This window comes from Capsicum annuum, chromosome 12 (genome assembly GCF_002878395.1).
Source record: "Capsicum annuum cultivar UCD-10X-F1 chromosome 12, UCD10Xv1.1, whole genome shotgun sequence".
NCBI classification, from domain to species: Eukaryota; Viridiplantae; Streptophyta; class Magnoliopsida; order Solanales; family Solanaceae; genus Capsicum; species Capsicum annuum.
This window is the reverse complement of record NC_061122.1, coordinates 175,411,146-175,483,234: the sequence shown is the minus strand read 5'-3', so window position 1 is coordinate 175,483,234 and position 72,089 is coordinate 175,411,146. Positions and strand designations below refer to the sequence as shown.

The 72,089-nt window shown below is 33.7% G+C and overlaps 1 protein-coding gene across 4 annotated transcripts; it reads left to right on the top strand.

The window, feature by feature from the left end:
- The first annotated feature begins 38,367 nt into the window (after positions 1-38,367).
- Positions 38,368-70,051, top strand: LOC107850298. Of its 4 annotated transcripts, XM_016694716.2 has the most exons (7): positions 38,376-39,052; positions 40,910-41,010; positions 42,321-42,418; positions 47,416-47,442; positions 64,786-64,991; positions 67,440-67,487; positions 69,527-69,951. In XM_016694716.2, exons 1-6 carry the CDS (start codon positions 38,554-38,556, stop codon positions 67,481-67,483), a joined length of 975 nt encoding a protein of 324 aa, XP_016550202.1. In that variant the 5' UTR covers positions 38,376-38,553; the 3' UTR covers positions 67,484-67,487; positions 69,527-69,951. The 4 variants fall into 4 exon arrangements, with proteins under 4 accessions (XP_047257025.1, XP_016550202.1, XP_016550204.1 ...); XM_016694718.2 differs by lacking the exon at positions 67,440-67,487 and having other exon boundaries at positions 69,527-70,051; XM_016694717.2 differs by lacking the exon at positions 47,416-47,442.
- Positions 70,052-72,089: the final 2,038 nt, after the last annotated feature.

Sequence of the window (72,089 nt, the reverse complement as noted above, 5' to 3'; positions counted from 1 at the left end):
CAAGCCTTATGAGAAGAATTACCTAACTCGTGATCTTGAGTTTGTAATAGTAGTGTTCACCTATAAGATTTAGAGGTATTATATGGGGTTCATGTAGATGTATTCACTGATCACAAAATCCTTTAGTATGTGTTCAACTAGAAAGATCTAGATTATCGTTAAAAGATATAGCAAGAGTCGTTGAAAGACTATGATATGAGTATCCTATAGCATTTCAGTAAAGTCAATGTTATGGCTGATGTTATTAGTAGGTTGTACATTGAAAGTGTTTCTTATATAGAGGATGAAAAAAAAATAGTTTGTGAGGTTTGCCAGCTTGATAGATTGGGAGTTCGATTGGTTGATTCAGTCAAAGATAATATCTTGGTTCAGAATAGTTCTTTTGTTGATAGATGAGTTGAAAGAAAAGTAAGATAGTGATACTATTTTGCTAAGGTTGAAAGAAGTGGTCCAAAGTCAGAAGGTTGAGGTTTTATCCCAAAAAGGACATGGTCTTCTTCGTTGTCAAGGTAGGCTATGTGTTTCAGATAAGGATGAATTAAGACAGAAGATGCAAATAGAATCTCACAGTTCTCAAAATTCCATTCATCTAAGAGCCACTAAGATGTACCATGATCTATGAGAAGTCTATTGCTGGAATGGCATAAAGAAGGATATCGCAGAATTTGTGTTTAAGTGTCTGAATTATCAGTAGGTAAAGGTTAAGCACCAGAGACCTGGTGATATGCTTCAGGATATTAGTATTCCTACTTAAAAGTAGTTAGTGGTAAATATAGATCGTATTATAGCATTGCCTCGTACTCGTCGACAACATGATTCTATTTAGGTTATCACGGACTAGATAACTAAGTCGACCTTTTTCTTGCAAGTTAACACTTCAGAATCAGCCAAGGATTATGCTAGAGTCTATCTTAGGAAGATAGTGAAATTGCATAAATTCCCTTTGATGATCATTTTAGATAAGGGTACTAAATTTACCTCTCAATTCTGGAAGACTTTCAAAAACTTCTTGGTACCCAAGCTCATCTCAGTATAACTTTTCATTAATAGATGGACAATTTGGTAGGCCATTCGGACTTTAGAGGATATGTTGGGAGCTTGTGTGATCAATTTCAAGGGTAATTAGGATAACCATTTGTCGTTGATTAAGTTCACTTATAATAATAGTTATCTCTTCAGTATTCAGATAGCCTTGTTTAAAGCTCTTTATGGTAGGAGGTGTAGATTTCCTATTAGTTGGTTTAAAGTTGATGAAGCTGCTCTGATAGGGCTAGATTCAGTTCATGAGTCTATGGAGAAAATTAATTGATTAAAGAGAGGCTAAAAATAACTTAGAGTTGTCAGAAGTCTAATACAGATGTGAGGGGGGGAGCTTGAGTTTTATATTGGTGATTTTGAAAGTTTCACCAATGGAAAGGGTGAAGAGATTCGACAAGAAAGGAAAGTTCAATCCCCGCTATGTTGGTCCTTATAATATTGTGGGTCGCTTTGGCAATATAGCCTATGAGTTAGATTTACCTACAGACTTAAGCATCGGTACATTTATTTTTTCGTGTGTCTTTGTTAAAGAAATGCATTGGTGATCCTTCATCAATTGTACCTCTAGATAGTGTGGGCATGAAAGATAGACTTTCTTCCACGGAGGTCCCAGTTGAGGTCCTTAATCTTTAGATTCATAAGTTGAGAAATAAGGAGGTCTTTTAGTAATGGTTCTTTCAAAGAATTAATCAATTGAGGAACCTACTTAGGAAGCAAAGGCAGATATGATGACCAAGTGCCCCCTTCCACCATCTTTTCTCTTTGAACTCACTTCCAGCATAAGGTAATAGTTTCCCCCTAATTATTTCTTTCAATCTTATGTCACTTAGATATTTTCATGCCATAGAATGCATTCATGGGTTTAATTCAGTCCATGTTTCAGTTATGGACTAAGTTGTGATGTCAGTATTCAGCTCTTAGAAATTCAGTGATGGATTGTAGCTCTTTTCTTAATTTTTCAGCTTAGTTTTCATTTGGAGATGAATGGTGCCAAGGGGAATACAGTATAACACCTTGTAAATCCATGCCTCAAGTGCATGTAGAATCATACATCATGGTTTGGTAATGTGGGAAGTGATTTAGACATGTATTAAGGCCACAAGTAGCTCCTAGCTCATAGCCATGTTGAAACATTCCTTATCGGTTGTTTTTTTGCAAAGAATCTTATTATAGTAAGCTTGAAATGAGCATAACTCCTAGATTCTAAAGTATTTTTTAGATCAAGACAAAACAAATAAAAGGTCTTTCAGTCTTCTTTCAAAAACATCTAATTTCTCATCAATCTGGTTCTAGAGCTAAGACTTATGGCCATTTTAATGAAACACTATACAATAGTGAGATAGTACAATTAAAAGCACAATCTTTGTTATATTTCACTATTGTATAGTGCTCTCGACTACACTAAACAACCCATAAAACCTAAAACTTGACAAGTATACCTATCAACCATGAGGAGCTTCCATGATCTTGGTTTGAAATTAAGATCTTAGGAACGTCATAAGTCCTAAAGTTGATTAGGCTTGGACTTTCAATCGATAAAACAAGGTACGATCATAGATAGGTCCCATGAGTCGTACCATGGTTAGCTTGATAAAGTCTAGAGAAGCCTCAATCTAGACACCCAACCATGAGCACCACCCATAATAATAAGTGGGTCCCATGATTGTGGGAAGGTTCGCACATCATGCTCTGCATCTTTTTCAGTTACATTATACAAGGGGCATTTTAGTCTTTTTCCACTATTTAGACCCCTAAACTACGTCGTTTAAACTATTCCAAGGATAATTATTAAGGTTAATATCACCCTAATTCCCTTATTACTCAATTCAATCGATACTTAACAGTAATAGAGAAAAAAAAATGATTTGTCTTCTCCAAGGCAATAACTAGGGTTCATCTTCTTGAAGCTCCAAATTCAAAGAATTTACCAAGCTTTTCATCGCTAGGAATATGGGATTTCATCATTGGGTTTCCTTTCACATATTTAGGCGGAAAGTTATTCTAAAATCTTATTTTAATTTACCCTTTAAGCTTAGGGTTTCCATGAAAAGTGTGAATATTATTAGTTTCAAGTTTCTTGCCTCGACTAAACCATGATTATATATTTTTCATAAATTTAAGCATCTTTACATACTCATTACTATAAACTCCCATTATATTCATAAATTTCTGATTTTGGTCTTGAGTTATGAAATTTCTTATTACGTTTAGTTTTATACAATTGACATAGTTAGTTGCCTTCTTCAGAGATGATGGGTTAAGAACATCCAAGTATATCATGCAGTGCTAGCTGAATATTCATTACTTTGTTTATATGTTTTAGAATGCTTTTAGATAAAGCATTTATCTTTCAATTTCAAAATATCATTATTGTTGAGAACTTTCGTATATCAGTTTACTTTTAGTTGCGGCAGTACTTAGCACGAAGAGAACACGAGTTTAGATAACCCAAGTCCCAAATTCCATGCCACCGTACGTTAAAAAGGTCCTCTCCAATTGAGAGTGTATCATTTGCCCTTAATGGTATCATGAGTGAATTCATTCCAATCATGGTTCATACCCTTGGCAAGTAAAGACACCTTGCCATCTTGGGTTACAGGTTGGATTGTATGTTACTTACATGGTCTATGTTGATTATAGAAGCCTCCCATAGTTTAGTCTCAAACCTTGTTTGACCTTGTATCCAGTTATTTAACATCTCATACTATTACATATTTATTACTTAATCATTACATTAGTTTATAGACTTTAGTCCCATATTTAATTTATTATGTCATTTTTAGCATGTTCATACTATAGAGTGTAGTGCATACCTCACATATTCAGTACATTCGATGTATTGATCACATACTTCCTTTTGCGTTATATTGTCTTATAGTATAGGTCCAGACATTCAACATCTTGATCACGGTTAGCTTGATCCAGCATCACTTAAGCAATAGTGTTTGGTGTGTCCTCATCATTCGATAACTAGTTATCAATAATTTATTTTAGCTCTATTTTAGCTTCAGACAACTAGAGTTATATGGGGCTTGTCCCAACAACTCATCTTAGTAGAGGCTTTCAGACAGACAGTAGATGTTTAGTTTTATGATATGACTGATTTACATTTTTCTTTAAACAATGACATTTGGCTTTTATTTTTCATATATCATTCATACTTTAGCTTCTGCACAGTGTTGTTCAATTTTTATATAGTATTCTTAGTGTCATGCTAGGCCATGGGTCAGCTTGAGATCACTTATGACTCTAAGAACCATGTTACAACTAGAGGGTAGTCTTGGTAAGAACCATGTTACAACTAGAGGTTAGTCTTGGGGCATGATATAAGCCTTTAAATTTCTTAAAGATAAAAAGAAAGGGGACTATTTTGGTGAGAATACCATACCATAGAAACTGGGGGAGATAGAATAAAAGGGGTGTTTTTTACTTCTTACGGTCTAGTGGAGAGAATTTTCTTCAAGTGTGGGGATAAAAGAAGAAAAGAACAATGAAAATCTAATTTTTGGCCCCTTTTAACTGACCTCAACTGTCCTTTCTTACTTCTACTTGAAAACCCTTTTTTTAAAAAATTATCTAATTGGGTCTACCTTCATATGGTCTTATACAACCCTTCTAACACATGTATATTGATGTGAGGCTAAAAATCATTAATATCAACTATTGTTTTCCTTACATTTCAATTTATTTAATATGACTTTGAGCTTACTATATATTAAATGTTCTTACATCGCTTATCTTGGTGCTTAGGATAAAGAATGATGAATTTGCACAGATTTGGAGCATAATGGAATGATATTGGATCTTTAAAGTTTGAGTAGGAAGCGAGCAGGAGGATCTGGAGCATGTCCAAGGATACTAGATCAAGACAGAGAGGCAAAATAGAGAAAGAAAGGCAAACATGAACTACGGAAGGACTCTTGTCTCTGCCCTAGATGCCCCCATAGGCGAAAAAACAACTCAAATAAGTGGAACTCCCAAATAGCCTATGTCACTAACCTAATCACCTCCCCAGGTGTGGTCACACGCTAAAAATAGGCCAAGTTGGCCTGGTTCGACCGAGGCCAACCAAGTCGTAACACAAAACCCTCTTAAACTCTATAGATATTTCCCTTTGTCGATCTTTATGAAAAAGAACTCAATATAATGCATATTAAATGAACTCTTAACATAGGGAAGATCTTAGAACCACCGTGGAGGCTGGATAACATCGATTTCATCTTTTATTCTCCATTATTTATGTACTTTTTATTTTTCGTAAGATGATTAGTAGTAATTCCCCCATGTCTATATGGAGGTAGACTTCTCAACTAGGGTTATGGTATCTTCATGATTGTTGTTTCATAAAATTGATTTGATTTTTTAAGCTATTTATCCTCATGCTACGACTCATTTTGGTTGCTTACTTTCTCTTGATCTCAATTATTGTTTTGCTTGATCAATATTCAAATACTATCTATGATATACGGATTGAACTAGAAAAAAGGAAATCACGTAAGGAATAAGATAAAGTAGGGCTTGGTTGTGAAATTTAAAGGGGAACAATTCGCTAACGTGGATAGGATATACTTATTACCCCTGCTTTGTTTATATGAAATAAAAATTACATGCACTTCACTATAGACCAATGACCATAAGAATATTGAGATTACAATGTAGGAGTTCTTATCCAATTTTCCTATGGCACTTCTAGAAGAATTTTCCCTAAGAACATAGGTGGCTCTTAATCAAGTATGATCTAAATTTCCTTTAAGCAAGTGTGTCACCTACTTGTCACCTATTTAAGAAATTAGGATTTAAACATATCACATATATATGCACCTAGAAAGTTTAAGAAAGTGTCATGGTGGAAGCAAGTAGCATGTATAAGAATGTAGCCTGCGTAACCACATAGCAGGTGTAAGAAAGTAGCATATGTTAGCACATAGCATGTGCAAGCAAGTAACATGTATAAGTGATGGGAGTCAAAGATACACTAATTTTCACTACTTTTTACCCATATATGAGCCTTGTTTTGAGGATTTTCTTGCTTGATTCTTTTATTTTATGCTTGATTTAATGCTTTGAAACTTATATGATATGTTTTATGAATTTTAGGTGAAAGAATCCAAAAGGGAGAAAAATGATTCATAAGGAAACTTTAACAAAGTAGAGTTAAAGAGCGTCGTTAGAGCTTTGCATGGAAAGTTTCATACCAAGAGGAGAGGGGGTTAAAATACACCCCCTCTAAAGTTTACACCCTGAAAAGTGAAACCCTTTAGTGAGTAGTAGGAGTTCGCAACACAAGCTCCAAGGTGAGCTAATGGAGCTATAACCTGAGCAATAGTAGTAAACGACTGAATTTTGCCTCTTTTCCTAGTTTGACTTAAAGGGGTCTTTAGGGTATTTTTAAATAATATAAATGCCCCCTAGGCCATTTTGAAAAAGTAGTTTTCAACAAGTAATACCTAGAAGAAACAAAGTTTAAGGAGCTTAAAGCTTCAACTCCACCATCAGGGTTAACTCTATACTCTTTTCCTTAGCTTATTTCATTGTTCTTATTACATTATTTCTTTGTCGTAGAATTATGGGCAGCTAAAGGACCTCTTTCTAAGGATATGACCATAGTATAAACATCATTATATTAATATAGTTTGCTTTTGCAAAATCTGCCATTATGTTTTGATCTTTTAACCTTTGATTATTATTTGATTGTTTACCAACTACAAAAATAAATGGATAATTTCTACAAGAACTAGACGTACAGAGGTTAGAAATAGAATGCAGGTTAAGGGGAGTAGGATGCATCTATGGACAGATTTGTAGCTATGATGGAGACGTACCTAGATCACCCTACTTGGGGGACTATAAGAATATAACTAAACGCATTCGAATTGGTTCACTTATCCTCACTCAACTATGTAATTAAGAGTTCAATTTGGGTAAGAGGTTAGAGAGGCAAAAGCACATGACCATAATATGAACTCTGTAATTCACCAGTTTGATACATATCTTAATCATGCTTAAACAACTATATTAAATATACAATATGAATACGCCTAGGGCAATAACCTTAGGTTTTAATAACTCAAGAACATCTTAACTTTAACTCGTAATTGTTTTAAACTCATGAGTAGAATAATAACCAAAATCCCATCTCTAAAACTGAACCACAATTACTCATACAACCATTATCAATAAGCGTATGAGTTTCAACAAATCAAGTCAATTGGGTCAATAAATTAAGTCAATTGGTTGATATATATCATTTAACAATGTGAGTGGTATGCAAACATAATTATACAAAATTTATAATTAACAGCCTTAATTATTTCTTAATGTGTGAGATATTTAAAGAATGGTATCATAGACCAAATCTATTCACTTAGTCTCAACTAGCCTTAGCCACTCCAGTGACTCTTTTACTACTTTATTAAACTTCATACTGTGACTTAAATTAGTTTTTTTTCTTTCATATAGGCTTCATAGATAGATGTAGTGTCTTGGGGTACTATATAAAGTCATTGTTTAATATTAGTGCACATTTCTATGTTTAACTGACACCTTTGTATCATTTATATATCGTTCTTTATTTTAGTTAATTATTTTCTTGATCATTAATATGTATAATCGACTGATTCATAAAGATAGGGGCAAACACGTTCATCACTACAATCATAGGGTGTTTTTAATGTAGTTCATCAACATTGGATGCTTATTACTCCAAGGTCGGGTTTGGAATATGATAGTAATCATAACAAAACACTGGTATTTAGAATCATACCCCTCGTCGAAAATGAGATAATAACCTAAATCTGAGCTTTAGAACTCCAACATTGGTTAAATGAACCTCAAGTCCCATCACTGCGTTTTTTAGCATTATTGTCGTCACCTAACATGATTCCACTCAGCCCAAAAATTATAGAGTGAAGAAACGTTACCTAATTAAGCGATTGCACTGCTGCAATTGCACCACACCCACGCGATTACGGTTCCCAACAATTTTCCCTTTAGCTCGATTACGCTTTCCCAATATAATTGCACTTGTATCTGATACCAGAAAGTTTAATAATTACCAAATCTAATTTTTATGATCTAAAACAAATCTAAATCCCTCGAGACATGAACCAAACATACGAATCACCAAAAACACATTACAAATTCATTGGAACACTCGAAGAACCGATTTAAGGTCATCTGGGCACTTTTTTTACTAGGGTCAAATGAAATTCGTTAGCTTAACTATTAACCAACCCAAGTGTCCGAATTATTCTTAAATCCATCAAAACACATGTAAAGTATCCAATCAAGTCAAAAATCACCTTTGGACCTATTGAAAATGTCAAAACTCAATTTCGAGTTTCTTTACCAATTTATTTATTTTGATTGAACTTTATGTTTTCAAATATCTAGTTTTAGATTTTTTTTTCGATATGCATTTGGTTGCATCGAAAAACGTACCACCCATCCCTTCAATCTAGGGATACATGAAGAGTTTTTCACTAAAAAGGGGCCTGATAATGGACGATCTATGAACACCAAAACTAGCTAAGAACACAAGGGAAAATCGAGAACAAGATAACAAAACAATGAACAACAACACGGGCAGCAACACACAAGACACCACAAATCGAGAACACACTAACAAGAAACAAACCACAAATATTGCAAGAAAGTAAAAGGATAGATAAGATTACATAAGAACTTACAAAGAACTTACGAAGAACTAAGAACCTAAACATGTATCAAACGTAAAGACCCTTAAAATCCATAAATTCAAACACCAATCTTCTTACGATGACCGCTAAGGGAATCAACTCTGCTTACAACCACAGTTTTTAAAGAAATGTTCAATATCGGCTTTTCCAAGCCCTACACTAGACTTGGCTTTTCCAAGCCCTACGCTAAGAACTCACTCAAAAAGAGATGAAACTCTCAAATGTCTCTCAAATATTCATTATCAACAAAAATTGACTAAAGCTAATAAGTGGCTATTTATAGCCTATTACAAAAGGAAGATAAAATGACCAAAGCAGCCTTAATGAAAAGGGCAGCCATGGTGTGTTTGGAGTGTTAATACTCTCCTTCACACTTCAACATGTGCAATGTCCAAAATACCCTTTATGAAGGGCTGCCTTGGAGTGTAATAGAGCTTTTATTCACTCTTCAACACTTGTACTCTCAGGTGGGCATTAAAGGCAAGCCTCAAGCAACCTTCCACACACGGGACTGCTCTTTGGTGTGCTCAAATTTGCCCCTCCATGTATGATCCTGAGTCCTCAATACGACTAAAGCTTGATTCTTGATGTATTGACTTCGAATAATGTCATTAAGAGCTAAGGTGGACATTTGGCTCGTATCATCCTCCCCATCTTGAAAAGGATTCAACCTCGAATCTACACCTTGCAAAACTAAAGAAAGGACAAACAATAACAATATCCTTATAGAATGAGGGTCAGAGTTAGCACAATAAATAACATCATCATGCTAACGCGGTACATACTTGAAATATAACCAAGGATCCTTTGAATAGAATATTAAAAACATAATGAAAGATGCACAAAGGATTTAGTTATGGGAATCACCAAGAGATAAGGAAACTGCAAAGGTCCTAATTGCATCAAATAATCCACAAGGTAGAACTACCTTCATCTTATGAGCCATAAGACATAATTGCTTCTTTATCTCTTCAAGAGAACATACAAATGGTGGTGCTTTAATTGGTTCTAAAGTCAATAATATCTATATAGTATTATCACTCACACAAGTAGACAAACCAAAAAATTTCCTACCTCTACATAAAATAAATCGAATATTAGCATGGATGTTATCATAAGCAAAGAGGTAGTATAGAAAGGAATCAAGTGTAAAGGCATAAACGGTTAAAGACGAAGCATTTAAGCACATACATATTCTTCCTTTCAAACACATAGACAACTTGGCATCCACAAGTTAGGATTCATGCAACTTAAGCACAAGTGTGTCAATAAAGGATGCACATTTAGAAGCATTACCCCAAGGAGACAATGACACTTTTGCTCTCGGGTTTTCAAGTATGACACTTTGCTTGTCATGTATACCAAGCAACAAGTCGGGTGAACCAACATTACCATTTCCATATTCGACACTAGAGTCAAATGGAAAATATGGCCATAGACACAAGTCTACACAACACTCCATTTTCCTGTAGGCTACACCCAAACTACAAGATATATTCTCTACAATAGCATACATATCATCAAAAATAAATAGAGAGTAGAGAAAGGTGTCACTTCAGTCAACTTCTACTAAGGTGTCCTCGTGTATGTACTCAGTACTAGTTTCCAAATCATTGCCATGAGTACTCTCAACAATAAAGTCACACAAAGTAGAAGAAGAAGTAATTCCCAAGACTACATATTTTTTGCGCTTAAGAGTACTCTCATCTTTCCAAAAGAGATTTCCATCTTTAGGAAGAATGTTGCCAGACCATAGTGGGTTGACATATAGGCTATAGCCTTTAATACAAGCTATGTCGTCAACATCATTCTCACCACTAGGTTCATTAGGAGAGATTAAACTATCTTCAAACAAGACATTATACCTAAAGAGAGAAGGATCTATCCCGCTGATAGATTTGGAACAAGTCCACTCTCTAAAGGATCATTATCGAGTTTCAAAGATGTTTCAAGTACATGATTAACTCTATGATCCAAGCAAACATTAGAATCTATATCACAAGATAAGCTCATGGGTTCACTCCTATTTTGTTAACCTATATTTTCAAATTCTTCACTCACTTGAGTACTATTAATTAAAACACACATAACCTCAAGTGGTGGGCAATTTTAACACACAAGTTGATCAACACAAATTTCACAAGACGATGTACTTCCATTCAGCACAATGGCTTCAACACTATGTGGACACAAATTGATCTTACAAGAAGATTCAATTCGGTCATCAATAGGATCAACTAGTGTATCCACACTCATAACACGTACATCATCATCAAGAGGCAAAGAATCAATAGACTTACAAATAGGTAAGCTACACTCACACTCAATAGACTACTAGTCACACAAGCATTATTCACGTGTACAAAAGTGTAAGATTTAGCTATTTTACCTTGATATTCGTGAGTATATTCTATTTCCCGTGGTGTGAAGGTTCCCCACAAGTTTCGGCAGCAACTAAGACTTTCATCATCAAATCTTTGAAGGGAATTCTTTTATTCTCTTCCACTTTCCATGTTGGTGCCTACACAAATATCCTTGGAAATAGAAGGACAAACATAGTTAGCACGGTTTGGTGGCAATCCCCTCACTTCGCTCCACACAACCTCTCCTTTTTCCATTTTCAGATTACCACCCTCCACACTCTTACTCCTCTTAATTTTTTATCTCTCATAATCATTCAGATTAGAATAAGTGAACAATTCTCTTAGGGACTTGGGAAGAATAGACGTCATGAGATAATTTCCCCATCGATCTCTTACAATATTAGGCTAATTTTGCATATTTGGAACTTTATGTTGTGCAAACGAATTGACACCTAAGCTTACATGATTGTATATCAAGGGAAAAATATTGCACCACACCTCCTCATGGTATTCAAATTGGGAAAAGACAACCTTCACCTTCTCGGTAACCTTAAACCCGTCCAGGGAATATGAAACAAGTAAAGGTTCATGAAACAACCCCAAATAATCAACCATGGATGGAACGATGTAATTTCTATATCACCTATCATCTAGCACAATGAGGCAGCCCAAAACCCCACAAATGATCACCTTTCCGGAGTGAACATTCCTTCTTAGATCAATATGTAAGGCACATGGGTACCCTTCGGCTTTGGAGATGCATACCCTCTTCATCTCGTGGGCCAACCTCCAGTATAGCTAGTATAACCATTCATACCACTTAGGCCTTGATAAGAAGTACTACAAGGTGAAGAATATGAATTATAACACTCCTCACGTACACTCTCACCATAACTCTCATAAGCTTTATAAATGAAGGGGTTATACCTAACACCAATTCTAGGTTCGACTTGGGAAGGGCAAAACTCCACACACGTCTCATCTTCATCGCAAGAATTATCGCAATTCTCATCAGCATCTCCATATTCATCATAAGCACTAGGTACTACAGTCACCTCAGTTTCTCCCTCAAAACTATAACCCTCAATTTTGCCCATGTCATGATCATGGTTATTTTCATATCCCCCATAAACAACTTTATAGCTATAAAATCCCCCAACAAGCATAGTCTTCCATGTCGTAGTCACAATAATCTGTGGCAATCGAGGACATGTTACCCTTATACCTCCTTGTACCTACAAAATGAACAAACAAGATAAGTAGAAAAAGCTCCTCACCAACACTCATATGCACTCACCTTTGTGATCCTCACAATTGGGTCGGCGAATATTGAAAGTTGTTTATACTCTAGTAGTCAATAAGATGTCAATCCTACTTAGCGGTTGAAATATATTCTTGTTTGATCGACTCAAGACACAAAAACTAAAAAAATCAGCTTACGAACTTAAAACAAAAGTTACGACGAATTAAAAAAATAAGAAAAGCACATAAATAACGAAGACACGACGAAAACAAAATTGAAAAACTAATTCACAATCTAGTAGATGATTACTAGTTGCTAATTAGTACTAGAATCAATAAATGAAACCAATGAAACAAAAAAAAAAGAAACTTAGAATCTAAATTTTAGCTTCAAAGTATTTTGGAACGTTGATGATGTGGCACTTTGATGATGTGGTAGTTTAGGTGATGTGGCAGTTTGATTTTGGGAATTTATTATTCTTGTTGGCAATTTGAGTTGGTCAATTTTTCAATTGGAAGAGTGGAAATTTGGTTTTGGTAGGGAGAAACAAGACTTTGGAGCCTTTTTTCACAATTCTAGAGACTTTGATTTTCTTGCACCTTTTTGGCAAGACAACTTTTTGAGGGTCTTTGCCTCTTTTCTTCTTTGTCAACCTGGGAAGGTGCCCTTTCTCCCTTTTGGCAATAAGACTTTTTGAAAGGCCTATTGTTCCCTTTCTTCTTTTATGATGTCTTGGAAATATTTTTAAGACAAACAAAAGACCACACCTTATCTCCTCACCCTTTTAGATCAAACATTACATATTTGAATGTTCTTGTTAACAACTTATGAAGATGGTGAAGAACACTCAAAAGTGCACCTTAAGAAAATGACCTTCAAATTGAGTGATTTTTGAATTTTTCAAACACATATGAACTCCCAAAACAACAACAGCACACGACTCAAGCTCAAGTCCTCAACAATAACAACCTTCCAAAATTCAAGAACAACTTCAGATTTAGCTAAAATTTTAGACTTAGATCTATTAGTGTTAGTGAAGAAGGGTCTAAAACTAGATACAACAAAACACACAAGAAAACTAGGCCTCAAATCTCGGCCAAAACACAAAAACAGGATAGAATTTTTTCTTTGAGATTTTTGGTTTTTTCAACACCTTTTTTTTAATTCTCAAGTTAACAAGCTCAAGATTGATTCTATAGGAATGAAATCAATCCTTTCTCTGATACCAAATGATAATGGACGATCTACAAACACCAAAACCAGCTAAAATACAAGGGAAAATTGAGAACAAGATACCAAAATAACGAATAACAACACGGGCAGCAACACAGAAGACACCACAAATTGAGAACACACTAACAAGAAACAAACCGCAAATATTGCAAGAAAGTAAAAGGATAGATAAGATGACATAAAAACGTACGAAGAACTAAGAACCCAAACGTGTATCAAACGTAAAGACCCTTAAAATCCGCAAATTCAAATACCATTCTTCTTACCATAACTGCTAAGGGAATCAACTCCACTTACAACCACCATTTCTAAAGCAATGTTCAATATCGACTTTTCCAAGCCCTACACTAAACGTGGCTTTTTCAAGCCCTACGCTAAGAACTCTCTCAAAGAGAGATGAAACTCTCAAATGTCTCTCAAATATTCATTATCAACCAAAAACTAACTAACTAAAGCTAATAAGTGGCTATTTATAGCCTATTACAAAAGGAAGATAAAATGACCAAAGCACCCTTAATGAGAGGGGCGGCCATTGTGTGTTTGGACTGTTAAGACTCTCCTTCACACTTCAACATGTGCATGTCTAAAATACCCTTAATGAAGGGCTGCCTTGGAGTGTAATGGAGCTTCTCTTCACTATTCAACACTTGTACTCTTGGGTGGTCATCAGAGGCAAGCCCCAAGCAACTTTTCACATACGGGATTGCTCTTTGGTGTGCTCAAATCGGCCTCTCAATGTATTATCTTGTGCCATAAATACGACCAAAGCTTGATTCTTCATGTATTGACTTTGTATGATGTCATCAAGAACTAAGGTGACTATTTGGCTCGTATCAAGGCCCTAACCCTCAAAACGATCATATGAGTCGACACTAAATGAGCCATACACATAGAGAAATCTCACTCACCTTGGCTATGGCCACTTTATATTAATTTTACATAAAAATTAATATTATTTGGGTTTACTTTACCTTTTTACATAAATTTAGAATTAATTTATATAAAAATTGACCTTACTTTTCCTTTTTGGCATGATTAATATTTGCATAAATTACGAGTACTATATATTAATTTATGCATGATAAAATATTAAAATAAAAAAGTGAAGATTAGAAATATATAAATTTAAACTATTAACTAACAAGAATAACCTTCCTTGTAGATCAATATTTCATATTGTTAGGAAATAAAAAAAATATAAAATACATATTAAGTAATCTATACTATATTAAAAGTGTAAAGGGCATTAGAAATGTTGTTTGAACCTTTTGTCCTTCATTAAAAGACCTTGCAGTAGACAAAATCATTTTTTCACTTATTTTCTTCAATTATTAATTAATTACCGTTATAATATTGTCTCCTAAATTGTGAAAAATTAAAAGACTCCTAAAATATATTGTATTGTTATGAAACAAGAAAGAATAAAGAAGAAGAGCAGAGAGAACAGAGAGAGTAATTCTTATTTCTTCTCTTGAGGGAAGATTTACAATGAAGGAAACCCTTTTATTTATAGGAAAAAATTTCTCTCAGTTTCATACTAAAAGACAGATACATCAAATCCTGATAGACATCAAATAGATCTTGATAGACGTTCACTATAATTGATATATATCATAACACTCCTCCTTGAATGTCTAACAATATGCATATAGGCTGCCTCATTAAAAACCTTACAAGGAAAACCCAGTGGGACAAAACCTCATAAGGGAAAAAGAGTACAGCACATATTAGCCCCTTAATAAGAACATCCTTGAACCTTTGCATTTCGATCTTGTGCACCATCTTCTTGAAAGTTGCAGTTGGAAGAGACTTGGTGATTAAATCAGTCACATTGTCACTTGAACGAATCTATTATACGTCAATATCACCATTCTTTTGGAGTTCATATGTATGGAAGAGCTTTGGCGAGATGTGTTTCATTCTTTTTATGAATCCTCCCTTAAGTTGTATTATGCATGTTGCATTATCTTTATATAAAATCACGGGTACTTTATCACATTTCAAGCCATATTTTTCATGAATGGGATGTATTATAGACCTCAACCACACGCACACTCGGCTTGTTTCATGAATAGCTATAATCTCAGTGTGATTCGATGAAGTGGCTACGATAGACTGCTTTGTTAATCTCTAAGATATGGAAGTACCCCCACATATGAACATATAGCCTATTTGAGATTGAGCTTTATGCGGGTTAGATAAGTACCCAGCATCATCATAACCAACAAGATCAAAACTGCAATCTTTAAAATAAAATAAGGCCATATCGATTGTCCCTTTTAGATACCGTAATATGTGTTTGATCCCATTCCAATATCTTCTAGTAGGAGCAGAACTATACCTTTCTAACAAATTAACTGAAAAGGCTATATCAGGCCTGTAGTATTTGCAAGATACATTAGTGCACCAATTGCACTAAGATATGGTAGTTTAGGACCAAGGAGTTCCTCATTCTTTTCTTAGGGTCGGAATGGATCCTTATTCATACCAAGTGATCGAACAGCTATCGAAGTACTTAATAGATGTACTCTATCCATATAGAATTATTTTAACACCTTTTCTGTGTAGGCAGATTGATAGACAAAGATACCGTTTGTCAAATGCTCAATTTACAAACCAAGGCATAACTTTGTCTTCCCGAGATCTTTTATCACAAATTCTTTCTTTAGGTAATCAATTTCCTTTTGAAGCTCTATTGGCATTCCAATAAGGTTTATGTCAGCAAGATAGACAGTAAGTATAACAAACTCCGGTGTTATTTTCTTTATGAAAACACATAGGAAAATTTCATCATTCATATAACCTTCCTTAGATAAATATTCACTAAGACGATTATACCACATGCGTCCAGATTGCTTCAAACCATACAATGATCTTTGCAATCTAATGGAATACATTTCTCGAGGCTTTGAACTATATGCTTTCGGCATTTTAAATCTTTCAGGAATTTTCATGTATATCTCATTATCAAGTGATCCATTTAGATAGGTTGTTATACATCAATCAAATGCATTTCAAGTCTCTCATGGACAGTGAAACTAATAAGATAACGCAATGTTATTGCATTTATAACTGGTGAATATGTCTCGTAATTATCGACACCAATCCATTGTGAAAATCCTTATGCAACAAGGCGTGCTTATACCTTTGTATTATATTTTTCTCATTTATTTTCGCATAAAGACCCATTTATAGCCAATAGGCTTAACACCATTAGGTGTTTGAGTTATAGGTCCAAAAACTTCACGTTTGGCAAGTGAATTTAATTCAGATTGAATTGCTTCTTGCTATTTTGGCCAGTCATTTCTTTGTTGACATCCTGTGACAGATCTAGTTTCAAGATCCTCACTATCTTGTATGATTTTCGTTGCAACATTATATGCAAAGACATAATCACTACTATTTCAAATCGATTCAAATTAGTTTCAACATCACTTGAATTTATGGATAGTTCATCATTTTCTTGAGTCTCGGGCTCATTAATTCTTTCAGGAATATTAACATTGCTCAAATCTTGAACTTCCATATGAAGATCTTTCGTAGTGTCATCTTGACCATTTATTTTTCTTTTTCTAGGATTTAGATCCTTAGAACCTAATGGTCTACGATGCTTTAAGCATGCTTTAGATTCATTAGATATGACACTAGTGGATGGTCCTTTAGGAACATCAATTTGAATTGGGATATTCTTTGCAGGAATATGTGATTTAGTGATCCTTTTTAAATCTGTAAATGTGTCCGGCATTTGATTTGTAATTTTCTACAAATGAATAATCTTTTGTACTTTTTTATCACAAATAGAAGTACGTGGATCAAGATGAGATAGTGATAAATTTTTCCACAAAATTTCTCTTTTGATGTCATTATTTCTCCCCCTAATTTTGGAAAAACTATCTCATCAAACAGACAATCTGCAAATCGAGCAGTGAACATATCTCCCGTTAATGGTTTAAGATAGCGAATAATGGAGGGTGATTCAAACCCAACATAAATTCCTAACCTTCTTTGGGGGCCCATCTTGGTGCGATTTGGTGGTGCTATAGGCATATATACACCGCACCTAAAAATTCTCAAATGAGATATATTAGGCTCTTGACCCAAAATCAATTGCAACGAAGAAAATTTATGATAATTTATCGGTCTAAGGCGAACAAGTATTGCAGCATGAAAAATTACATGACCCCAAACAGAAGTGGGCAACTTAGTTTTCATAAGTAATGGTCTTGCTATCAACTGCAGACATTTAATTAATAACTCAGCAAAGCCATTTTAAGTGTGAACATTGGATGCAGGATATTCTACTCTTATCCCAATTGATAAGCAATAGTTATTAAATGCTTGGGATGAAAATTCAGTAGCATTATCAAGGCAAATAGACTTAATTTGATTACCGAGAAACTGTGCCCGTAGTCCTATTATTTGTCCCAACAATTTTATAAATGTTAAGTTGCGAGATGACAAAATGCACACAAGAGACCATCTAGAAGAAACATCTATTAGGACCATGAAGTATCTAAACGACCCACTAGGTGGGTGAATGGGTCCACAAATATCCCCATGTATGCGTTCCAAGAATGCGGGGGACTTAATCCCAACTTTTGTTGGCGATGGTCTCACAATCAGCTTGCCTTGATAACAAGCATTGCATGGAAATTCACCATTCGAAAGAACCTTCAAGTTCTTTAATGAGTGCCCATTTGAATTTTTTATGATTTGTCTCATCATTATAGATTCAGGATGTCCTAGACGATCATGCCAAAGTACGAAAGTATTGGAATTAGTAAACTTTCGATTTACTATAGAATGTGCCTCAATTGCACAAATCTTTGCCCAATACAGGCCAGAAGATAAAGCAGGAAAATTTTCTATGGCACATGTCTGCCCAGAGACATTCTTGGTGATACCAAGATATTCAAGATTCATCTCATCAAATGTCTTGATATGATAACCATTTTCACGGATATCTTTAAAACTCATCAAATTTCTCCGAGACTTGGGAGAGAACATAGTATTATTTATGATGAGTTTAGTTTCCTTGGGTAAGATTATAATGGCTTTTCCGAAGCCTTCAATCAAATTAGCACTAACAGAAATTATGGTAACATTAATCTTGTCCATGTATAGATGAGAGAAATATTTCTCGTCTTTGAATATCGTATGTGTAGTGTCAGAATCTATCAAACAAGTATCTTTATAATTGGACAGTTTACTTTGAAAATTGTTCATACCGTCAAATAATGACATACATCAAATAAAATATATATTAAATTTTTATACAAAGTTAAATCTACAAGAAATTATTAATCACTCTTTATTAAGTAATTAAATAAAGTTAATGACCATACACGCTTTTGTCAAAGTTGAGACTATATCACTGGACAACACATTAATTAAGCAAGTTATTTTTTAACTTTGGTCACATTAATTAAGCAAGTTACATTTATCCAAACTTTACATTGTTGAAAGGTAAACAAAAAGGTGGTCACGTGGGACCTGGCGGATGAAGACAAGAAAAAAAATACTGCACCTAATAATTTAACTCGACAATTGATCGAGTAGTATCAACTGATTTCTTAATTTAAATAGTTTTTTTTCCTTTTCAACAAATATAAATAATAATACATAATAATATGGTTGTTTTCTTTCCTACCATTTTTCCAAATAAGGAATGCAGTAGTACCATTTTCTCTTTTGCAGCGCCTACTTCGTATACGTGACGTCTTTTTTCTTCTTCTTTTTTTTTCATACTATTTTTTTTTTCTCTTTATAATAAATAATGGCAATAAAAAAATATTTAATTCAATAATAAACTACGATGGTATAATTAAACTAATTAATACTAATAAAAAAATTAATACTCATGCAAACAACTACTTTTACATGATTCTTTATTCACTAACTCTTATCAATAATAAAAAAATAAAAAAAAATATTTATTCTTCCATATTTACGAAACCATCACCAATCAAGTGATCAATCTTTTCTTCAGGGTGCTCGAAAAAATCTGTTACATCCAAGCATGTGATGTCAACATTATTTTCAGAAAGAAAGTTAGCCTCGAGATTTCTCTCTTTCTTCTTTAGTGACGCTTGATAAAGATCAGCCAAGTGCTTGAGAGCACGACAATCACGTGAATAATGTTCTTTTCCACCACATCGGAAACAAGTAATTGCTTCACGTTTCTCATCTTTTCTCTTTTTGTTCGATGAATGTTAACACCAGGAACAGGGCTTCTTTCTTGGTCATCACAACCACGTCCACGATCAGGGCCGCAGCCTTTTCCATACCTAGCATGGTGAGCATGCACATCATTCACCTCAGGGAATGGTGCAGATCAAGTAGGTCGATTCTCATGATTTTTCATCGACAAATCATTATTTTGTTCAGCCATGAGAAGATGAGAACTCAGTTCTGTATACTTCTTGAAACCTTTTTCTTGATATTGCTGCTGTAATAGCACATTTGAGGCATGAAAAGTGGAGAGTGTCCTTTCCATCATATTGTCATCATTGATCGTCTCTCCACATAGTTTCAATTGAGAAGAAATTCTGAACATGACAGAATTGTATTCATGAACAGACTTATAGTCTTGAAATCTTAGATGCATCCACTCATATCGTACTTTTGGGAGGATGACCATCTTTAAGTGGCCAAACCTTTCTTTTAGGCTATTCCACAATACGAGTGGATCCTTAGTAGTAAGGTACTCAATTTTCAGAACTTCGTCAAGATGATGACGCAAGAAAATCATAGCCTAAGCACGATTTTGACTAGATGTTGTATTTTCATTCTTTATGGTGTCTCCAAGACCCATAGCATCTAAGTGGATTTCAGCATCCAACACCCATGAAATATAGTTCTTGCCCGAACTTTGAAGGGCAACGAATCACACTTTGTAAGATTGTTAGTCATAGGGAAAAAGGAAGAAATAAAATAATAATACCTTAGCCTTGGCCTTCAAATTTGAGATGGTAGAGTCTCGTGTTGATAACGTGTTCTGAAACAAGAAAGAATAAAGAAGAAGAGTAGAGAGAATAGAAATAGTAATTCTTATTTCTTCTTTTGAGGGATGATTTACAATAAAGGAAGCTTTCTATTTATAGGAAAAATTTGCTCCTAGTTTCATACTAAAAGACAGATACATCAAATCCTGATAGACATCAAATAGATCTTGATAAACATTCACTATAATTGATAGATATCATAACATGTATGAAAAATTCTTAGAGGCTAGAATTTGATTGAATTCAGAGTATAAATTTTATTGGAACTCGTATGTTATAACCAAGTAATGAATCCTATGGTTATAAGGTTTTATTTTCTAAAAAATGCTATAGTAAAAAAATTACTATAATTCCCCCTCCCCCCCCCCCCCACCTTATTTTTCTTTTGTATAATTACAATCTTTTTACCAAAAATAATAATAGTTATAAACGAAAAAAGGGTACGACAAGTTTTAGTTATTTAAACTATGTAATATAATATATTTATTAATGAAAATAACTTGAGAAAATTATATTATTTATTAATTTATTGGGCAACTAATTAAGGAGTCTTCTTTTCCTAATAAAATTCGAACACGTCATTCACTTTTAGTTGTAGGACTCTTCCTTCGTTTTTTTCCTCATAAATTTGCATATTTCTTATTGTATTTTTCCACTTTCAATTTTTTTCACTTTCAATTCTCTGTGTATATGAAATTCCCTTTCTTGGTGTATTTAGAAATTCTTTTATTCATAGACAAACATATTAACAATAATAATATATTAATATATTTTATGAGTCTAAAAAAGTAGTGCATGTAAATCTTACTCCTAGCTCTACATATTATGCCGGTTAAAACTGATTTTTTTTTTTGTTTGGTAGCATTTGGCCATTTTAAAAAAGTATGTTTTACGGTAAGTTTGTTAATTTATTCTTTAATTTATTATTATTATTATTATTATTATTATTATTATTATTATTATTATTTTTTGTGTTGGGGATCTAACTAAAACAATCTATCGATAAAATTGTGTATTCACCAGCTTAAATAGGTAGGCCTCACATGTCCTTTGTTGTATTTTTGTACAATTCTAAAGAAGTGTACTTTTTGTTGATAAAAATATATGTATTATTTATCTATATGTTGTTATTGTATATTGTGAAGACTTAAATTTTCTTTTAGCAAAAAGATATGTGCTCTATTGGTGAAAAGGAAAAATAGCAAAAGACTTTTCATGAAAAATTAGGTTTAATATTGTTTGATATACATTTTTTCTTTTTACAATTACATGCTAAACAATAGTGAGGGACAAACGTGCAAAGCACGTTTTCAGAGTCTACTAAAAGACAGATATATCAAATTCTGATAGACATCAAATAGATCTTTATAGATCTTGATGGACATTCACTATAATTGATATATATCATAACATGTGTGAAAAATTCTTAGAGTCTGGAATTTGATTAAATTCAGAGTATGAATTGTATTGGAACTCCTATGTTATAACCAAGTAATGAATCCTACGGTTATGAGGTTTTATTCTCCAAAAAATGCTATAGTAAAAAAATTACTATAATCCCCCACCCCCCCACACACCAACTTATTTTTCTTTTGTATAATTACAACTTTTTTATCAAAAATAATAATAGTTATAAACGAAAAAAGGGTACGACAAGTTTTAGTTATTTAAACTATGTAATATAATATATTTTTTAACTAAAATAACATGAGAAAATTATATTATTTTATGAATTTATTGGGCAATTAATTAAAGGAGTCTTCTTTTCCAAATAAAATTTGAACACGTCATTCACTTTTAGTTGTAGGACTCTTCCTTCGTTTTTTCCCTCGTAAATTTGCATATTTTTTATTGTATTTTTCCACTCTCAATTTTTTTCACTTTCAATTCTCTGTGTATATGAAATTCTCTTTCTTGGTGTATTTAGAAATTCTTTTATTCATAGACAAACATATTAACAATAATAATATATTAATATATTTCATGAGTTTAAAAAAGTAGTGCATGTAAATCTTAAAAAAATAGTCCATGTAAATCTTACTCCTAGCTCTACATATTATGCAAGTTAAAACTGATTTATTTTGCTTTATTTTTGGTAGCAGTTGGCCATTTCAAACAAGTATGTTTTACGGTTAGTTTGTTAATGTATTCTTTAATTCTATTATTATTATTATTATTTTTTGTGCCGAGGATCTAACTAAAACAATCTATCGATAAAATAATGCATTCACCAGCTTAAATAGGTAGGCATTACATGTCCTTTGTTGTATTTTTGTACAATTCTAAAGACATGTACTTTCTGTTGATAAAAATATATGTATTATTTGTCTATCTGTTGTTGTTGTATATTATGAAGACCTAAACTTTCTTTTAGCAAAAAGATATGTGCTCTTTTGGTGAAAAGGAAAAATAACAAAAGACTTTTCATGAAAAATTAGGTTTAATATTGTTTGATATACAATTTTTCTTTTTACAATTACACGCTAAATAATAGTAAGGGACAAACGTGCAACACACGTTTTCAGAGTCTAGTAGTTTTTAATGTAGCATATCCGAGATTGAATAACAAATCAATATATATATATAGCAAACCCGAGATTGAATAACAAATCAACATATATATATATATATATAAAGAAGAATTAAGATAATGTGATGTGGCATGTCTCAGTGGCCTCCATTCACATTTATCTTTTTTTGACATTTTTTCAATTTTTTCTTTATTTCCTACTTAAAGGGTTAAACAATATACTACTCTATTTATTTACTATGATTAATAATTACTGTAATTAAGCTAATGAAATTGAAAAGTCCTCATCACTTTATTGTCTGTCCATCGTGCCATTGTCCTATTATCAAATTTGAGAATTTTAATTTTATTTTATATTCAGAAAAATCAACAGTCACTCTTTAATTTTCTTAAGCACACCACTTTATTCTCTTAGTTACACCTTTTCCCTTTCTCTGAAACAGTTTCAGATAGAATTCTTTATATACCATGTAAAATGAGAACAAATTGAACATAGGCCTAATATCTCAAATGACTTGCTGGAATTTATTAGCACGTGGAAAACATACCTCATTTTTCTTATAATTTAGGTAGTTAAATGGTATTTCATGCATCGTGCATGTATTCTTTTTATTATTATTTTTATTTCTTCTTTGTTTATTATTTTATATTAGAAATATTTTTAACTTTGTTTAGCTGTCTTTTTTTGGAAGAAAATTTTCGCCTACAAATTTGAACAAAGTATCAACTTTTTATCATTAATTCATGGTCTTAATAGACAACATTTATTTGTTGCACTTCTCTACACATATCGTACGTGATTGGCCATCAGCTAGAGGAAAGTAGGCGAATGAATAAGTCCATACTGCCCTTGAGATCGTGAATTGATTTTGTTGCTATCACTATTGTATGCTTTAAATTATGCTTTGATGGATAAATAGTTAAATTATCTTAGTATAATTGCTCCACCTAGGGCTGGGCATACAATATCGAAAAATAAATTATCGAATTGAACTGAAAAATTTGGTAATTGATCTTCGATAATTCGGTATTTGGTATGGTATTTGGGAGTAAAATTTCAACATTTTGATATTCAGGATTGAGTTTGGTACAAGATATTAATACCATTTGGTATTTGGTATTTACCGAGTATCGTATTTGATATATATATATATATATATATTAGTTTAGTCGCACGTGCCTCGCACGTGTAACATTTGATTATTTAAAATTAAATGATTTTATATATTGTAAAAATTTTAATATAGTGTATAAGTTTAAATCACTTTTCAAAGATTCTTCACACGAATATATTTTTTAGTATAAGCATATATATATTTTACATCATCACGGCTAAGAGAGACGCATCAATTTGAATCATATTTGTGGAATGGTTATTTTTCTTTTTTATTTCTATATTTAAAATCTTTCCTTATTTTTTTAAAAACTTTTAAAAATTTGATACTTGTTAAATTTTTCTTATTCTAACGTTTTTATATATACTTGTTTAGAGTACACACCTCACTTTAGTGAATTCACTTTTATAAAATCACTTACATATAGAAGAATGACAATCCTTAAAATGTTGATTGAATTTTTTCCCTTCATTAAAATTATCTACAATAAACAAATTTTTAAATTTCAGGACATAGATATAACTAAGGCAGGTTTAAAAAAGTATTAAAAGAGTAGAAGTTATTAAAAGCTATAAAGTAATATAAATAAAGTTCGAAAAGCTCACATAATAGGAGCAATGCAAAAGAATGCAAAAATAAGTGATGTCTTTCTTATTTTTTCGTTGAGTTCTAAGTTTCGAGTGATTAAAAGCAACCTCTCGTTACTATTCGCCATTCACCAGTTAAAGCCCAACAAATAATATCATCTTCGATCTCCATTATAAAGTTTATTCAACCACAATTTTAATTGTTGCTCCCATCAAGTTTTAAAAAACTGCATAAAAAGGTAAGTAGAATAAATTTTTAATAACAAATCTAATATCAGATTATTCATTTTAATCTTCTCTCAAACCATCATAATCAGACAAAAATTAATATCAAAATTTAGAAGGAAAAAAAAGCAAACAACAATTTTGAACACATACACACAAAAAAATTATTCACTTTACTGTGCTCTCAAGCCATCACAATTAAACAAATTAAAAAAAAGGAGAAAAGGAAACATCAAACAACAAATTTGAACATAAAAAAAAATAGCAATCGATCTTATGCTTCAAAAATCAAGGTTTATATTCATGTTCAAAATAAATTATGTTAGAATAAAAAAGGAGTATTGTTTCGTGATACAAGTACGACCACGAAGATGGACGCATGTGAGAATATAATGAACCCGGGGCTTGGAGTGTGCGAATGGAGGACTTAAAACACACTAAACTGACCCTAATCTCACACTTGGAGTGTAAAGAGGAGCCTTGGATCATAAGAAGGCAGCCCCTAAATACACTTGAAGGAAGCCTAGCTCTTAAAAGGGCATTTTGGACATTTTGTATTTTATTTGCAACCTAGTATAAATAGAACATTGTAGGGCTTTTAGACTTAGATTATTCATGATGTTGTAAGTCTTGAAACACAAAGAAACACAAGTCCTCTCTCCTTGAGGCACCAAAACAGAAATTAGGCATAGAGAGTGTGGAAGCACTCTTGTTGATCTCATGTCTTGGAAACGTGATGCTTGGGAGGTGGATTTTGACCTTGTGTCTTCGTAAGAGATAGATGAACGTTTTGTGTAGTGTTAAGGGTCCAAGAGTGGAATATGCTCTTGGGTTCTGAAGATTATACCTTCATTAAGTCTATCTAACTATCTCTTTACTTTTATTGTAATCTTGCAGTAGTCTGTGTTCTTGTAACCGTTTCTATCTCTTGTTAGTAAAACTGTGTGTTATTCTTATCTTGTTATTGTTGTTCATCTCGTCATATTATTGTTGTTTTAATGTATGTACACCTTCAATATCTTGTTGTTATTGTATTTTTATTGTTGTTGTAGTGAATTCGAGAGTGGTCACCAAAGGGATCCTTGGTTCTTCAAATTTGTGGACTGATTTGGTGTTCCGCACTCTCTATGCCTAATTTCGGTTTTGGTGCCTCAACGAGAGAGGACTTGTGTTTCTTTGTGTTTCAAGACTTACAACATCATGAATAATCTAAGTCGAAAAACCCTACAATGTTCTATTTATACTAGGTTGCAAATAAAATACAAAATGTCCAAAATGCCCTTTTAAGAGCTAGGCTCTCTTCAAGTGTATTTAGGGGCTGCCTTCTTGTGATCCAAGGCTCCTTTTTACACTCCAAGTGTGAGATTAGGGTCGGTTTGGTGTGTTTTAAGTCCTTCACTCGCACACTCTAAGCCCTGGGTTCATTATATTCTTACATGCGCTCATCTTCGTAGTCGTACTTGTATCATCATTCCCTCCTTAAAAAAGATTCGACCTCGAATCCATGCCTTGCAAAATCAAAGAGAGACAAACAACCACACTTCCTCATGGCATGAGGTTAGGATTAGCAAAAATAAACAATAATGGTATGCACTCAAAATACTCAAAACAACCCACCCAAAAAAAAAAAAGAAACTGAGGACCCTTTGAGTTCTAGTCTCGGCCAACAACAAGTCTCGACATGCCAAGGTGGTTCATATTTGACATATAACCAAGAGTCCTTAGTGTTAAACATTATGAAGCCATCGATAAATTCACCAAGGACTTGGCTATGATAAGCACCTAAAAGAAATGCACCTAAGCCGAGAGTAAATCTTCCCCACCCTAAGATGGCACCAGGATCAAATGGAAAGAGTGGCCATAGACACGGGTCTAAACAACACACCCATTTCCCGTAGTTTTTACCACAACCGCACGGCCTACTCTCTACATTGGAATACATATCATCACAAGTAAAGAGAGAGTAGAGAAAGGTGGCATTCAATTCTACTTCTACTATGGTGTCCTCGAAAAAGCCACACAAAGTAGAAGAAGAAGTAGTCTCCAAGACCACACATTCCTTACCCTTAAGAGTACTCTCATCTTTCAAGAAGAGATTTCCATCTTTAGGAGGAATGTTGTCACACCATAGTGGGTTAGCATATAGGCTATAGCTTCCAAGGCAAGCTATACCATCATTTTCTCTACTAGGTCTATTAGGAGTGTTTAAACTATCTTCAAACAAAATGATCTAACCCACGGACTGATTTGGAACTTTCACTCTCTAAGGAATCATTATCAAGTTTCAAAGATATATCAAGCACACGATTAACCCTATGAGCCAAGTAAACATTAGAATCTTTACAACAACATAGGCTCATGGTTTACTCTTTTTTTCTTGACCAATATTTTCAAATTCTTCACTCAATCGAGACTCATTAATCACATCACACATATTCTCAAGTGGAGGACAAGTTTTACACACAAGTTGGTCAACACAAATTTCACTCGATGATGTACTTTTATTCAACACAATAGCTTCGACACTAGGTAGACACAAATTGATCTTACTAGAAGAGTCGATTCGGTCATCTATAGGATTAACTAGTGTATCCACTCATACAACATGTACATCATCCACAAGTGGTAAGGAATCAATATACTCATACGTAGGTAAGCTACTACTCACACTCAATGGCTTATTAGTCACACGTTCATCATCCACATGTACCAAAGTGTAAGAGATAGCTATTTTACCTTGACGTCCATGAGTACGTTCGTCTTTACCTTGGTGTGAAAGTCCTTCACAAGTTTGGGCAGAAACTTTCTTCGGGAAGCTCTCACCGCAAGATGTATGGACCTTAGGTTTTGGATTTGTTAGGATAAGTGCGGATACCAATTGGCATAGCCTTTCAACGTGCCATTTTATGTCCTTAATATTGTCGGTGATGCGGTCAAATATGGCATCGAGATTGGTGGAAGCCATAGTACCTAAGAAAAGACAACAACGAACAACAAAATAAACAAACTTCGTGAGTGATTGAGGGAGGAGTCCACATTGATCTGGAATAGATTTTCGTTTGAGTTGACTCAAAGAAAATTTACTTACGGACTTGAACCAACAAGATACAACGAATTCACAAAAGAGAAAAAGCACAAAAGAAATGTAGATACGAACAACGAATTCAAGAACTAAGTGACATCCTAGTAAAAGTTTATTATCTTGTTAATTAGTACAAGGATCAATTAAATGAAACTAAGAGACAACAAAATGAAACTAAGAAATTTAAAATTTTGAGCTCGAAAATATTGTGTGAACAGTAACAGTGATGATGTGGCGGCCACGTATTGGTTCGGTTTTATCAAGTGGTTATTCTCAAATATTCAAGTCTTGGTCAAAAATTAATTTGGATTGGTGGAATTTGTTTTAGGAGGGAAAATAAATCTTAGAGCCTTTTTTAATTTTCAATACTTGAATTTTTCTTGTACTTCTCCTTAAAACATGGGTCCTTAAATCATGGAAAAGTAGTTCAGAAGTGATATAAAGTCTTTTGGTGGTCGGGGGTCTTTCAAAACTAACAAGTACATACACTTTTTTCCTTCACCTTTTAGGATCTAGCACTCACTTTATGTTCTAACAATATATGAAGGAAGGTGAAGAACTTCAAGAACAACAACAACCACACCAAGAACAATAACAACAATCTTCAAGAACAACAATAATTCCTATTCCAATCCACAACAACAAACGGCCAAGTCTCTTTAGTGTTGTGTCTTCGGTTTTAACAAGAAATGAAGGTTGTGAAGAACTTCAAGAACACAAAAACATTCACCAAGAACTACAACAACAACACTCCTTTCAACAACAACAACCACGCACACGACCAAGTTAAGGTTTTCAATAATAATGTCTACGACACAGTCTTACTTGTTCACGACAACAACAACAAAGCTCAAACTTAGATATGGACTCAAGTGTTAATGAAGAACAAATCTAACACTATAAACACTCAATACAAACAAAAATCTCAGCCACGACACAACAAGACCGCAATTCTCGGCTAAGAACACAACACGGGCATATTGCACTTTTTTCGGAATTTTTAATTTTTCAACAATTTTTTTAAATTTTTTTTTAACTAACAAGCCCAAGATTGATCTTGTGGGAACAAGATCAAGCCATGCTCTGATACTAAATGATATAAGAATGCATAAGGGAAACACAAAACAAACACCAAATCAATTCACAAGTTTGAAGAACTGAGGACCCATTTGGTGACCACTCTTGGATTCACTACAACAATAATAAAAACACAATAACAACAAGATATTGAAGGTGTAAATACATTAAAACAACAACAATATGGCGAGATAGACAGCAATAACAAGATAGGAATAACACGCGGTTTTACTAACAAGATATAGAAATGGTTACAAGAACACAAACTACTACAAGATTACAATAAAAGTAAAGGGATAGTTAGATAGAATTAATGAAGGTATAATCTTAACAACCCAAGAGCATATTCCACTCTTGGACCCTTAACACTACACACAACGTTCACCTATCTCTTACGAAGACTCAAGGTCGGATCCACCTCCCAAGCATCACATTTCCAAGCCATGAGATCAACAAGAGTGATTCAACACTCTCTATGCCTAATTTCGGTTTTAGTGCCTCGGGGAGAGAGGACTTGTGTTTCAAGACTTACAACATCATGAATAATCTAAGCCTAAAAGCCCTACAATGTTCTATTTATACTAGGTTACAAATAAAATATAAAATATTCAAATTGCCCTTTTAAGAGCTAGACTCCCTTCAAGTGTATTTAGGGGTTGCCTTCTTGTGATCCAAGGCTCCTCTTTACACTCCAAGTGTGATGTTAGGGTCGGTTTGATGTGTTTTAAGTCCTTCACTCGCACACTCCAAGCCCCGGGTTCATTACATTCTCACATGCGTCCATCTTCGTGATCGTACTTGTATAATTTCATCTCCAAAATAAATAGGACTCTTCTATTTGTATTCCTTTTATAAAAAATAACCAAATTAAGAAAAGAAAATAATGAAAGCAGCTAAAATAAGTCTTCTACTTGATCCTATAAATATGGAAAATTAGTGTAGAATAGTGTGCAAAAAGAAAAATTGTTATTAACGACAAGCAGATATGTTCTATGAAAACATGCCACGAGATTTCAATATTTCAAATATTTTATTATTTTTAAAGTTAAATATTTACAAAATTATTGATTACATTCTTATTACGTACTTAAAATTTTTTAAAAATTGACAGCTTAAATTTTTCTTATTTTAACACTTTTACATTTATTTCTAGATTTTTTAAATCATTTTAAATAAAATTTAATTGAATTAGAATTCTTAACTCAATGAAAAAAAAATTAGTTGTCATAATTCTGATGACTTCTAATAAGGAAAATTTTTACCATAAATATATTTAATTAATTTTTAACTCTTAAATATTAGAAAAAAATAATGAAAAGAGGATTTTGTCTAAAGCAAAAACTTTTAATGAAGGGCAAAATGTTCAAACAACATTTCTAAGGCTCATTTACACTTTTAATATATTATAGATTATAGATATACACACGCGCGCGCACGCACACACATATATATAACCAACCCAATAGACAATAGTATTAGTAATCCCAAAGAATCTCTTGGACCTTGGTAATATATTCGTAAAAAATAAAATAAAAAGAATATTAAATAAGGTTTCTAATAAATATACTCTTTGAAGTTTAAACGTACATTTGCACATCTCCAACTTTAATATGGTATTATCAAATATCATACCGAAGTTTAATTTATCGAATTACCGAACCAATATTTATAAGTATGGTATGTGGTATCTACATTCAAATACTAATTATTGAATTACCGAACTTGAATTTTTAAAATATCGAACCGAATACCAAACGCCCACCCCTAGCTCCACCTATGAAAGATAGGGTCTTTGAACAGAAATTATTGTTTTTCTACTAATAAATTTTTTTCATCATTCACCTTCTTCCATAATTTTAAATGTTAACTAGAATTTGCATTTAAAATATATAATCTTTCTTAGAAAAAAATATTGTTATTATATATAAAGTTGGACATAAACAAAGTGATGTGACACCTCTCTATGATCAAAATTACTGTTTATCTTTTTCATGAGATTTTTGCATAATAAAAGCTTATTGTGTGTATTGATTGTTGTATTAATTGTTAAAGGAAAAACTATTTCTGCATTGAGTTTTTGGGTAAAGAAATTGTTATTTTCCTGCATTAAAACTATTCTAAACTCATTAGAATTACACATTCAGAAAAGAATTGAATTGAGTAATAAAATTTCAATTTCAAAAATCTGTCATTTTCAGGTACTAAATGGAAGAAAAGCAATGATTATGCAAATTATATTATGATTAGGGGTGGGCGTTCGGTATTCGATTTGGTATTTTCATAATTCGGGTTCAGTAATTCGATAATCGGTAAATGAAAGTAAATACCAAATATCATACCTTTAAACTTTGATTCGGTAATTCGGTAATCAATAAATTAAATTTTGGTTCGGTACGGAATTCGGTATTACCATATTAAAGTTGGGCATGCTTATAGTGATCCTATTTGGTGATAATAGTGGTGATTTTCAACCAACTTTTTGAGAAAAATTTAATTTTGTTTGGTAGTTTTACACCTCTGAATACACAGTTTTACACCAGAAAAAATCACTTATGTTTGGTCTTGTTACACGTTGATATGTGTGGCTTAATTAATGAAACACGTTAAAACCTATGCTATTGTATTTTGATCTAGCTTCAAGAAGGGGAGGACTAGATGTAACACAAATAACATTTACATCAAACTGGATGTAACACGAACTGAATATAACAAACTGGATGTATATGTGATACAAAGTCATAATATTACTTTTTATAAATATGATGGTGAGCAATATATGTTATATTGTCTACCAAGTGCTGATTTTTTTGATAATTTCCATCTGTTGTTGACATGTGAACACAAGGATTAAGAAGGCTTGACCAAGTCCCCTTGGTTAAAGCCATGTTTCGACCTATGTTAGGAATATTAGAGTTGGGTAAGTGCAGCCAGCAATGGTGTTATGTATCATGTCATGAAGACTTCTTTTCTGTTGTTCCCTTTCACGCCCTGATTTTCATTCTTAGCGTGATATTTTTGTCAAAAGTTGTCACATATTGGTTGTAAGGAAGTCTGCCGTGTAAAGTTAAAAAGTTTATTTTATATCTATGTTTAATAGTTCAAAGTTTGTTTGAGCAATATTCATACAAGTATGTGACCTTTGGAGTGTAGACTAGGTATGTGACCTATGGGTTATGATACAAGAATAACAAGGGAAACACGAAACAACTCCAAAACAGTCTGCAAATCTTAAGGATCCGAGGACCTTTTTGAAGACCACTCTCGGATTCACTACCAACAATAAGATTACAAGATATAGTGGTGTATTTGACACCAAATCAGCATCCCAAATTAAGATTAACCACAATATATGATGAACAAGAAGACACAAGATTCGAATTTAACAATAACAACAAGAACACAAGATTACAACACAACAATAAACAAGATTACAAGAAGGTAAAAGGATAGATAGATAGACCACATGAAGGTATAATATTAGAACCCAAGAATGGACAATCTTGGACCCTTAACACTCCACACAACAATAAACCTATCTCTTACAAAGATACAAGTTCGGATTCCGCCTCTCAAGCATCAATGTTTCCAAGCAAACACAATCACTAGTGATTCCACACTAGATCTTGCCCTAGTTTCGGTTGGTGGCTTTTCCAAGCCCTAACTATAGTGTTTCAAGTCTTACAAGATTTACAATAATATCCCCAAAAAAACTACTAATGGAAGCCCTAACTTGTTACTTATATAGTTATTACAAAATGAAGGCTAAAAATGACCAAAAGGCCCTTAAGTGATGGGCTCCCATTAAGTGTAGCCCAAGTGTAATGTTTGGACTGTTTTGGGTGCATAATTAGGTCCTCTTTGGCTCTTCAATTGAACACACCATGTCTCGGATCCAACACGCACTCTCATAAATCTATGTCCGAGATTATTCTTGTATCAGGTCACTTAACTATTATTGGATATTCGGAAAATATCAAATACCAAATGGTGGTAATATTTTTTACCAATTCCGAACCCAAATACCGTAATTTTAAAATTTTACTCTCAAATATCATCCCAAATACCAAATTATCGAATACCAATTACCAAATTTTTTTATTCGATACGGTAATTTGGTTTTTGATATTTTATGCCCACCCCTAATTATGATACAATAAAAAAGATTGGAGAAGTTGACGGAGCAACAAATGATTGGTGCGATGAAGGCGAAATTGTAGGTTGGCATCGATGGAATCAATTATTCGGTTTTAGCAGACTTTCTTTGTTTGACTTTCATTTTGATGAGACTATTATTCTTCAACATAGTGAGGACATATTAAAAATACCGATTTTTATTTATAAGACTGAAAGTGTGAAACTTTGCCTGAAATGTATCATCTATGTATGGTATCTATATTGCTTGGACTTTTTAAAAATATTGATGTATCCTCCAAAAGTGTACTATATTTGAAGAATTTAATAGGCATTAATATTTTTAAAAAGTTCAAGCAACGTAATATGGTATTATGTTGCCTCTTTTCAGATTTGATTTGTGCAAGTAATTTCAAATATACATATCAGTGAGATGAGTGTATGAATATTTGTGCTAAGTTAAAATTGCACAGCAACAAAAAAAGTGAATATTCACTTCGATACGTGTAATTCAAATTGTGCCGAGAGTGTGCCGATAGTATATATGAATGTGACTTGTGTTGTGTGTTTAAGGTTGCACTATGATTAATTAGTTTTGTTTCGTATTTTTTATTTTATTTTTAATTATTATTTATGAGATTATAGAAAATATATATTTGTAGAATATGAAATATAATATAATTAAGTGGTAAAATGTGTTATTCTTTCATAAAATTCTTTTTTTTATAGAAGAGGGAGTTGGAGGACAACCAAGGGTAAAATTGTCATTTCATAAATATTCTAAAATATTTATTTCTATTATATAATCTTAAAAGTAGGTCATAAATTTCAAATGATAAAATAGTCAAACGTTTTTATCAAAATGTCAAGTGTGCCCTAATGATGTAATATTTAAGGTGGACCCCACATTAACATAATTTTTAAAAAAAACTGTTTTGCATATTAATAATTAATCTATTTTAATGAGATATTATCTTAATTTTAATTCTTTTTTAGGATGCAAAATTTACAAAATGTAACTATGTTATCGTATACTTAGAAAACTTCCATAAAAGAATATGAAATTTAATTCTAGACAAAAACATACAAAATATTCGTATGATTTGAGATCATCTTTGTGGACAAATCAGATCAACTTGATTTTTTGAACCGATTCGAATCAATTTAGATGATATAATTTATATGATTAAAAACTCAATATGATTTACAAATTCAATCTATAATATTACGGTACATCGATTTGAATATACTTGAATGTAATTACAATTCAAACAAACTTGAAAAAGTGAAATATATATTACGTGATGATAATATTTTTTGTTATCTATTATACATCCTATGTCTCAATTTAAATAATATATTTTTCTTTTTAATCAATTCTAAAAAAGAATTGACATTTTTTATTTGGTTAGTATTTTATAACATTATTAATATTTTAGTCATGTTGAATTTCATTTATTTGTCAACAAGTTCTCGAAGGTATGCTCTTCTATTTGAGGTTTATTTATTTTAAAGATAATTTAAACATTGTGAAGTTTTTCCGTATATCTTAAATTTGGTCTCTAATTCAAATGTTATAAATTGAAATAAAGGAAGACGTAGATTATAGGAGGATGTGCAAATACTCACATATGTTTCATAAAAGATAAAAATGTGAAATTAATTTTAGCCACACATTTAATTAAATAAATAATACTCATAAATATTGAATAAGTGTTTATCTATCAAACACAGTAAGGAATTCCTCCATAATTTCAGAACTTCACATGATACGTATCATTACAAAGATTTGCACTACATAAAATTTATGAAAATATAATTTTTTACTCAGTATCTATTAAAATTATTTTAAATAATTTATTTAAAAAGTAATATTAATTATCTCATGTTAAATTAGTACAATATATATTATGTTAACTTTTGTTAATTCTTTGATTCTCTTTATTTGAGGTAGTAAATTTCCTCACCAAACAAATCACTAGAAAAGAAATTTCTTACTTATTATGTAAAATTGGTCTCCTATTGTTAACGTAAAACTTCACATGATACATCCCATTACAAAGATTTGCACTACATAAAATTTATGAGAATATACTTATTTACTCAACATCTATTAAGATTATTTTAAATAACTCATTTAAAGTGTAATATTAACTATCTCATGTTAAATTACTACAATATATATTATGTTAACTTTTGTTAATTCTTTTGATTCTCTTTATTTAAGGTAGTAAATTTCCTCATCAGATAGACAAATCACTAGAAAAGAAATTTCTTACTTTTTATGTTAAATTGGTCTCTTATTTTTAACGTATACAAGACAAGACATAAAGACAATCCTTTAACATTGCGATTCATTAAAATGTTCATCTAGTTTTATAAAAAAGAGTATTAAATATCAGTCAATGAGATTGTTTTTTACTGCGAAAAGTTATTAGGAAAAGACTAAAAGACTAGATTGTTATTCGACTTGAGAAAATTAGGTGAGAGATACCAAAAAGTCTTTAAATTAAAAATGGTGATAACTTTGACCAGCTAAAGTCAAAACTTCATTCAAATTGTGATTAAGTTAATTGGGGTGTAAAGTATAATTTTTAAAAACTTTAAAAAATTTTAAAAATCCTCCAACTCCAAATTTCAAATTTTAGAATTTCTCCCCTTTTCTTATCTTTCAATCTTTCTTTCTTTTTTCCTTCTCTCTTCAAATTTCTTTCTCCCCATCTTCTTCTTCTTATTTTCTCTCTCTCTAGATTTTATCTTTCTTTTTTTTTTCTCTTTTCATTTTGTTCTTCTTCCTTTTTTTAATTTTCATGGACTATTTTTTAAAAAAAAATTGAAAAGTTTGAAAAGAAAATTTTTGATTTCTTTTAAAAATGATAAAGAAATAATTCAGCAAATTTAGCAACTATGAGAGTTGCTTCAGCAACTACGGTAATTGCTCAACAACTACTATTAGTTGTTGTATTACAGAAATTATCGAAGTTGTTGCAACAACTATCGAAGTTGCTGCAACAACTATTGAAATTGTTGCTGCAACTTCGATACTTACTTAATTTCTAAAAAAAAATTTGGTTGGAGGAGGAGTCCACGAAAAATTGATATTTATGATCGAAATGGAGGTGTTGGTGTTGGTGGTGACGTCGAATGAGAAGATGATATTTGTTGTGGTGTTGATAGTGACGGTGGTGGAGGAGAAAAAGGAAAAATAGACGATAATTATGTAAAGAAATAATGGTGAATCTGAAAGAGGTGATAATGGTAGTGATAGTGATAGTGGAGGAAGGAGAGGTGGCGGCGCCGACAGGAACAAAAATGGTGTGGAGGAGAAGTGGTGGTGATGGTGTAGGGATCTTTGTGTAAATATGGTGTAGAGATCTTTGTGTAAATAATAAAACTTGAGGGTTTTAAAATTAGTGTCATTAACACTAATCTTAAAATTATCACCTCTACTCAATAATTAAGACTTGTGTCACTCTTTTTTAGTTTTGAAACATTTTTGTCACCCTTAATTAATTTAAAATTAGATGGGAGGTGACAAAAAAGTCTTTAACTTAAAAATGGTGACAACTTTGACCAGCTAAAGTCAAAACTTCATTTAAATTGTGATTAAGTTAATTGGGGTGTAAAGTATAATTTTAAAAACTTTAAAAAATTTTAAAAGTTCTCAATTCCAAATTTTAAAATTTAGAATTCCCCCTGCACCCTTTCTTTTTTTCCTTCTCTCTCCAAATTTCTTTCTCCCCATATTCTTCTTCTTATTTTTTTCCTGTCTCTAGATTTTCTTCTTCTTCCATCTTATCTTTTTTCTTTCTATCTCTTTTCATTTCGTTCTTTTTTTTTAAAAAAAAAAATTCATGGACTATTATTTTAAAAAAATTGAAAAGTTTGAAAAGAAAATTTTTGATTTCTTTTAAAAATGATGAAGAAATAGTTGAGCAACTATCAGAGTTGCTTCAGCAACTATGGTAATTGTTGCAACAACTACTATTAGTTGTTGTGTTACAACAATTATCGAAGTTGTTGCACCAACTATCGAAGTTGCTGCAGCAACTTTGATACGTACTTAATTTCTGAAAAAAAATCTGGTTGGAGGAGGAACCCACGAAAAATTGATATATATGGTCGAAATGGAGGTGTTGGTGTTGGTGGTGACATCGAATGAGAAGATGATATTTGTTGTGGTGTTGATAGTGACGGTAGTGGAGGAGAAAGAAGAAAAATAGACGATAGTTATGTAGAGGGAGGAAATAATGGTGAATCTGAAAGAGATGACAATGGTAGTGATAGTGATAGTGGAGGAAGAGGAGGTAGCGACGGCGGCAACAAAAAGGGTGTGGAGGAGGAGTGGTGATGATGGTGTAGGAATCTTTGCGTAAATATGGTGTAGAGATCTTTGTGTAAATAATCAAATTTGAGGATTTTAAAATTAGTGTCATTAACACTAATCTTAAAATTGACACCTCTACTCAATATTTAAAACTTGTGTAACTCTTTTTTAGTTTTGAAATATTTTTGTCACCCTTAATTAATTTGCCCACTTGACTTCTCATTTTCCTTATTAATTAATGAAGAAAAACTTAATCTATTTCAATTGTTCATTCACTCTTCCCGTATTTCTTTTAATTTTATTTAATTAAGGTTGAAATATTTTAATATTTGTTAATCTTACTAAAATTCATTCTTTCCAGAATTTAATATTTTTGATATAAGACAAGATCATCAAGTAAATTTAATAAACTCTTTTATTATTGCGTGAAGCGAAATCAAGTTTCCTAGTAATTTATATATTATAATTCCTATATTACAATTTACTATACATCACTAATTTTAGTATTGTTAATTACTCAATAGCTTATATTCCATCCATTTAAATTTGATTAATCTATTTTGATTTGAGATGAAGCTTACGATAGAAAAAGAATTTTGAATTGGTCTTAAATGAGTGTGTCAAAATGGTCAAAAATATTTATTAAATTTGTAATTTTAAAACATGTCACACGTAAAGTTCAAATTAAATATATTCTTAAAAAGCAAATTGAAACAAGTTTTTTTTATTTCGAGAATGAAAGAAAGAATACTAAAAACGAAACATTTTGTTTGGTGTATTATTATTATTTCTCTCTGTATGTGTGTAACCTGATCTGTTTCTTCTCTTCCTCATGTTTAGTCGTCATTAATTTGCATTCGGTTGTCCAATCGTTTACTCGCAAGTCCAAAAAGCGGGCTCAATGGATTTCTGGCAAAAAACTCGGAGTTTGGCGGAAGAAGCAGCAAAGCGAACGCAAGAATTCACCAAAGAAGCGGCGAATCGTTCACAGGAAATAACCATTGGTTCCTCCAAGCTCTCAGACGTCGTTTTAGCAGCATCCAAACGATCCAAAGAATTCGCCGCCGAGGCATCCAAGCTATCCAAAGAAATTGCCGTCGAGGCTTCTAAACGATCCAAAGAAATTGCCGTCGAAGTTTCTAAACGTGCCGATGTTATTGTTTCGGAAGCTTCCAAACGCGCCGATCAGATCAAAGTCGATGCTCTCAAACGCGCTGAACAGATCAAGTTTGAAATTCCTTCATCTGCGCTTTCTCACATTGTCGACTCCTCGGCTCCTCCTCAAACCGCTTTGCCTCCCCCTACGCCGGCCGATCTAGAAAAATTTGGAGTAACCGATGACCTGAGAGAATTCGTTAAGGGGATTACCATTAATACGTTTCAGGATTTTCCACTTGAAGGTAATTTCCGTCTTACCAAAACATGCCTGGACGAGAGCTCAAAGAAAAAGTACTACTTATTATTCTACTGGAAAAACTATATTATTTCAATTTTGGAATTCATTTCACTGCTCAAAGAAGTAAAATTGATTGAAATTGGATCAGTGAGTTCTCTCTGCTGAATGTAAAAGAGAAATTCACCAAATTGAGACTATTACAATTTCAGTTTAATTTTTCTAATAGTAGGAAATGCGAAGAAGATTTTTTTTCTTCTGGTTCCCTTTTTAATTAGTATTATTTATTATTTCGCTATTTGGGGAATAGCTGTGGACACATAGAAAGCTTTGTGTTCTAGGTGCTTAAGCCAAAACAACTTTTAAGCACTTTTGTAGTACTTTCAAGCACTTGTTGTCAATCCAAAATCACAAACAATCCAAAGCTATAAGCCTATCCAAACAGGCTGTGGAAGTACAAAGAAGAAACTTCTAGAAGCTCTAGAAAAAATAGATTTATTGTTTAGTCATGCAGGGTTTTATACGGACAAAAGCATGGTCAAATTGTTTTGGAGTAAGTAACTTCTACATTCGTTACTGTAGCCATTTCATTTCATTTAATTGAGATTACCACAACTATAATTTTTCCTTTGAGCAGCCCCTATATTCGTTGCGGTCATTCATTTCATTACTGCATGTATAATTTTAGACATGCATAATGATGACACGGTGTATAGAGCCCAACAAAGTATGTTCAGGAAACGTTTATTAATATTCCTCTCTAGCTTGAGGTGAAACTTACAATTAGATTGTTGGGTTGACATTTGAACCACGTGAGAGTGACATCATTAGTTTTTAAAGGTTGTAGTACAATAGCATTAACCTTGAAATCCATTAGTTTGGTTCATCTATAAGACTATAACTTAGCCACGCAAATTAGATACACAATAGATGCACAGCCATGTTTCATTTAACCACGTCCAGCTACCAATCTTGACAACCAATTGCATGTTCTTACCACTGAAAAATCCAAAACTGTGTTTATATTCTGTATAATCACTAGTTATCATGCCATTCCTATATTTTCGTAAAATTCAAATGGTTCAACCAGGCAATACACTTAATCAGCCTCATTCTTCTTGGAAGTGATGAGATATTTAAATTTGATTGTGCTCGTTTCTGGATAAAGCACCCTGCAAAATTTGCAAATGGAACATGCTAAGTCCAAAGATTGGGCAACTGGACACTGTTGGTTGCACCTCTTATAGGAGCTGCAAAGTTAGATAGGTATGTGAGGATATAAAATCATGAAGCGTTAGCAGTTAGTTAAAGAAAATGTATATATAGAAGCAACTATTTCATGAAGTTCTAATAGCAAAGACCAAATTCTGTGTAAATAAAACTGATTCCATATCATTTTTAGATTTCCAACTCTTGTGATAATTCATAGAGCATGCCATTTGTAATTCTTGGCAGCAAACTTGTTAAAAATTGTGATTTCCCTCATTTATCATCAACTACTAACATTATGCCACCATCCCAAGCTAGTTGGAGTCATCTATATGGACCCTTATTAGCTGCACACTCCATTTGGACCCATTTAATCCAACTCAATAAGCTATTATGAGGATTTATCATAAATAGACTTCTTTTATGTGACCGTCAACCTACCACAATCCTTCTGCTTAATCTAGTCTTGGGACCGGCTATGTCAGCAAGCTTTCATGGGCAGTGTTCTTTTTATTATTTATCCAAAAAAAATTGTGATTTACCTTACAATTCCTAATGATTCTTCTATGTTTAATCACATTTCCCTTGTTTATCTCTTTTCAGTTGCCTATTGCAAAAGAAACTAGCTTAACTGAAGTATGCCTTTGGTGTGCAGATGATTCGGTGATCTCTGATATCCCTACAGTCTCAAATGTTCGGCAGGATCTTACAGAATTTCAGGAAAAACACGCAAAATTTGTTCTTTCGTCTGTCAAGGTATGACTTCTGTTTTTCCTTATTAAAACAAGGGGTATGATTTCTATTATTATCACCCTCACAGAGTCTGCCAATCAATAGACTACAGCTCAGTTCTAAACTAGCTTGGATTCTGCTATATTAATCTTCGATATGCATTGCTCACTAATCTGTCTCATTTCACAAGATACAGGTTGGAATATATTGGTGAATTCTATATTAAGATAATTACATTGGTTTTAAGTTCGTCATCCTGTTGTATCCCGTCTCATTTATCTGTACTTTGGTACAGCTTATTCTTTGGGAACTCACATAGAATTACCCACTCAAAGTTATTATTTAAAAAGAAACTCAGGCTTATGCATTTGTGCTTAATCAAGCCTAAATCTCAAGGATCTCAATGTTTGTTGCTTTATTTGGTGTTTGAGTTTAGAAGGTTTACTGGCTGTCCTGGTCAGCTTATCTTGTCAGTGCATGGTCATTCACAATTTTTGGTGAGTGCTTTTATCTTTCAGCAGATGTGTGCTGTGAAAAGCTGAAGTTTGTAGTCTGCTATTTGATTTTTGTTGCTGAACCATGTCTTTTTTGATTTTGAGGTTTATGGAAAGGGCAAAGGTGGGATGGCTTCGATGGAGGACAGGATGCGGGAAGTGAGGTTCCGATGGTTCGGGCATGTGATGAAGAGGGGCACAAATGCTTCATTAGGGAGGTGTGAGAGGCTGGTTATGGATGGTTTTAGGCGGGGTAGAGGTAGGCCGAAGAAATATTAGAGAGAGGTGATTAGACATGACATGAAGTAGTTACAACTTACAGTGACCATTGATAGGAAGGTGTGGAGGACGCGGATTAGGGTAGACGATTAGTGGGTAGGAGTAAGCCGGTAATAGTAGAGAAGAGTCTTTGTTTGCATCTGTGCCTGTAATTTCTTGTAGTCTTTTGTTCGTGGTGTTTTGGTGATGTCTATGATTTTCGCATAGATACTTTGTAGTATTACCTTGTGGGTGTCTTGTTTTCTTTTTTATCTAGCGGTGTGATATCCTTTTTGTTGTTTGCTTTTATGTTTTTTTAATTTGTTATACTATTATTTGTCCTGAGCTAGGGGTGGGGGTCTATAGGAAACAACCTCTCTACTTCATGTGAGGCAGTGACATGGATTGCGTACACTTTACCCCTCCCCGACCCCACTTTGTGGGAATACACTGGGTATGTTGTTGTTGTATGGAAAGGGAAAAAACTGTTCACAATGTGGATTTTTTTCTGATAAAGGAAAACAAAAGTACTTTTCAATAATTGTCATTGTTAGTAAGATCACTATTGTGGTGTGTTTGCAGGAAATTTCAAAGCTAAGATACGAGTTATGCCCACGCATAATGAGGGAGAGGAAGTTCTGGAGAATCTACTTTATTTTAGTTAACAGTCATGTGGCCCAGTAAGTACTTCGCTGGAAATCTTTCATTTCATGTCACATAGTAATCTCTTACGCAAAATGGCCTAATTCTATCTGTACTTTTGGAGTACGTTCTGATGCTATGCAGAATGATATTGGCTTTATAATTGGGCTAAGGTTTCAATATAAAAAGATGACTTAATTTAGTCAGGACCAGTGTTTAGGGAAGTGTGATGCGAAAAAGAACAACATGGCTTTGTATCACACATTACGCGATGCGGCCGCATCATTGAAGTGAAGCACAATTTAAACAAAAAAGGACCCCCAATAGAGCATCCAAATAGTAAAACATAACTGAAAAGACTACAACAACTATATAATCAACAATAAAGACAATATATATAAGCAAAAGTTCAAAATGAAACACCAAAATCACAGGTTTGATCACCGAAACACCTGCTGCTAAACAGATAAAACAGTTCAACAAAATAGCAAAACAAACCAACATAAAGAAGAAAAAACAATTTAAATTAATAATGTTTCAACATCTAATTCATTGTCCAAATCTTGTATTCCTTCATGATCAACATATTGCTCATCATCTTTAACTTCCTCAACTTCCTCAACTCGTTCTAAAGTAGCAACTTCTTTTTCCTTGTTATGTAAGCTTAAAGTATTCCTCCTTAAACCATAACGACACGCTCATCAACTCCACTTGCCTCGGCAACAATACCCCAAGTGAAATCAATATCTCCATCAAAATTTGATTCAACTTCAGCATTGTCAACTTCAGTTAGCCATTCATTGGCATTATCAATGTTGTACAAGCTAATTGGATCAATTCCACTGCGAGCGCGGTAACGATGCCTCAATGTTCTGGTGTATTTTATGAACACCAAGTCATTAAGGTGCTTTAGAGTTAGTCTATTTGATAAGAATCGGGTTACGTTGATAAACAAGAAAAATAATGCGGACGCGAAAATCCTAAGATTAAAGACAAGAAATTACAGATAGATGAAATTTGAGAATAAATCCTCAATTTCGAGAGGAAGTGCTAAGAACCCTAATTGATCTTATTATTCAAAATTAGTGGATTAAGACTAATTATAATACTAATAGAGTCAATTCAAAAACTTGAATCCAAAGGTGATCTAGACCCCTATTTAGAAGAAATTAAAGACAACAATTAGTACAAGACTAATCACCTTCTTTAATTAACTTTAATAGAAACCAAAGATATCAAGTTAAAAATTAATCTTACCTCCTAAAGAATTGTTCTTATAAGATTGCAAGATAAATTCCAAATAGCCACACACAAAGGTGTAAATAAGAGAAACTCTCAATTAATAATAATATTGTCTACTTGAAAATAACAAAATCCATTCCTATATATAGGGAAAAAAACCTATCCCAAATAGTATGGGATTCGAATTACTTTTATGGAAATAAATAAATCTAGGAAACTTTAAACTAGGAAATTTTTAAACCAGGAAATTTTAAACTAGGAAACTTTAAACTAGGAAACTTTAAACTAGGAAACTTTAAACTAGGAAAGCAAAAGTTTTCGAATTCAATCAAAACTCATATGAGCCCAATCTTCTTCCTTTTGGGCTTGGACTTGAATCACGAAATATGTGTAACACTTTGCCCATTCTTCTCCATAATTTTTGGACTCGTTCTTGGGCTCTTCTTCTATAATAAACATCTTCTTTGATTCACATTGAAGCCCGTCAATCTTAATGCAAGTGGGTCAGCCTGGATGCTATCATTCTCTCTTCTTGAAAACAATTCATCCTCGAATTTGAATCTCGCAAAATCAAGAAGACATACAATAGTAAATAACATCCATTACTTGAAAACAACAATGAGAGGAACAAAACAAGATAGTGACCGTGTGTCCACTTAACCCAATTAATCCTTGCATGTATAAATACACCATCATAAAGCATGTGGACATCATCATCCCAATAGAAAATTTTCTTCCTTGTATGAGCACAACAATATTCACGTTTAAATTACGTAGGGAATTATGTGCCTCCCCAATTTAGCTCTATCAATAAAATACTCCACTGGGATTGTTACAGACGTCATAAGCTCCATGAAATATGTATCAAATTTAGCACCTTTATGATATAGCCAAGCATCATCAATTACACTTCTCAAAGATTTTTCCACATAAAATTTATCCATATATGCGTAGGAATTTTCAAGAAGGTTAGAAGTACCTTTCAATCTCAAAATAAAATCTCCACCAAAGTCTAAGTAATTGCTCAAATTCTCTTACAAGGAATCATGAATAGGTTCAACAAAGGATATTTGATCACGGATATCAAAATATTCACGCATTTCCTCATCACTAATAGCAAACATTTTTTTAACCTTACAATCACCAAGACTTGAAGAATTATGTCTTATCTTGGTCTTATGTAGCAAAGGAATAATATCACCTCGTGTTTCCTTGCTCATTGGCGTTAGATCTAGATCTGCCTTGTTGGACTTCTTGTCATGAATCTTATCTTGGACAAGTCAAAAATAATTCTTTTTACCTATATCCTTTTCATGAACAAACACTTGCTCAATGGGACATGTAGTATTAAGTTGACATTAGTATTAAGTTCATCCAATGAAGGCTTTTCAATGCAAACTTTTCCATGAGTACCTATAAGAGAGTCAAAGCAACTAAAAGAAGTAGGAAGGTTAGAGTTAGAATAAAAAATAGCCTCACTCAATCTCCGTAGTTTTTCTTTCTCTACCTCATTATTATCCCTCTCTTTAATACTCTCATGATCATCTCTCTTTTCTTTTCTCTTGACCTCACTTGACATCCCATTCTCTTCATATAACACAAGCTTTCTTCTTTCCTCTCTTGGTATATGAACATGCACTCCCTTACTTCTATCATTCTTTTCTCTCTAAAAATTTTTCATTGCTTCTTTCACACGTTTCTAATCTTCATAAACTTGGGATGGATTTAAAGGTACAAGTTTATATTTTCTTTTGTTTAGCTCAAGAGAAACTCTATTCTTTCCCCTATCATAAATTGCATTCCTATCAAACTGCCATGTACGTCCAAGCTTGATTTGACAATGTTGCATTGGAATTACATCGCAAAGAACATTATCAGAGTATCTCCCAATAGAGAAAGAAATCATGCATTGCTTAGTCATCTTAAGTTCACCAAAATCATTGTGTTTGACGCATGTAAGTTCCAACTTCTCCACCACGTATGAACTTATCACATTAGCATCACTTTCAAAATCAATAATCATAGAGCAAATATTATTCTTTATACTACACCTTGTATGAAAAATACTTCTCCTCCTTAGATCAACTATGTTTATAGATGGATTTTGGGTGACCTCTAATGCATCGAGTCGAGTGAAAATCTTTCTAAGTGTCTTGACTATGTCATTGGTTTGAGTCCCAACATCAATATCTTTTTCGGTTTGAGACTATCTCAAAAATAATATCAAAGAAAACAAAGATCACAAAGATCTCTCAATTTTGACATTTTTTTTCGTTCTATTGATCTCACTCTCTTGTCCTTTTCTTCTCAAATTACAATCTTTGGCTGATTTCCTTAGGATTTATATATTAACCCTATTAGTACCTATCCCTTTAGAAGTACGATGTAGAGAGAAAAAAGAAATTACCAACTCCCAAACGGATTGGGTTTGTTTAGACAAGAAAAAGACCAATTAAAAAAAATTATAAATTTCTCCTTTTCTTGGTTTTCCTTCTTGGTGTTGGAAAACACAATCAATTTGAAATTTCTTGATCTATAAGCAACCTTTTTTTTTTTGGCTACGATTTGATCAATTTGATAGAATCGCAATTTATCAAATTTGATAGAATTTGATAGAATCGCTCTGATACCACTTGATAAAAATCGGGTTACATTGATAAACAAGAAAAATAATGCGGAAGCGAAACCACTAAGATTAAAGACAAGAAAGTAAAGATAGATGAAATTTGAGGATAAATCCCCAATTTCGAGATGAAGTTCTAAGAACCCTAATTGATCTTAGTATTAAAAATTTATGGATTAAGACTAATTATGATCTAATAGAGTCAATTCAAGAACATAGATCTAAAGGTGATCTAGACCCCTATTTCGAAGAAATTAAAGACAACAATTAGTATAAGACTAATCACCTTCTTTAGTTAACTTTAATAGAAATCAAAGATATTAAGTTAAGAATTAATCTTACCTCTTAGAGAATCGTTCTTATTAGATTGCAAGATAAATCCCAAGTAGTCACACACAAAGGTATAAATAAGAGAAACTCTCAATTAATAATAATATTGTTTGCTTGAAAATAACAAAATCCATTCCTATATATAGGGAGAAAAACCTTATCCCAAATAGCATGGGATTCAAATTACTTTTATGGAAATAAATAAATCTAGGAAACTTTAAACTAAGAAATTTTTAAACTAGGAAACTTTAAACTAGGAAATTTTTAAACTAGGAAACTTTAAATTAGGAAAGCAAAAGTTTTCGAATTCAATCAAAACTCATATGAGCCCAATCTTCTTCCTTTTGGGCTTGGATTTGAATCATGAAATATGTGTAGCACTTTGCCCATTCTTCTCCGTATAATTCTTGCATTCGTTCTTGGGCTCTTCTTCCATAATAAATATCTTCTTTGATTCACATTGAAGCCCGTCAATCTTAATGCAAGTGGGTCAGCCCTGGATGCTATCACTATTCCTCTTCTTGTTGTGAATCTATGAATAAATATTGGTAAGTATAATGTCTCAATATACTAAAGCTTTCCTTTAACTCTTACGTGTTCGAACACACTCAAGTTTCTTTCACTCCGAGATAAGCTACATGTTAGACACAAAATTCTGATGGCGAACTTTTGTAACTCTGGAGTTTCTGAACCATAAAGCCTCCACCCTAACTATTAAAGTAAAGTAATTATACAAAATTAGCAACTATATAGAAATAACTTTTAAGTGTTAATTTAATAGAAATATAGAAAAAGTCATTCACCTAATGACTTCTTGTATTTTTTTCTTATGGCAGTTAGTATTCCAAAATGTGCCTCATCACTTTGGTAAGTACTAATCTTATTGGTTATTTTATCTTGTATTTCTTATCAACAACCATCTTTCCAATGCATGCATACACCATCAGACTCTTATTCAGTAAATCATCCTCGCAATTATAATAGAGTGATGGGTTCAAGATATTATCAACTGCATGCAACAATTTGTGGAATTGACCACTCAACCTTCTATGGATGATCTCAAAGACCTTTGCATATTTATGCTCCTCAGGAAAATTTCTTTTATTAGCCTCCTTACCTTACTCATCGCTTCATAAATGCAACCTATTGATGGTATAGTCTCACCATCTACCAAACGAAGAACTGTAACCAATGGACCACAAACTTTAAGAGCATAAACAACATTGTTCCAAAAGTGGAAGAAGCATTATCCATGCAACATCTTTTCCTAGCACTTCTTTTGCAAATTTACTGTTATTTCATTCTTCTGAAATGAACACGGTTCTGAAATTTTTCTATTGTTTCAAAATCCTCTACAACAACAACAACAAACCCAGTGTATTGCCATAGCGTGGGGTCTGGGGAGGGTAAGATGTACGCAATTCATACCGCTACCTCCGAAGAAGTAGAGAGGCTGTTTTCGATAGACCCTCAGCTCAAGATAAAGGATAGTAAACTTCAACATCCTCAACGAGGTCAAGAAAGCAGTAGTAAATCTAGTCTCGCTAGGTTTCATTAGCTTCTTTTATTGGTGAATCTTCTCATTTTATTTAACAATAAAGGCCTTTGAACAATGTATGAATGCACCTCAACTACCTTCGTGAAAACACCTTGAAAGGGTCTTTCCTTGAAAATATCTCCAAATATCAAATTTACACAATAGGCTGCACATGGAGTCCAATATATGTGCTGGAACACTCCCATCATCATAGCACTTGCTTTAACATTTTCAGCTGCATTCTCTGTAACCACTTGAACAACATTCTTTGATCCAATCTTCTCTATGGTGCTCTTAAACAAAGAGAACATTTTGATGGAATTAGTAGACAAGTTACTCGCATCAATGGACTCAAGAAATAAGCTTCCTTTTGGAGAATTCACCAATACATTGATGATTATTTTTCTAGTTCTTGCTGGCCACTTATCCATCATAATGGAACTTCCGAACTTGTTCCATTCTACCCGATGATCCTCCATGATATTTTTTCCCTCTTCCACTTCTTTATCTAGATAAGTGATGCTAATGTCATGATAAATTGGTGGTGGCTTCATCCCGTGACCACATTGGCCTATGACCTCAATGAAGTCTCCAAAAGTCGGTATAATGGACAATTGAAGGGAAACCTTGAATCATACAACCACTGTGAAAAAGCTAAGGTGACATTGAAGAAATTTAATACCTTGTATATAGAAATTTCTATGTTATTGCTTTTCTTTTTATCTCCTTCCAAGATTTTCTTCTTGAACAATATTTTCTCCTCAATTTTTTCATGTAATATCTCATAATTTTTGTTTTATAACTCTATTTTAGATATTTAAATTATTTTTTGCCGAATCCCCGCACCCGTAACCATCCCTAGATCCAGATCCCCGAATCTTGAAATTGACACCGTGAAGGATCCAACCTCTAGATCCGTACCCGTATCGGACACCCGCACCCTAGTCCGAGCAACTTAGCTCAAAATTCCCTTAGCCATATCTAGCAAGTTCTTACCACTTTTCCATGCATCATTACCTGGCTTCAGCGGAAAGTAACAGTCTATTAGACCTTTCGTATCGGTTGATCCATATCTTGAAGTGACTGATGTATTTTGTGATTGTTTTTGTAATTTTGAAGGAAGTGACAAATCAACAGCAAGTCCTTCCATTTCACCATCATCATCAAGATTAATAACTTTTAATTCAGATAACATTGGACGTTTTAGGTCCTTTTTCCCCTCAACATACTATTTATTTCTTTTTTCACAACATGCAGACACTTTTTAACATGGATGTACATCACTATAAGTGCCAATAAGATGTTTGTCAAGCCACATAGAATACATCAACTTTGTTTCTGCTGGTCTTACTTGCCCTTTTACCATATTTCCAAGCCGGATCAAACCTTTAGAATCTCTAAGTAAGCGTAAGAAACAAATCAAACAAAACTCACAAGTAGAGCAAAATAGTGAAGAGCAACAATAAGAAATTAGAGAAAAAAAACTAAGAAAAAAAACAGTGCAGCAGTAAGAAAACAGCGCAAAACAATAAAGAAGGAAGAAGAGCAGAAGTGGGAAAAAAGAAGAAAAGAAACTGCAGCGAAACAAAGAAGGAAGTAGGAACAAGAAAGAAGGAGGAAGAAAGAAGAAGAAGAAAAATTACCAAACTCTGTGAAGAGCAACAGTGGTAGTCGTAGTGAAGAGCAACAATGAAGAAAAGTCGGTACTATTCTTCAGAGCTACCCTAAAAAATCGCAGCAGTGAGAGTGGTAGTCGACTCTTTTTTAACTTTAAAATTTGCCCGACTCTTTTATTTTTTATTTAAAAATGACCCTAAAAATAAAATCAACGTGATGCGAGTGCATCGGCTCACAAAATAAAATCAACGTGATGCGAGTGCATCGGCTCACATCTCACCTTGCTTCGCATCTCATACCATAGGGTTATGTGCTTGCTTTTGTAAGAGGAGTTCGCATCAGTTACTCGCAGCGAGAAAGCTTCTCATCGCTTCGCATCATCACATAATGCGATGATGCGCTCGCATTCCTGAACACTGGTCAGGACTAAGGGATGAAGATTTTGACAGTATATTGAGAAGAGAGTTTAGCCTTTCCAAGGGTTTCGACAGTGGGCATGGACTAGGCTAATTGTTTGATGATTACAGATTAGTGTCATGTCGGATGCTGTGGAAGGGCTTGAGTTGAATTGCTTTTCTCAACCAGTCAGTGTTTTGGAGGACGAAAGGCGAAAAGGATCTGCCTCGCCTTGAGGCGAGACGAGCGGCAAGGCGCCTGCCTTTTTAAAGTGTGGTGACAATTAATATCAAAGAATTGAAATATTTAATTGCATATATAAATAACTAAAAGATGGGCAGAATGCAGAAAATGCAAAACTTGTGATAAAGAATAGAACAAAAAAATAGAGGAATGAGAAGCTGTGCATTGTGCACAAAAGAAGAAGAGAAGAAGAAAGAAAAAAGTGCCCCAAGCAAAGGAGAAAGAAGAAAAAGGAAGACAAGGAGAGAAGACGTACCTTTCTCCGAAGTTGAAGGCTGAAGAGAAGTTGCCTGAAGTCTGAACTTTGAAGAAAAGAGTCGCGGTTTGTGGCTTGGTGCAGATAAACCTAGTATTGCCTTTTAACTTTTAAATTGATGTCAGTTTTTTGTAGAAAAAAAAGGCTCCAACATTGTTGCCTTTTCTCACCGCGTCGCCTCTCGCCATTTATTTCCTTTGCAAGATTGCTTCGCCTCACCTCTCATCAATGGTGCTAAGGCGAGTGCCTTTCACAACACTGCAATCGAATTCTTTTCATTTTCCTTACTTCCTTATTTTACACATAAAGATATTAGTGTGAAAATAAAGCTTCTTGACCTCATTTGATTATGTATGTATCTAAATGCACATCCAAATATTAAGATGTGCATTGAGATTTAGGTGTCTGAATTTTAATGCACATGAATATTAAGATGTTTTTAAGATCTGAATGCTAAATAATTTAACTATTTGTTCATTTAATATTTGAATATGTAACGTTTGTCTTTATTTTAAAATTAATACAGATAAAATTGTAAATATGAAATTAATCTAAATATATCAACCAAATATTTTAAAAAATTTATATGATGGTTGGTTGTGTTCATGGCTAGCGGTCGTTATGAGTGTAGATTGAGGATGTGTTGTGGGTAGTAGCTAGTGAAAATGGTGCCTGATAGTAGAAGTTTGTGGTAGTAGTTGGTAGTGACCGTTGATAGTGATAGCTAATGGCGGTGGTGAATGACATCTGTGGTTGGCAATATATAATGGCAGTTAGTGTCGGTAGTGGTTGGAGGTATGGTGATTGGTGGTGATGATCTCTGATTATAGTGATTGACAGCAGTGGTTGTTGATGTTGGTAGGTGATAATGGTGGGCGGCAACAACGGTAGTTGATAATGATGGGCATGGTGATGGTGGTACCAGTGAATGGATGAAATTGGTGAACTATCATCTTTGAAGAGATTTCTAAATTAGACATCTTAATTTGTTAAGGCTTTGTTACAGATCTTAATTATTAAGACCCATTCAAACCCATTAACTGGTTGCCACATAAAAAAATCAAACACACTTAATAGTTAAGATCTGAATCTAATGACTGAGATGTGAATGATTAAGATTAAGACCATTAAGCGCAAAAAAATGATTTCAGTTCCTTGGTAAATCTGAAGGTGTATGTCAGCAGAATGTATTCATTGCTTTACACCTCCAGAAGCCATATATATTATTACATTCTATACCTTCTATTGGTTCGCTCTGGATATGTAGGAATGTCTTTGAAAAATCATTGCCTTAAGCTTAGCCAGACAAGTAAAGATTTGTTAAAACTAAATCTAGATCATTCAGGTGATCCTTCTGCACTTTCTCTAATGAACTCCCAAAATATTAAAGGAGATGATCATTTAGTGGTAATGAAAAAGTCGAAGATCTCTCATAAGGTTAGACAACCTTGACCAAAAACCCTAAACAAAGGATGGTGCAAGAGTATTTAAAATGGAGCAATAAATTTTCTTTCTAAAAATAATTCATGAATTTGCTGGACCTTGATGCATGAAGTAGTTCTCACAAGATAATCTTTTAGAATAGGGGGATCATATTATGCAATAGATGCCATTTACGTGAGGTTGGGACAGAATCTGTCAACCAGCTATTCATTAACTGCACATGGCTTCACAACTGTTACAGTTTAGGATTTAATGTTCTGGTATAACAAAGAATTTGGCAAGGAGAGAAACAAGATTGGGACATTGTCTGCATCTGCTGCATGCCGTTGAAGGAGTGAATCAAAAGCTGAGGACATTTCTCAGTTTAAAGTGCTTATGCATTGTCCGTTTGGCTTTTTGGTGTAAAATGAGTGATGTCGATGATGTGAAAAACATAATGAACTTTGTCAATCTCCTAGCTCAGATAGAAGACTTGGTTCTCTTTCATAAGGCAACATTTGTATTCACAAGCTATATCTAGGCTTGGGTTGTAAAATTAAAAATTCTATTTGGACTCTAAAAACTGTGCCTACTGCTATAAATATTCTAAAACACCAAAAATGCAAAAATTGAATGTAATTATGCTTCATCTTTTGGATGGAGTTGCTTTTGTTTTCAAAGGCTCTTGAGTTCCTCTCCTTCCAGATAGTTCACCACATGCATCCTGAAATTGTTTTCCAAAGCTCATTTGGGCTTTAGTTTCTCCTCTCGTGCTCCAACTGGTGAGCACATCTGGTGTATTGGTGGGCATTGCCCACCTCAATCCAATGTTAGCTAGAAAGATGTCCCATAACTGAGAAGTCACCCTGCAGTTATTTGTTTCTGCATGTTCTCTATTAGAATAAGAGTAGGAACAAGAATAGTATATTCAACCCTGCTTGGAAAAGGATTGTAATATAGTGCCTTAGTTGGAAAAGGAGTCTAATCTAGTGTCTATAAATAGAGTCTCATATAGTATTATAGATATAACAATTCAATAATATTTTTTTCTATATTTCTCTCATGGTATCAGAGCCTCTACGCTCTTGGTGTAGAATCAAAGAGCTTCCGCTGCTGGCGAGTGGCTATTACCCATATATGCCGTCCGTTAAGCCAATGATTATGATAGTGAAAGTTGGGCAAATATATGCATTAGAAACAATCATGCCGAGAAGGATCGATTTTGAGAAGCATCCAGGATAGAGAAGGTAGTCACTGTGCTTCTTTCTGGTGACTTCTCACATCTAATTTACGTAGCACTGTGCATCATTTTGGGGACTGCTTCCTCATATCTGATTCGCGTAGCACAGTGCATTTCGGTGACTACTTTCTAATAGCTGATTTGCGTATCACTATGCATTTTTTCGGTTTACTTTCACTTGTCTGAGCTGTGTAGCACCATGCGCCTTTTTGGTGACTCCTCAAATCTAATTTGTATAGTTCCGTGCGTCTTTCGAGTGACTCCTCAGATCTGATTTACATAGTTTCAGTTTTCATCAGTGTTGTGCAAAAAAATCAACACCACCAAGAGGTCGAGATGACCCATATATTTTGTAGACTAGTTGGAGGAGTCTAATGTAGTGTCTATAAATAGGGTCTCAAAATGTAGAAACAACAATTCAATAATATTTCTCTCCTATAGTTCTCACATGTTAATGGTCCCACATCGAAAAAGAGATGGGTACTTGGTCTTCTTATATGGACTTGTGCAATCCTCTCCTCATGAGCTAGCTTTTGGGTTGAGTTAGGCTCTGGTGTCATGTTTTTACATAGTATCAGAGCCAAAATGATCCAATGGTTCAATGATCTCATAATGGAGAAGTCACCTTGCAGTGCAAAAATAAGATGACTGTTTGTTTCTGCATTTTCTCATGTCCTGTGTAAAAGGCAGATAGAGCATAGGTGTATTCCCTTATTTTGCAGCCTGTCTTGTGTCAAACAAGCCTTCTTTGGACTTCAAAGCCTTCTGTTTCATTGCTAGTATGAAGTCCGCCTGCCTGCAACTGTGAACGAGTTCCACCATATCTTCACGTGATCTTTTAAGCCATCCACTCTTAACAACCAGTTTTCAAACTTGATGTAGGATTTTGAATTGTTCTAATTCCTATATTTCAGAGATAATGGCCAGTGATTTGAGATAACCTTAGGTAGAATTGATTGGCTTATGCTTGTAAATTCCTCATCCCATTGAGAGGTGAAAGAGGAATCTATTTATTCTTGAAAAAGAATCTTGAGTGTCACCTCTAGCCCATGTGAAGGCTCCACCATTAAGAGGAGGATCTACCACCAATTATGAATCTTCAATGAACTTTGAGAAATCTTTCATACTTCTGGAAAGGTGATCACATTCTTTTTTTCATAAATGAATCTAGTTGTGTTGAAGCCTCCGCAAGTCACCCATACCTTTAACTCCACCAATCTCTTCCCATAGTTAGTCTTTTTGTTTTAGAATTTTGGCCATAGACACCAGTCAAACACCATTCGAAATTTTGATTCATATCCTAGAATCTACAGGACTAAGAGTACACCCTAGTACAAATGAGGTCCCCCCCCCCTATTCGGTTATCCCACATCCCTCTATAGTGCCATTTGCTTGTAGAATCTCATATTTGATCTATTTATCACCCAAATTTCTATAATGAATGCAGATATATCCCCTTCAACCATTGGCTCTTGCAGACAGTAAATGTCAGTTCTCCATTGATTGATTAGACTCTTTAAGACAGTTCTCTTTCACCATCATTGATACCCCTCACATTCCATGAAATGATAGTCAACTTCATAAATCCACCTTCAATCGCCAATCTCCCTTTGGGTCGGGTTCAAGCTCTTGAACTGCATGTCAAAAATTGAACCTTTAATTTCCTGAATGCCTTTCCACATGGTTATTCCGCGGTCTTTTGGAACTTGAGGGGAATTTTTGTTCGACCTCAACATGTCAATTTTGAGAACAATTCTGGAATCTCTCTTTCACGATCTTTGTAATTTACCCTAAATTGTTTACAAATTCTGCTGATGTTGTTGAACATTCCAGAGATACATCTATTCCATGCACTGGGAAATTTGTATCTTCTACTAATAAAGGAGCTTCTTCACATATCTCTAGAGGTTGCATGTTAGAGATTGGTGAAGAGATGAAATATTAGGCTAAAACTTCACCTGCGCAATCAATTTCTCTCCCCAGTTTCCATTTCAATAGCATCACTGTTTCTCTTCTCCTCTTGGTTTCCATTGTTTTTAACTGTCACCGCTTGCATGAAAATCTCCAAAGTTAGACAAACTTGAGCTTTAGTTAACATTGGGTCGTAGTGAGGTGGATTGGGCTTGTTGACAATATTCTATATCAGCTGAATTAGGTCAGGTCCCAATTTTTTCTTTGGACCCAGGCTTCTGAGAGGGAGTAGAGGACTTAGTAGCTGGCAGAAACCCCTCGTGACTATTAGGTGTAGGTGTTTTAAAATTTTCAGTTTCAATCAATGAGCCCACGTAACCCCAGATTGCTTTGCTGATAGGTCAGTAGATAAAAGGATATGACTCTCGTTATTATCCTAAGGATTTAGGGATTGATTTCCTTGCCATCTTCCTCCTCTTCACCGTTGTCGGGATCTCACACCAAATGGGCACCGTCACCTAAAGACTTTGATTTGTGCCTAGTGCAAATGATTTTTGAGTATCATTTCTTCCTTTGCTTCAATCCACCCGACACAATCATCTCCAATTTGTCGGAAAATGGATTTCGACCAGAGGCAACACGGCAACACATAGATGCAAATCCATACCCAACTTTGTGGTTCCTCTTTCGGCCAACATCTTGCAGTTGAATGCACTAGTCCAGACTCATAATGGATCTCACCTCCATTCACCTTTCAAGATATGTTCTGCGTCCTTCCTAATTGAAGTTCGAAGAGGAATTGAGAGTCATTTATCACATACACATTGGTCCCATGGGCTGAGTTCTATACACTGCTCTCCTATCTTCTTACGTCGTTTAGAGTTGGGATTTCATGGTTTGGGGACATAACTCTCCTACAATGTATCTACCAATTACATCGTCTTTTGAAACCTTTGAGACTCCAATAACTTTAATTCTGGAGTTGGGTATTTGAGGTGTCGCTTCTTTTATTGCTTCTAGTGACCATTTATTGCTTCTGACAGCCTCTGAAAAGACCTTTTGATATTATGCTAATGATTGATTGTAGATGGATTCTTTTTGGTTGGGGTCACAAGAATTTTTTCTATGTTCTGAGTTGTTGCTGCCCAACCATCAATTAATTCGATTTTGGGAGATATAATCACTGATGTATTCCCCCCTTGTACTGCAATAAATCTTATGTACCTACCATGTTCGTTGTATTTATGGAAGATAATACGTAATTACCCCCTCCAACTATGACACCTTTTCAAAAGGACACTCCCACTTCGCAGGGGTCTTAATGCCCCCTCGAACAATTTGGAAATAGTATAAATACGACCTCACATTCAACCTCAGTTTTAAGAAAGAGGGAAAAACCGCACACCAATTATTATCAGCCACGTATCAAATTTATTTAGTTTTACATTTTATTTATGTTTCGTACTTTATTTCTTTTTCCTTTTTTCTCTCTCCTTTCTTTCCCAAATTCAATCTTCTTCTCCACCTACCCCATTCCCTTGATCTGTAGTAGTGTGAGACAAGTGAATATGCCATTTTTGTTTCCTATAGAAAATCAGAGAATTAAAAAACTTAATTACCACATGAACAAAGGAGGTTAGTGGGCAACAAGACCTTAATATTTCTATAGAGTGGTGGTCGATTTGCTTTTTTCTTCATTGTTACTACCACATTCCATGATTTATTTAATCTTTAACTCTGATTTTCGTTGATCTTATCTAGAAAAGTTCCACTCAAATATTTTGTTTTCAAAATATTGGTTTCATATTAAATAATTTACCCAATTTTAAGCAACAAATGATCCGAAGAGACAACCTGTAGAAGTTTTCAGAACCTCCTATTTAATTTTACTTCACCTCCTAATAAGCTCCAACTCTCTATTATTGTGATTAAGAACAAATTATCTCCAAATTTAAATTTGAAAATCAAAATCGCTACGATAATCATGGGATCGAAACACCATTGAAATGGAGCTTTGTAGTTCTTCTTAACCAAAACGGTTAGATAATAAATTCAAGTCAATATGTCAAACCTCTCACCAAAGAAAAAATATAGTGAGAGAAGCTTTTGCTTCTCGCTAGAATCTCGGAAGAAGGAGAGAATGTCTTTCAAAGAAGCCTTAGCTTGGCCTTCTCTATACTTAGGGGGGTAGATGCCGTAAGAAAGATCCATCGATAGAACCCAGTTTCTCACTTTCAGAAGACTTAAGTTTGAAGAGAAAGTTTTCTGAAATCTTGCTTGGTTGGTTCTTTCATCAAATGGGTTGGTTCTCCGGAGGCGATCAGGAATTGGGCAGCGGAGGAGTGGGGGTAGCAAAGGGAATGAAGATAACTCAGTTGAATGGCACCCAATTTCTGTTTTGTTTTGTGGAGGAAGAACAAGCCTTGATGGTTCTCCATGAAGGCAGAAGATGGTTTGGCTACAACTTTATGCAGCCGGAGAGATGGTTAGGGCATGAAGGTTGTGTTGATCCATGCGACTTAAGTGATTCGGTAATGATTAATTTGGTCGGGCTTTAGTACATTTATGGTGTGTTGATCTTTTCAAAAAGGTTGGGAATCTTTTTTGGGGCTTTGAACTTTTTGACCTTCATTAAAAGTCTCTGCTTTAGACAAAAACATCTTTCACTATTTTTCTAGTATTTAAGAGTTGAAAATTAATTAAATACTTATAGTAAAATATTTTCTTAATAAAAGTTATCAGAATTAATGATAATTAATACCTTTTTCATTAGTTTAAGAATTTTAAATAAACTAAAATTGATTTTAAGAAGATTTGAAAAATCTAGAAATAAATATGAAAGCGTTAGAATAAGAAAAATATAAGAATTAGCAAATTTTTAAAAGTTTTAAGTAATTATCAAAGATTTTCTAAAGATTTAACTTTAAAAACAAGTAAAGATTGTAAATATAGAAAAAAAAATCGTACTACAAATATGATTCAGATCGATGCGTCTCTCTTAGGCTGCTCTAACAGCAAGGAAACGAGGTTCTACATGACAAATGCAAAAGTAATGATTCATTAACCACTTGAAACTTCTGGTGGTAAAATATATGTGCTTACAATAAAATATATGTTATGTTTACATTATTATATTAAAGTGTGAAGGATCTTTGAAAAATAGATAAAATCGTCTAATTTTAAATAATCCAAGATTACATGTGCGAGGCATGTGCGGTCAAACTAGTCTCCTAAAAATGGGGAGGTCTAGGAATTAAAGATTTGGTGGGTTTTAACAAAGCTTTGTTAGGCAACTGGCTTTGGCGTTTTGGGGTGGAGGTAAAAGCTGTATAGAGAAGGCTGATAGTTGATAAATATGGGTTAATGAAAGGGGGATGGAGAACTAATAATGTCACTATGCATTTGGGTGTGATTTGTGGAGGAATATAATGAAGGGATGGTATCTCATTCAAGGTTGAAAATGGGAGAAGAGTTAATTTTTGGGGACATAGCATAGGTGGTGTGGGGATAACTTATTGAAAGATGATTTCCCGACTCTATAGAATGTCAAGCCAAAGAAACCTGTCTATCCAACAAATTAGGGAGATACATGCTGGAGACTTTTTGGGATTTGAGATTAAGAAGGCATTTTCATGATTGGGAGGTGATTGAGCTCCAAAGGTTGATGGTCGTCCTCCACAGGCAAGTCAATTCGGTGAATGAATCTGACGCTTTGCGGTGGGGTTTGAGGAACAAAGGGGTTCTCTGTTAAATCTTTCTATGAGAAACTCCTAATTAGGGAGGAGGTTGTGTTCCATGTGATGCAATTTGGATAGCCTTGGTGCCAAGGAAGATGTGCTTTTTCTCTTGGAGCTAGCATATAGATGGTGATTTTGATGGTGGAAAATCTTAGGAAGCATAAGGTTGTATGTGTCAGCTGGTGTTACATGTGTAAGGAGTAAGGCTGTCAACGGACCGGAACCGGAACCGGAACCGCCAGACCGGTTTGACCGGATCCAGAACGGTACCGGAACCTCATTACCGTTTTATAGCGTCGGAACCGGAGTTACCGGAAAATTTCCCTTGTTCGGACCGGTCCGCTAGCTACCGGTGTGGAATCGGAAAGGACCGGAGCGATACCGGAACATTACCGGAATAGCGCCTACAGTACTAGTTTTTGTTTTTAAATTTTTTTGTTTTTAAGTTTTAATTTAAATTATAACTTAATGGGATTAATATATAAGTTATATATATATATATAGATATATATATTTTTTTAACTTATATAGTTTATATAATTTATTAACTTTTTTATAATAAATTTAAGTTTTAATTATTTTAAAAGGTTTTAAATTTTAACTTAAAAAATATATGTTAAGTTAATATAATATTTTTAATAAGTTTAAGAAGTTAAAAATTTTCCTAACTTTATAAACTTAAATACTTATTATAATATTTTTTTTTTTCATAAATGCAACAAACAAAAGAGAAATTTTAAAACAAAATTAGGCGAATAGCCGTTATATTTATTCAAATTTCGTACGTTGTACATTTATTACAAAGATATTAAATATAAATCTAATCTACGCAGCCACCTTCTAGGAAGGGTTCTGTGTGAATTAGATCTCTATTGTAGAATCTTATTAATATCTAAATTGTCTATAATTTTTTTGGCGTAACTTTTCTAATTCTTCGGCGGATAAATCCTCCGAAATTGGTCTATTTCCTTGTTCCTCCATTGCTTCCATTCTATCATCACTATTTTCCTCAAAAATTTCATCTATTTCGTCTTCAATATGGGGCGGTAATTTGGGGAGCCCAAAATTTCTTTGTTCGGCATTGATCCAATCTCTAAATAATACCGAAATCTCCAAACTATCCCTTGCTAACGAATACCGTTGATCTCCTATTATAAATCTTCCTGCGCTAAAAGCTTGCTCCGAAGCAACTGAAGAAGCTTGAGCTGATAACAAATCTCGAACCATTCTTGAAAGTTTTGGAAATTGTCTGATTCGGGTCTCCAGTTTCATCTCTATTATTTTTTCGGTCCTGCGAAAGATACGAATTAAAATCATTACTCCTACAACATTGAAGACCAAGTTCTTCGCCCATCTCGTCATCTAAATCATCATATCTACGTCTAGAAGTAGGAGGTTCAATCAACCCAATATTTTGTTTCATAACTTGATACAATTTATATAAACTCCTAGCTGTAGATACTATGCTACCACAACAAGTTTCAACTGATGGCTTTTCATGAAGTCCAATTTCTAAATTGTTGTATAATTTTCTAATCAACATCACTGTACCATATTCTTTATAAAATGGGTTTAATAAATTAGTTGTTAAAAGAATTTGTGGAATAGGAAAGTAATATTTTTAAAATTTTTCAATCATTGCTTCAATTGCCTCTTTGTTAGGACATATTTTTTTTATATTCAACAAGTTCTTTAGAAATAGCAGTAATGGTTACTAAAACAGAAGAAATAGTTGGAGTATATTGAGCAGATACTGTGTTCGTAGCTTGATAAAAAGTTTTCAAAAATTTACAAAGTTCTTCTACTTTAGTCCAATCATCTTCATCTATCATTAAATTAACATCCTCATTATAAGAATTATAAACTAATTGTATAGGTTTACGATATATAACAACTTCAAACATTTGGAACAAAGAATTCCATCTAGTAGGAATTTCTTTTGGAATTTTTCTATATGGAAGGCCACATTGTTGACATTTACGTTTAAAATCATCCATTACCGCCTTTTTTTTATTTTTAAACATAGAACTACAAGCAATTCGCACTTTAAGGCAACCATTTCCAAACAAATGAATACCATCATTTATTATCAAATTTAAAATATGTGCAGAACATCTAACATGAAAATGATCTTGATACACTAAACATAATCTAGTTTTTAACTCGTCAATAGCTTTCAAATTATTAGAAGCATTATCGAATGTGCATGCCATAGGCTTATCAATAAATCTAAAATATTTCATGCTCTCCGCTATTGTACTAGCTATATACATACCGGTTAGACTCATCGACATATTTATAAGCAATAATTCTTTTTTGCATGTTCCAATCGTGATCAATCCAATAAGCCGTGAGAGTAAAATAATCATTACCGACAACACTAGTACCCATATCAGAAGTAACAGATATTCTACCATCAAATTTATCAAATAAGCAACGAAGAAAATGACAATGTTCAGGTTGAAATTTAAAAATATCATTTTTTATTGTATTTCGTGAAAAACCTTTAAAAGAGGGATTATATACTCGTTGAATATAATGAATAAAACCGGGATGCGAAGGAAAACTAAAAGGCAAACCCATAACAGCAACCATTTTCGCTAGTTCTTCTCTATCTACATCTTCACTATATGTCGATGATGAACTTGCTTCAGCCGAGTTAAACATGTCTAAACGCGTTTGAATCATATTACCTCCTACATATTCATGTACAAATGTTGTACCATCTTTTTTTGCCTTAGCCTCGTTTTTTAGACGAATAAATTCTTTATTACATCTCATTAAATGCGAAGTTAGCAATCCTGTCCCGCCATTTTTTCCCCCAGTCAAATGTTTAAAAACATTCTTGCATTTATTGCAAGTAGCAGTACTTTTTACCCTATCATGCTCCATAAATTTTCAAATTAAAGACCTTTTAGTACGTTTGGTACCTTTGGCCCTAGTAAATTCCGGTAAAGGGGGAAGTTCTTCACCGTGTTCCGGTAATTCCGTAACCGGACTAGTAGGGGTAGGGGTATCACCTAATTCTTGTTCTTCTATATCATCTTCCTCCGGTAAGGGCATTCAGGGTCTCATTATCTAATTCCATACCGATACCAACATCGAAACCATTAGGTTGTGATAATGAATTTTCATTAAATCTAGGCGGTAGTGAACTAGTACTATCCTTACTTTTTTTATTTCTACGAAAGACCTTACCAAAAATTGGTTTTTTACCACTACTATTTTTTCCAAAATCCATAATTCAAAATAAAATATTAAAACAAGCAATACAAATACAAATTGATGTTCGTAGATAAATGTAGATACTAAAACTTAAAAATATAGATAATTAACGTAAATAAAAAGAGATTAAAGTTGGAACGAATATACCGAACGTCTGCGTAAAAGCAGACGTATAACAAATGTCGGAATTAAAAGATGATAATTGAAGCTTGTAATATCTTCAAAAAATCTTCAACTCGAACTAGTATAATAAATGAATCCTCAACTTCAAGTCTTCAACTAATATAATAAAACTAGAAATATTTAGAGAGAATGTGAGAGAATATTAAGAGAGAGTATGAAAATTGATAATATTTGTGTGAAAAAATTATTAAAATGAAGTATATTTATAGTAAAAAATTTAAAGGGTGGTGGGGGTAATAATGGGTAGAAATGCAACGGCCAAAAGAGCCGTTGCAAATCAAGTTTTTTTTTTTTTTTTTTTTAAAAGGCTGAAATTTAAACAGTGACGGATCGGAAACCGGTCAACCGGAACCGAAAATACCGGATTTTTTCGCAGGTTCGGACCGGTATTGTATTCCAGACCATTGGGTACCGGTAAACCGGCACCAACCGGACCGTGTCGTTACCGGTACCGAAAATAAATCGGAAACGGCATTAGCGGAACGAAACGGAATATTCCGGTTCCGTTGCCAGCCCTAGTAAGGAGACAGGGGAAGAAGTGGATCATCTTCTCATACATTATGACTTTACCATGAGATTATGGTGGGATATGCTTTGGTGGTTTGGAGTGTCTTGGGTTAAGCCAAAATCTGTGTAAGATTTATTGTTTTGTTGGATTAGGGGAATAGGAGGAGAAGACGTAAGGCTTGAAATTTGGTCCCCTTTCGTTGATGTGGGTTACTTGGAATGAGAGGAAAAGGAGGGCGTATGATGGGGTAGAGTCGAAATTTTCTCAAGTGAGGAATAACCTCTGGTCTCTTATTTTCTTTTGGTGTATGCGTAAAATCCCTAGTCTTATAGAAGAATGGGTGAACTTTGTAGATAATCAAATATTGTAGATTCTTTACCTTTTAGTTTCTCTCTGTATATGGCCATCTCGGCCTTGTTTAGGTATGAAATACATTTACCTTATCACAAAAAACCCAAGAAACAATCACGTTTCAAGGAATAAGCTTAAGGAGGAAAGAACTTAAAATAGCAGAGAAGCAAAAAGATAGCAAGAAAAAAGAAGAATAAGAGAATTGGGTGAGTTGGATGAAGATAATGGGGGAAATAATTTAAAAAAAAAGTTTAAAAAGAGTATTTTTTATAAAATAAATATTGAAAGAAATTTAAAAGTTATTTTTTTCATTAGTTCACGCTCTATTGGAGAGTACACTTTCTATGCTATGTGGGCTTATAATGGGGTGATAGATTCATTTTAAATATGAATAAGGGTGCATTAGGACCTTTACATAGTTGAAGTGACTTTTTAGAAAACGTGTTATAGTTGGAGGGGGTCATTATGTATTTAACTCTATTTAAGGTTGCAATATAACTCAACAAAAAGGTCTCTTGTTTTCCATCTCTTTGTTGACATTCTTCTGCTCCTTCGACGCATCATTGAATACGTTTTTCATTGAATTTCGTAACTTTTAAGGCTTAAAGTTACTTTCCTCATCAAATTTCTGCTGCGCTTAGTCCACTCAAACCAAGTTTCAGACTTTGATGTGGTTTTAGCAGTGTCTAAGGATTTAAAACCAGCATGATAATCATGAAAAATAAAAGCATAATGTTACCTATGAATGAATAAGAAAGAAAAAGGTTAAGAGATAACGTGGTGTATGTTACCTATGGATGAAAAAGAAAGAAAAAAGGCCTCTTCCAGTGTAGAAGACCACCGGAAAAGGGATGTTCTCTCCCCTAGAAAGTAGGAGAGAGGATTCTTGTAAAACATGCCTGAGAGCCTTTTTTTTTTACTGGTCCTGTTTGGCTTATTACTGGGTTTTAGTATCAGGTGTGTACACTTCACAATCTTAAGTGCCTCTTTACTCTATATATGTTACGTATTAAAAAATAAGAATGATAATGCCTTTATTGTTGTAACAAATTGGTGGTGCCAGTACTTTGAAGACCTTATATAATGAGATAATGCCTTTATGTTGTAACAAATTGGTGGTGTCAGCACTTTGAAGACCTTGTAGAAGCTTTAACTAAGAGCGAGCTTTGGTTTCGAAATAAAAAAAGCTTGAGGTAAGGCATTTTAAATAGCTAAAAGAAACATATAGCTGCTTTATCAGGGAAAGTGAGGTATATGGTAAAATAGGAAGAGTATTTGGTTCAAAATGCCTAATCTAATGATGCTCAGTTGTTTTTATAACCGTGGTGTCCGGGCTAGCTTGTCTCAACTAGTTCCACAGAGTACCTACTATCTCGCACCATCGCAAGTACCAGGATAGCTTTGCCCACCAAGGCTTGGGAGAACTCACCTAGTCTTTTTGCCTCCGCTGCGATTTGAACTTGCGACCTCATGGTTCTCAACATCTTTTACTGACCACAAGGACACACTGTACAAGTATGATTTCTCAGATTTAGCTCATATTAGCAGTAAGAGCTTCACTAATTTAGGTTACATCTAAATTAGGTATGAAAAGAAATACATGGAAGAGGCCAAAATAAGATCTGTTGAAAAGGCACCAGTAGAGATTGTAAAGGAGGTTTCATTAGCTGAAACAACTTCTAAACCAGAGGCAGAGGCAACAGCGCAGAAAAATAAGAAGGCAACCTCATCAACATCAGACCAGGATTTGGATGTTTTTCTCCTTGGAGAAGACAGCGATGATGGGCCAGGTACTCTATTTGCCCTACAACATATTTACCAACAGTGGTTTGTGCTTTCCTTGTTTGCTTAATTCAAGAAAGATATACTTTTGTTATCAATCTTTCTTTCATTGCTCTTTCCATGTGTCACTTTTCTAACAAAATGGAAATTAAAAGGAAACAAATAAGAAGTATGGTTATACTGACGACCAGCTCAGTCCTTTGTAGTATATTAGCTAGGTGTCAATTTCCCCTTTTTATTTCTTCCTCCATTTCAATTTGTTTGTCTTACTTTTTTTTTTTTTTTAAATTTGTTTTGAAAAGAATATTTCTTTCCTAATTTGGCAACAATTCAATTCCAACATCCCACATGACATATTTAAGGCCACAAAATTTAAGGACATTTTGGTGCATTGTAATTCTTTAATTTAAGACCACAAGATTCAAGTCTTCTTTACTTTCTTTAACTCTGTGCTCTGTCAAACTAAGTCGAACAAATTGACATGGAGGGAGTACAAGGCATTATTGGATTGATAAAATCTATTTTTACAATTTGAATCCATAATAAATATGGATTGAAACAACCTCTGGTAGAAATGCAAGGTAAGACTGCGTACAATACACCCTAGTGGTGGCCCTTCCTCGGACCCTGCGCATAGCGGGAACTTTAGTGCACTGGGCTTCCCTTTAATAAATGTGGTAATTGTATACATTGCCTTTCCAAAATAATAATGATAATCTTCTGATAAAAAAGACCACAAAATTCAAAAGTCTTCTTTACTTTCTTTAACTCCATGCTCAGTCAAACTAAGACGAACGAATTGACATGGAGGGACTACAAGCCATTATTGGATTGATAAAATTTATTTTTACAATTTTAATCCATAATAAATATGGATTGAAACAACCTTTGGTAGAAATGCAAGGTAAGACAGTGTACAATACACCCTTGTGGTTAGGTCCTCTCGGATCTTGCGCATACAGGGAGCACCTTTAATAAATGTGGTAATTGTATACATTACAACAACAACAACAAACCCAGTGTATTCTCGCATAGTGGGGTCTGGGAAGGGTGAAATATACGCAGTCCATACCACTACCTCCAGAGAAGTAAAGAGGCTATTTCCGGTAGACCCCCTGCTCAAAACAAAGAATAATAATCAAAGTCGTAATAACACATGAAACAAGAAGAAATAACAGAAATAAGACACCCACAAATTAATACCCTACACTGACGAACCAAAGGCACCCACCACCCCCATGTCCTCCTACTATCAGCTCCAACCTATGAACATAGCCCTAAGACTACCGGCCTGGCTATCCCAAAGCTCTCCTAACTACTGGCTACGACTCCCCCACATGCACTAGCCTTCTAACCTAATTCGCTTCCTCCTTACCTTCCTATCTAGGGTCATGTCCTTGGTAAGCTGTAACTGCTCCATGTCATGTCTAATCACCTCTCTTCAGTATTTCGTCGGCCTACCCTTACCTCGCCTGAAACCATCCAAAGCTAGCTTCTCACACCTACGAACTGGGGCATTCGTGCCCCTCCTCATCGCATGTCCGAACCATTTCGACCTAACTTCCCGCATATTGTCCTCCACCGAAGCCACTCCCACTTTCTCTCGGATAGTCTTTCCAAAATAATGATGATAATATTGTGATAAAAAAGATAATTGTAATAGCTGTTGTAATTGTTCCTCTGTTTTTATTTTTTGTTAAATTTTAGTTTGCATATTGTTTTTGTCCACTCCACTCAAGATTGTGACGGTAATTTGTTGCCATCATGAATAAAGAGAATAATTCTAGAAAGTAATTATTTTCATGCAGTCATCTTTAGTTGTCTTGGATCCGAAATTACCATCTCTGCTTTGTTATCATTTAAGTTATGGTCTTCAAATAGTATTTTGCATACATAGTACTATGTATACATTTATGCACAAACATCTGCAAGATGGTTTCAGAAAACCCAATCAAGAGCATAAAACTCAACATATGCATACAATATGCATGGAGATCTTGAAGATCTGCAAGATTGTCAGAAAACCCAATCAAGAGCATATTTCCTTCTCATTCACTAATGTTTGAGAGCATCTTCCTTTCAAGTATGGCTTCTTTTCACCAAGTAACGTTCACCACTATAAATTATGTTAAATGTCCACAGAGCATTGCTAATTACACGAGACATCTCCATTTCTGTCCTGAAGCTTAAAATGTCCACACTGATAACCCCACCAAAAGCTGGTTTTAACTTCTGTGTTGTAGAAGTAATGAAATGGTGGAAGTATTTTAATCCAATTTGCCAATCCAATCATGATGTAGTTATACGTTGCTTAAACTGGCTGATAGGCTTCTCTAACTTTATGAGTTTCATTGTAACATTAGTTTTATATTTCATGTCCATTATTGTTTTTCAACATGGAATATGTCGTTCATTTCTAGACTTTCTTTTCGTGTTGCTGTTGATATATTTGTCAGATGATGGGGATGATGCCTTTGATGATGATTTTGACAAGATATAGATTGGTGAGTCCTATTTCTTTTCTGTTTCAAAACAAATACTTTAACCAGTGACTTATTTGTCTCCCCCTCAAATAACATAAGTTGAGAGTTGAGACCATAAGTCAGCAATTTTGACATGTTTGAATCAAACACAAAATATAGCTGTGTGAATTATGTAATGCAAGTATTGCTGCACTTTCTAATGAGAGGGAACTTTCAGTATGTAAAACAAAGACTTAAGTCATCCACGGCCCCTTAAGTTGTCCACGAAATTCACTTAAGACACCTCAACCCGGCCCTTGTACCTATTGAACACCTCTCCCCCCCCCCCCCCCCCCCCCCGAAGTTGAACCATTTGACTACTTTTCTGACAATCAGCCAAAAGTATAAAATGTGTGTAATACACTTGCGATGGCATGACAGTCTGACAAATTAAACATTGACGTGTCATTTGGATCCAAACAATTATTAAAAATGTATTACAAAGTGAGAGAAAATTAATTTAAGTAAATAAAAATAAATTCTGTAACCCACACAACCCCACAGCCCAGCCCCCCCTCTTCTTTTTCCCTTCTTTATACCATAAATAAACAAAATGGCAGATTTAGATTAAAAAAGAAAGTTCTGGAGGAAGAAAAACGACAAGGCAGCAGCGTTAACGGCAGAGGTGGTGGCCGTTCAAAAGAGGAAGAAATGGTTGTGATGGCAGTAATAATGACAGATTTGGAAAATAAACGACGATAGAGAAGGTGAAGTGGTTGGAGAGAAAGAGGGAGAAGAGGGGTGTATGGTGCAGTGGCCTGGTGGTGTGGTGGAGGAAGTGATGGCAAAGAGGTAAGAAGGAATAAAGAGAAGCTCTTTTTTCGAAAAAAAAAAAGCTAATTAAATGCCTCTCACACGCCCGCCCGACTTGAATTAGACATTGTGCCATGTGAGCAAAAAGTGTTCAAATGGTTCAAATTCCTGAGGGGTGGAGGTTTCAATAGGTACAAGGTCGGGTTGAGGTCTCTTTAAGTGAATTGCATGGACAACTTTAAGGGGCCATGGATGACTTAAACTTTAAACAAATACTATAAGGTGGACAATCTATATAATGGATAACCTAGCTCTATATGTTAGTTGAGAAGGTTGGGAGGGGTGGGTTACACCACAATTCCAGGGTGGTCTCTTGCTGCTATCTTTGAAATTTCCCTCTATGATGTGGGTGCATTTATGCACAATGCATATATGGCATCATTAGGAAGTATGAGACCAAATATCCATATGATAATAATCAAAGTGCCACAAGTCGCTCAGAGTTGTTTCCAAAATTTTAGAATAAATGTTAAGATTCACTGAAAGATTTCTTTTACCAAAAAAAAAAAAAAGTGTGATTTCTCTGAATAATTTCTGCCAGTTATGGTCTCATGGTTTTAGAATGGGTTTAGGGATGGCAATGGGGCGGTGCGGGTTTTAGACTATGCTGGTGCGGTGCGGGTGTGGGGTGGGTTTAAGTAATTTTTTTTTTAAATGGTGCGGTTTGGGGCGGGTTGAGGGTATATGAGGGTTTAAACTAAAAAAAGTTAAAAATTAGTATTAGGATTTAAACTAAAAAAAGTTAAAAATTAGTATTATTCTCATAAATCTACCTAAAATAATATGTATTCTTCACTTAAAATTTTATTATGCTTAAAACAACATGTTTACTACAAATAAACAATTTTATAACTTTTTTAATTTCTTTATTCATCTTAATGAAAATTTGATATTTGATCATTACTTGTCCACGTGATACTTTTCTGATAATTCCTTAGTGAAAAGTGATATAATAGAAATTGGTTGTTACTATTTTCTAGTATTGAAAATATTATGGTTTTCAGTAGAGTTACAAATTTTTCAAAAAAGAAAAAACAAAAAATGTGGGGTGGTGCGGGTATCAGTATGAGGCGGGTTTAAAGGTGATGCAGTGTGGTGCGGGGCGGTTTTAAAATTCGCGGGTTTAGAAAAAATCCGCACCGCACCATTGCCATCCCTAAATGGGTTCTATGCATGTGGTAGCTCTGCTAACTTGGATGAGTCTGCAGGGAGCTCACAACGGTGAAAGTAAGTGCATAGCATTGGCTGCCTTTGCTCGGGAAGTTTGGGGATGAAGTCCTTCTGGATGACGTATTCCTGTGGGATAGCATGATAAAGCCAGCTACATCAATTAGCCAATACTCACCATATTCCATTCCACCTATTCTTCCACGGTGGTGTGTTGCATTTTATTGCTCTTTATTTTGCTATATTCTTACTGGAAATACAGAGGAGAGGGTGGGCAATGGCGGTCAAATAGTGTATGATGGTATTTCGGAGCTGTAAATTTGGATTCATTTTTATTTTCATTTGTCTTTATTCTGTATCAGCAGCAATTTATTCATTATATATCTATTTCTATGTTGGTGGACAACAGTAGATTCGTCTGCTTTCTTTAAATCAAATGGGGAACTATTTTCCCTTTCCGAGAACATTTCATTTGGTGGTGTATAAAAACAGTACTGAATAGGGTGTATTTGTTATACTGAGATTAGAAGTGTGGGCATTAGTTACGCCAAGCTTATTTTTATTCAGTGACTGGATTGATGTATTTTAAGCAACATGCATTGTCATATTTCTAAAACAAGTATTATTTTTTTACAAAAATTTCCTTCACATTTTATACCTTTTACTTTTTGAACAAAGATTTATTATTCATTCTTGAAACTAGAAAATATTTCTTATTTTATTTTCTCACATAAATTATTTAGGGAAAATTGTCGTATTGTTAAATTAAAATAAGTTGTTCGTAAATTTATTTTGTGGCAGAATTTTCTTTTTTGGACAAAGGTAACTTTATTTTGTGGCAGGATTACATTTGAAATTTCATTGAGAGTCCTCAAATGTAATTTTGCTTGAGGATAATTTTGTTTTTTCAAATTAGGATATCACCATCCCCAAATATTTTTTCATTCTCTTGCTAAATTAATTAAGATGAAAAAAGCATATTTTGTTTTGGATTTCTGTTAAGTATGTTATACTTTTAGGCCATTATTGTTATTTTGAGAATAATGCTAAAACTATTAATGTAATTTTTAAAATTGTATTGTCATGTGAATGTTTCTAAATTAGTTGAGTGTAATTTGTCATCTTAATAAACTGAAAAGGTATGATCCATACTATCATACCTGTGTATTATAGCATAAATATTTATTGATCAAAATATCTTTTATTTCTTTAAGAAAAAATTGCCAGTTGGACAGAATTGTAAATTAAAGTAAAAATTACATATATATACACAAGGTAATTTTATCGTATTACATAAAATCCCATATTGAAAAATAAATTACAAAAATCTCAAATTAATTACTTAAATCCCTACTTTTTTTATTTTCTCTCTCTTTTTTCTTTTACATCCCAAATAGCGTCATATTTTCTTTCTAAAATCTTGCTACCTTATCTTTCCAATTATTTATCTGCATTAAACCTCATTATCTCTCTACACCCACAAATTTAGATATACAACAATCTATCTCCAAAATTTTTTTTTTCCATTTTTATTAAAAACCCAGAAAAAATTTGCAATTTCATCCAATATATGCTTCTCTGAATCAGGGAATATATGCTTATCTGAATTTCATAAAAAACGAATTAAGTTGAATCTTCTCCATTTAATGATCGCATATTGTTATTCTTGTTGTTGGTTTTGTTCTTGATTCTTTTGATTATGAAAAATCCAACTTCGCAGAGAACCGTTTGAAGCATCGAAATGATCCAGTAACAATGAAGAAATTGAGGGAACTTGTCATTTCAAGTTCAAACAAGAAAGCTCCAAAATTGTCAAGTAAGAAAAAGGTTGATGATTCTGGATGATCACATCTACCGAAAGTTTAGTTATCATTAAAATATGTATTAGCAGCACTATTTTATATATAAGATTTCATTATACAGCGGTTAAGATAATATAGTGAATTGTATAAGGTGTTCGTATATATGTGAAACAATATTAGATTATATTTATTAGTACTTGTATAAGGTTTACACATACATGTGAAACTGTTGTATGAGGTTGTCTTTTATTTTGTTTTGGCAGTATGATTTTATGTATAAGATTTCATTATACATGTATTAATACTATATTATTAATTGTATAAGGTTTACACATACATGTTTAATAATGTTCTGAAATTTGGTATCCTTATACATGAAACTATATTGTATGAAGATATTGTAACATTGAATTGGTTGATCCATACAAACGCTTCACTACATGTATATTACTGTAGCATAAAACGTTACAATGATAGCTACAAAAGGAAAATTTCTCACGAAAATATTGTATGATGATATAGATATCATGTCAAAATATTTCATCATACATAAGTCTATAAGTCTATATGTACGATGAGTCATTATACATTAGTATACTAGATTTTTACACATTATATAATGTATAAGAACAACCAATACAATAGTAATTACATTAACCGCAGTAACACATTAAAACACGAACTTCTTTAAAATCTATAACAATCAAATTTTCCATATTTATTCAACGTATAATATAATACAATACATATCCAAAAAAATAACAAAATTTAACAACTATAATACGACAACTGTAATTTCTAT

Bases quoted from the DNA above. Each gene is read 5' to 3' on its own strand.
- LOC107850298 (XM_016694716.2), top strand. From the start codon at position 38,554: ATGGATTTCTGGCAAAAAACTCGGAGTTTGGCGGAAGAAGCAGCAAAG. The intron at 41,011-42,320 runs GTATGACTTCTG...GTGTGTTTGCAG, and splicing joins TTGTTCTTTCGTCTGTCAAG to GAAATTTCAAAGCTAAGATA. The intron at 42,419-47,415 runs GTAAGTACTTCG...TATGGCAGTTAG, and splicing joins GTTAACAGTCATGTGGCCCA to TATTCCAAAATGTGCCTCAT.